Source organism: Capsicum annuum, chromosome 11 (assembly GCF_002878395.1).
Source record: "Capsicum annuum cultivar UCD-10X-F1 chromosome 11, UCD10Xv1.1, whole genome shotgun sequence".
NCBI classification, from domain to species: Eukaryota; Viridiplantae; Streptophyta; class Magnoliopsida; order Solanales; family Solanaceae; genus Capsicum; species Capsicum annuum.
Window position 1 is genome coordinate 141,420,015 of NC_061121.1, and position 72,089 is coordinate 141,492,103.

General features: G+C 35.9%; 1 protein-coding gene across 5 annotated transcripts; it reads left to right on the top strand.

Moving 5' to 3' along the window:
- The first annotated feature begins 1,707 nt into the window (after nucleotides 1–1,707).
- LOC107847362 (protein SEMI-ROLLED LEAF 2) lies at nucleotides 1,708–53,688 on the top strand. 5 transcript variants are annotated; one of them, XM_047398997.1, is made up of 21 exons: nucleotides 1,730–2,046; nucleotides 2,291–2,454; nucleotides 2,529–2,603; nucleotides 2,794–2,909; nucleotides 6,031–6,145; nucleotides 7,271–7,399; nucleotides 9,304–9,351; nucleotides 9,450–9,655; nucleotides 9,753–9,949; nucleotides 10,058–10,350; nucleotides 18,047–18,196; nucleotides 18,287–18,640; nucleotides 18,741–18,890; nucleotides 20,239–20,314; nucleotides 20,545–20,672; nucleotides 20,835–21,026; nucleotides 22,103–22,243; nucleotides 22,409–22,537; nucleotides 34,589–34,792; nucleotides 49,075–49,127; nucleotides 53,268–53,401. In XM_047398997.1, exons 2-20 carry the CDS (start codon nucleotides 2,320–2,322, stop codon nucleotides 49,114–49,116), a joined length of 2,880 nt encoding a protein of 959 aa, XP_047254953.1. In that variant the 5' UTR covers nucleotides 1,730–2,046; nucleotides 2,291–2,319; the 3' UTR covers nucleotides 49,117–49,127; nucleotides 53,268–53,401. The 5 variants fall into 5 exon arrangements, with proteins under 5 accessions (XP_016547053.2, XP_047254955.1, XP_047254954.1 ...); XM_016691567.2 differs by lacking the exon at nucleotides 49,075–49,127 and having other exon boundaries at nucleotides 1,708–2,046; nucleotides 53,268–53,688; XM_047398999.1 differs by lacking the exons at nucleotides 49,075–49,127; nucleotides 53,268–53,401 and adding an exon at nucleotides 28,323–28,467 and having other exon boundaries at nucleotides 1,728–2,046; nucleotides 34,589–34,761.
- Nucleotides 53,689–72,089: the final 18,401 nt, after the last annotated feature.

Genomic DNA, 72,089 nt, shown 5'->3' on the forward strand with positions numbered 1-72,089 from the left:
ATTTCATTTGCTTTGTATCTTCCTATTTTACTATCTTTCTTTTTGCGACTTTGGTATATTGTTGCGTACTCACTTTGCTTTAATTTATTTGTCTTATTTTCATTTTTAGTTTATTTCAAAAAGAATATTATTTTTCTTTTTGATAATCTTTTAGTTTCTAATTTTCAACTTGACATATTTAAAATTATAAGATCAAATGACATTTTGATACATTTAACCTATTTAAAATTTACAATCATAAGATTCAACATTATTCTATATTTTATTAAAATTTGTGTTAAATCGAAACCAGATAATCAAATGAAAATAGACTAAGCAATATTTGGTCAAAGTTGGACTTGTATGCCAAAATATAGTATATCTTCTCAACTGACAAAGAACCGTTAATTTGGTTCAGGCTGGACCTGCCCGTTACACTTGTAGGTTTGTGATAACCAGTATTTATAAAAATACCCCCGTCCCAAATTAAGATGACACATTACAACAACAATAACAACAATAACATACCAGTGTATTCTCATCTCGTGCGGTCTGGGGAGGGTAGAGTGTACGCAGTCCATACCACTACCTCAAGTAAAGTAGAGAGACTGTTTCTGATAGACCTCCGGATTAGAACCAATAACAATATATCAAACACAAAATATAAATGTATATAAACTAACAACGCTAGCCACAAGATAATACTAGATCCATAAGATAATACCAAAACTATAAATCCGAAATTATAGATAACACTCAACACCACGAACAAGACACTTCAGACACAAAAAAGAATACTCCCCTACTGTTACCGATGGACTCCCACCCTTAACCCTCCGTCCTAATCCATCTCCTCCACACATTCCTATCAAGGATCATGTCCTCCGTAAGCTGTAACTACTCTATATCATGCCTAATCATCTCCCTCCAATATTTCTTATGCCTATCTCTACTCCGCCTAAAATCATCCATAGCCAGTGTCTCACACCTCCGCACTGGAGCATCAGAGTCCCTCCTCATCACATGCCCGAACCAACGTAGCCTCACTTCTCGCATTTTGTCCTCCATCGAAGCCACTCTCACTTTTCTCAAATAATCTCATTTCTCACCCCTATCTTTCCTGATATTATCACACACCCATCGCAACATCCTCATCTTTATCACCTTTAACTTCTAAATATGAGATTTCTTAACTGATCAACATTTCGCTCCATAAAACATAGCTGGTCGGACTACTACTTTGTAGAACTTACCTTTAAGCTTCGGAGTCACTTTCTTATCACATAGAACTCCCGAAGCGAGCCTCTATTTCAACCACCCTGTCCCAATACGATGCGTGACATCCTCGTCAATCTTACCATTACCTGAATCATAGACTAAATACTTGAAACTCTCCCTCTTCAGAATGACGTGAGAGTCCAGCTTCACAACCACGTCAGCCTCCTGTGACACATCACTAAACTTACACTCCAGGTACTCCATCTTAAGATAACACATTGATTAAGAAAAATAATTAATAACATGGCTACTTTATTATAGTACTCTTATTAAATGATGTTTATATTTTAATTTGAAGAAAAAGTAACTAATGTAAAGGGAAAAAGATGAATTTTTTTTTCTCTTATTGATTAATGAAAAAAGATGTAAAATAAAGAATCAAATTAGAAAATTTGGTACAGGTAAGTATAAAAATAAATTACTTTTGGAAAGTGTATTATTCCATAATTTCTCCAATTCTCTGTTCTTTGCTGGAATAAATAGTAGTTTTGAGGAATTGAAAAACCTCAAAAGGGGAGGAAAGTTCAAGATTTCAAGCCTCTCCCCTCCCCTTTCACTTAATAATCCCAGATAAAAATTATAATTATCTTTTTGTTTGAAACATTTACTTTCTTTCTTCTTAGTCATTGTTTTAAAGTAGAAACCAATTATTGCTTTGACAATTTCATTCAAAGTGAAAGAATAAAAGAAGACACTCAATCTTTGAGGAGGGGCTTTTGGAGTTTTTTTCATTTCAGCTCATTGGTGTGGATCTAGATCTCAAGGAGCTCAATTTTGTTTTTTCAATTGGTGGGTGTTATTTATTTCTGTTATACATGTTTATTTTTTGGCTCCATTCTTGATGATTGTTGGATTTTGGATCTCCGTTTTCTTGAAATCATGATGCCTTTCTTTGAATGTAATTTCTTATATGGACCCTCAAGAAAGGAAAGCGTCTAGAAGAAGAATTTATTAAGTTTATACTGCAAATGCATACTCATATTAGAATTTGGTCAAGACAAAGACGCCTTTAGAATTTTTTTGCTTTCCACAGTTGGATGATTCAAGTAAAATTGCATAAAGATGGGGGTGATGTCAAGGAAAGTAGTGCCTGCATGTGGTCGTCTCTGCTTCTTTTGTCCGTCATTGCGTGCAAGGTCAAGACAGCCTGTTAAACGCTACAAGAAACTCCTTGGAGAGATTTTCCCCAAATCACAGGTCTATTTCTTGAATCCCCTTACTTCTTTTCTTCACACATATCTTCTTTATTATCTTCTATACATTCATTGCAGGATGCTGAGCCAAATGACAGAAAAATTGTAAAACTTTGTGAGTATGCTTCCAGAAACCCATTGCGCATACCAAAGGTAAAATTAACTTTTTCTCCAGTTATAGTTCAGTACTTCATAAAATTGTAGCCATGAATTGTTATTCATGTATCAGAATTTCCATATTGGGAGTTGTAAAGTTTCTTTTAATTACCATGTTTGGAAAGCTTTCTTGTTGCCATGAGTCTCCTTAATATGTATATACTAATTACTGATCAATGTGATTCAGATTACTGAATACCTGGAGCAAAGGTGTTTCAAAGATTTGCGAAATGAGCACCTTGGGTCAGTGAAGGTTGTTACCATGATCTACAGGAAGCTGCTCTCTTCATGTAAGGAGCAGATGTAAGTTTGAACAATTAATAGAAATACTTGTGGACCTATAGCTCAAAAATAAAACCAGTTTGAATGCCCTACTTTAGATATATCTGCATTTACTAAATAAGGAAAGGATAGGAACAAACCATTAGTTTAGTAAGGCTCTACTTAGTGTTAAGCTTAGATGGGAAGATTGAACCCCGGATCTTATGCCTTTCTAGGTGCATGGCTACAATTAATTGTAACAGATGAAACTGAACATAAACAGGTGATATAAATGGGAATGAATCTTGCTTATCAAAAAAAAAAAAAAAAGAGGAAAAGAGAAAGAAAAAGAAGAAAAGGAATGGATTGTGGAGAACAATATGGAGAATATGGATCTTCTATATTTTTATTCTCTTCCACGGACTCTACCCATAGCGGGAGCTTTAGTGTACCAGGCTGCCTCTTTTTATATTTTCATTCTCTAAAATCTATATGTGGAGAACAATCATCAAAAGATTGCTTGGTTATTTTTTGGCAGCAGTGGAGAAACTAGACGAAAGAGCTTTTCTTTTTTTTTGTCCTTGACTGCAATAGAACTACAAAGGCTCTTCATTTCTCGTATGCATACGTTAATATACAGTGTCAGTTTTGGAACCCATGGTGTGGTTCTATAAATTTTCATTTACACAAGAACTTAGAACTCAAAGAATGAAAACTCCAGTAGTAAATTCCTCTCCCCTTGTAAAGGGGTTGTTGATAGCCTTTACTGGTTATCAAGAGTTATGTACCTGAAGGAAATCCACATTAGATCGACACCTGTTTTGATAAGTTGTTCCTGCCTTTACTTGTTTGAGAACATTAATGGGTCGTTTGTTTTGAAGGCAAGTTATACTGGGATTAGTTATGATAGAATAAGTTATGTTGGGACAAGTTATGCTGGGATTATTTGTTATTGGGTGTTTGGTTGTATGCATGGTATAGTTTTTAAGAATAGGTTGTTTATTTACAAAAAATATCCTTCACCTTATTTTTTTCTAAAAATATTTTTCTTGCAAACTTTATTTGTTCATTCTTAAAAATAAAATTTTCATCTTATTTAGCTTAAATATTTTTGTCTATGAATTCTCATAATTGAATCGTGCATTTTTAAAAATAAAGCTTTCATCTTAAATTTATTTTAGTAAAAGAGATTTAATTGTTTTTGTCACTTCATTTAAGCACATATCACTCTTATATTGTAAAATATTAAAGTTATTTATTTTAATTGATATATAAAATTTGAATTTTTAAGTGAAAAAAGATTATTTAATTAAAAATAATCAATATTTGTATAAGAGAAATTAAATTATAAATAAACATAAGCATTAGGCGAACAAATTCAACCTATAATATATTCATAAATAAAAATTATATTTATAATGTAATTTTGTAATAGAAAAATTTATTATCAAAAAAATGACGAGTAGTGAAGAAAATGGTATTAAAAGTTATGGAAATATATATGGATGTGAAAAAGTGATGTATAAAGAGGGTATTTTTTATAATTTACATATTTTATCCCGGTATAAGTTATCCCGGTATTACTATACCACCCCAAGCTAGGGATAACTTATCCCGGTACTAACTATTAATCCCGGGATAAGTTATCCCACACTTTTGTAACCAAACAAGGGATAAAGGGGTACTAAAAACTCATCCCGAGATTATCTTTCCTTATCCCTCACACCAAACGACCCCTAAAAGACTTCAAAGTTGAATGGGAGCCTTGGAGCAACGATAAAGCTGTCTTCGTGTCCTTGGAGCAACGATAAAGTTGTGTTCGTGACCTATAGGTCACAGGTATGAGCTGGTGCTCAGTGTCAGGGTAGGCTGCCTACTTTATATCCTCTTAGGGTGTGTTCCTTCCCTGGACCCTGCATGAATGTAGGATGCTTCGTGCACCAGTTGCCCTTGGTTAAAAGAGTACGGAGTTCTAAAGGAGTTTTTGGAGAAAATCAAACAAATGAGTTGTTACTAGAAGCTGTTATGGAAGCCTTTTGATATAGTTGACCTTATGAAGTACCTATGCACTCCCAAACGAAAGAGAAAGACCTAGTCAAATGTCTCCTGAAAACTAATGAGCGGAAAGTGCATGAACAAGCTGGTCAGAACGATAGTTTAGGGTGGTGGAACTGCTTCAAATTTGTCTTGAGTTAGGTCACAATTAAATAGAAAATATTATAAAAAGGGTTCAGATAGCCTCACTCCGTAATGAAAGCGTCTTCCTTGGTTCATACCTTATCATAAAGGAAAAAAAGGATTATAAAACATTTCTCTTTCTGCTTCATTTAAGATGCAATTTATTTAATGAGATAGTTTTAGATATTTTCCCGTTTTCCTTGGTGACTTATATTCTTGCTTCCTGTTGCCATTTTTTTTTTAAAATACTGATGTTACCGGAGATCTAGTTAGTCTTGAAACTAGGCAATGAATAATCATACTGAAAAAAAATTTGCAAGAATATGCCACCTGAAATATGTCTAGACACCATTAAGTAATAATGCAGAGTCTTATCAAAAGCGACCAAGCACAAAAAGGCTCTAAGGTCCTTTGGGGCTTTAAGTGCAAATAAAGTGTGAGCTTTAATGAAAAAAGGCGCAACTGGAGGAAAAGTACAAATATGTATCGATTAAGGATCATAAGCATGAATAACTAATATACGGACAAAGAAATTGAAAAAATTGATGATAAAGTGAAGTATCAATTGCTTAGTGTCACATCTTCAGGATTGAACTCATTGGCAAGGAAAAGTATGCCTTAGAGCCTTGACGGCGACACTGAAGAGCCCATAAAGCGTGGTATAGCACTCAACATGTTTTGTGCCTCATTTCAGGTCTTAAAAGTGCTTTAAGCAGTGTGCCTTTGACTACCTGATAACACATAGTTGTTTACTCAGAAATTGACTTGAAAATAGGCTATCTACGATATTCTAGTTGACTAAGTAATTTTTGATGGAAATGCTTCTTCCCGTACACCATCAATATCTATGTGTCTGGTATGCAGTTTTGTACTAATGCACAAATAGAATTGAAGTTCTGCATACAATATTTATTCAGGTTACTTTTGATTTTTATGCATTCAGAACGAAATGTAATGGATTAAAAGTTTAAATTTACAACTGCAGGCCACTTTATGCTACTAGTCTATTGGGGATTATCCGCACTCTTTTCGAACAAACACGGCATGATGAAATGCAGATTTTAGGTTGCAACGTTCTAGTCGACTTCATCAATAGCCAGGTTTGTATGCCTAAGGAAAATAGATGTTAATATGTACGGATATCATTCACAGGAGAGGCTATTTGGAAGTAATTGTACTCAGCTCATATATTTTGAACCAAGAATGTATATTTTGATGATGGATTTGGGTAGTCATGCTTTATAGCTGCCACCGGATAGTTTTGTATGAATCATTGTGTCGTCATAATTTTGGAGCGGCTTGCAAGCAATGATGTTTGTTAGGACTGTGAAGAGTCCTACTTTGACCCGTTAAGGGATGGGTGGTCCTTTAACATGGTTTGGCAATTCTTTTTTTTCTTGACAAGGTACAATATATGGCTCGTCAATTCCTACCACTTGAGCTGGCTTTTGGGGTTGAGTTAGGCCCAAGGTCCATTTTTTTAACATGGTATCAGTGCCAAGCCAAGCCCATCCAAGTCTTGTTTCATCCAATGTGGTCCCCCATCTTATATGATCCACACTTCAGATGTGTTTTGGGTGTGAGGGGAGTGTTAAGTTCCACATCTGGATGGGAGGCAAAATTTGTCTTCTTATATGGTCTTGGACAATACTCACGTTTTGAACTAGCTTTTGGAATTGAGCTAGGCTCAAGATCCATTTCTTCAACATGATATCAAGGCAAGATCAATCTCAATTCTCATTCGTGATGTTGGCCCCCATATTAAATTGCCCACATGCTAGCTGTCCAGCCATGGGTGTGAGTTTGTGTGTGAAGATTGCGTCGGCCCTTTAAGAGATGAGTGGTCTCTTTAATATGGCTTGAGCATTTTCACCCCTTGAACTAGCTTTTGAGATTGTAATTCCACGAGGAGGATGTAAACATTTGATGAATGAGTAGAGCAATATTAGTTAATCGCACCTACTCCAAAAAAAAAGTAAAAGAAGTACTGGTATTGCATTTTCTATCCTAGATTTTAAATGTTTCCAATTATTTATTGGCTTTTATAAGAGGCTTAATTCTAGAAGAAACAAGGGACAGTTTTGGTGGGTTGGTGTTTACCCTTGGGAGTGGTCTGAGAGACAGAAATGGAGTGTGATTTTGATAAATGGATTTAGAACAACCTGGAAAATATTTTGTTATTCTAAAAAGTAGATTCAAGTTCTCTTGCTTCTCCTTTTAAGCAGATGGATGGTACTTACATGTTCAACTTAGAAGGCCTTATACCTAAACTTTGCCAACTAGCTCGAGAAGTTGGAGATGATGATAGAGTCTTGCACTTGCGGTCTGCCGGAATGCAAACTCTGGCTGTCTTGGTAAACTCTCTCTCTCTCTCTCTCTCTCTCTCTCTCTCTCTGTTGTTTATTGTTCCCTCTGTTTGAAAAAGAATGAAATAGTTTGACTTGGCACAGAGTTTAAGAGAATAAATAAAACTTTTGAATCTTGTGGTTTTAAATTAAAGTTATGTCTAATATACTAAAATGCCCTTTAATCTTGTGGTCTTAAACATACCAAGTGGAAAGTTAGAATTGAAGTGTTACCAAACAAGAAAGAATCATTCTGTTTGAAATGGACTAATAAGGAAAGTAGGTGATTCTCTTTGAAACGGAGGGAGTATTTATTTAATTATACTTGCAAAAATCTTAACTACCTAGAACTTGGAACCACTTCAAGTATTTGGGGTGTTTTCTGAAATTCATAATCACTAGATTTGGTGGCATAGATTAATGATAGTACCTTCTTTGAAGGATTTAGCTGAATTTGTTGTTTCACTATCATCAGTACCTTACCACTTAATCTCACAAATAACTTATTTTTGCAGCTCTTGAATCACATACTAGGATGTTTATGTATTTTAGTTGTCATCGCACAGAACATTCAAGCTAACTACTCTTTACCTTTTCATATAGTGTCTTTGTCTCAACTTGACATGTCTTGGACCCGTTAGAACCAGGAACGGCCCATCTATGGTGATTAAAGCTTGTAATGTGAATCCTTAATTAGCCCTTCCTGATAACAAGTCTTTTATTGTTGACTAGTACATGGGGGCTGGGGTGCTTTTTTTTTTTGTGTGTTGGAGTTATTTAACTCATTTCAAAGACTAGTTTTCATTGTGCCTGTCCAAACTCATTGGAATAGCACCTTATTCAATGATAAATATTTACTCATATGTTGTGTTTTGGCAGCTAATTATGCCAGTTTACATCACATAATTTGCTAGTAACTATAAAAGTTTCAAGTGTATTATACTCATCCTTCGGGAACATCCAATAAAATTGGTAAGTTTCAAGCGTATACAACAGTTGCTTAACTTAACCCGGTAACTGAGAAAAGGTGCCTGTTTGTTTCAGTACTTTTAGTGTGACTTCTATAACTGGGATAAGAAGCTTCTTTCATGACGTTTAACCATTAGTTTCTCAAGGGGTACTAGAGATTAACCCTTCCTTTTTTTTAATTAATTCACTTGAATGTTGTGTGTGCATCCAGAGATAATTCAAAGTTTGTGAAGAGAACAGAATAAGGGGAAGGAATTAATCTCGCATGAGGGTTCAGTATTTTCTTATCAGGCACCTTATTAAATATTTACTCATATGTTGTGTTTTGGCAGCTAATTATGCCAGTTTACATCACATAATTTGCTAGTACCTATAAAAGTTTCAAGTGTATAATACTCATCCTTCGGGAACATCCAATAAAATTGGGAAGTTTCAAGCATATACAACAGTAGCTTAACTTAACCCGGTAACTGAGAAAAGGTGCCTGTTTGTTTCAGTACTTCTAGTGTGACTTCTATAACTTGGATAAGAAGCTTCTTTCATGACGTTTAACCATTAGTTTCTCAAGGGGTATTAGAGATTAATCCTTCCGTTTTTTTTAATTAATTCATTTGAATGTTGTGCATCCGGAGATAATTCAAAGTTTGTGAAGAGAACAGAATAAGGGAAAGTAATTAATCTAGCATGAGGTTCAGTATTTGCTTATAAGGTTAAGTAGTAAACAACTTATATGCTATTAAGCTTATGGGCCATTTCTCATCATAGCTATACATTACATTTTCGTGTTTATCAATTTTATTGGAAGTGCAAATATATTTTTATGTCCTTTTATTTCTCTAATTTCTCTCTAGGCTACACTGTGGAGTCTATTCTTTTCCTCTTTTGACCTTTCTCTATGTGTGTTTCGTTTGTTTATTCCCCCCCCCTCTTTTTTTTTCTTTTAGGTGTGGTTTATGGGGGAGCAGTCTCACATCTCCATGGACTTTGATCAGGCAAGATAATTTCAATATTACTCAGTTATTCAATTTTCAGATTATGAGATACTCCAACTGCCAATTCATGTTTCAATGTTTTGATGAAAATAATGCAGATTATTACTGCGACTTTGGAGAATTACATTGACTTCACAGTGAACCCAGAAAATGGACAAGACAGTAAACTGTCTCAACCTTCAGAACAGTGGGTTGAAGGAGTGTTGAATAGTGACAATCACAGCTCATCTTTCCCTGATATAAGCAAGAAGGTTTCCTCCTCGCCAAATATCATGAATGCAAATACAAAATTGACATCCTCAGTGTAAGATTATATGCTTAAAATTGCAAATTTCTTTTTTCCTCTGTCTGGCAATGTAATGAATTATGCTTACTTTGTATTATTGTCCAACTTTAATCAGAGAGACAGCCAAAAGCCCCTCTTATTGGGCCAGAGTTTGCTTACATAACATGGCCTTACTGACAAAAGAAGCAACTAGTGTACGGCGGGTTCTTGAACCTCTTTTTCATAGTTTTGACACTGAAAACTATTGGGCTTCAGAGAAAGGACTTGCCTGCTCGGTGCTCATGCATTTGCAGTGCCTCTTAGAGGAATCAGGTATTCATGGGCTTCTTGTTCTCCTCTTCTTCAGCTGAGATTAATATTTGTGATTTGTTCGGTCTGCTGGCTGCTCTTTCAAGTTTTCCTTACAAATTTTGACCACAGGTGAAAATTCCCATTTGTTGCTATCCATCTTGGTCAAGCACTTGGATCAGAGGAACATCGTCAAGCAGCCTGACATACAGATCAGTATAGTTAATGTGGTTACACACTTAATGGAAAATGCCAAAGAGAAAGCTTCCACAACTATAGTTGGTGTCATTAGTGACCTGATTAAACTCTTAAGGAAGTGCATGCAGTATTCAACTGAAGCATCTAGTCCGAAAGACGGATTGAATAATACTAACTCCAATCTTCAATCTGCCCTAGAGAAGTGCATATTACAGTTCTCGAAGAAGGTTTGTCTTTGATAATTTGGTTTTCAATTGGCCGCAAGCATGTCTAAGTTCTCTTTTCTTTTCTATTCTTTTTTTTTTTTTTTATAACCGTGGTGTCCGGGTCAGTTTGCGCGCACCTCGACTAATTCCATGAGATACCTGCCACCTCCCACCAGCAACAAGTATTAGGCAACTTTGTCCACCTAGGATAGAACAGATGGAAAGAAATCACCTAATGTTTGTCTCTGTTCGGAATTAAACCTGAGACCTCATGGTGCTCAACCCAACTTCATTGAACCGCAAGGCCACACCCTTGGGTGCAGTTCTCTTTTCTTTTTACGTATGTATCTTAATCCAATAAGTTACAAAGAAGTAAATTTTCATCATCTAAGTTTACTTGCAATCCACTACCCTTTATTTTGTTCTGTATGATTTCAATGTTTTCTTTTTGCTCCGTGTTTAAGGAAGCAATTCGCTTTGTAGATTGAGAGTTGAAGTTGTGTCACGACCCGAAATCAAGCCATGATGACACCTCTACTATAACCCTCCAGTAGGTAAGCCAACCCCACTAGCCATATGCGGAAAAGTGGTAGCTAATGATATGAAATAAAGGACAATATGCAAAACTGGGCCAAATACACAATTAATACAAGAGATATAAAGGCCTATATACACAATTAATATATATATATATATATACACGCACACCATCCCTGCAACCTGGTGTCACTAGTACAAGAGCCTACTAATAGAAGAATGGTAATAGTAAGTAAATATACAAGTTTGTCTCCAAATATACAAAAATAAAGACATAACGAAAATAGGGAAATGGATCAACTCTGAATGATGAGAGCTCAACCCAAATCCAATCCAAAATAGCTTGTGGACGAGTAGGTAATCAACAATGAAGACTCATCACGGAGTGGCTCCCCTTCCCGATAGGAGTTTAATATTCGGATCTATGTGTCAATGAGCTTACATCCCACCATTCTGGTCTCCTCGAGAATGTCTAAGGAATACTTACGTTGTGAAATAACAATACCTGATCTGGATTGAGCAACTTCAATACCTACAAATTACTTTAGTTTACTGAGGTCTTTAGTTTGGAAATGTTGAAAGTGATGTTGCATCAAACTGATACCATCTTGATCTTGATCATTGTCGATAATAACGATATTATCGGCATAAACCACCAAACAAATACATAGATTTGGAGCCGTATGTCGATAAAACACAAAGTGATCAACTTCACTGCGAATCATGCCAAACTCCTAAATTTCTGTGTTGAACTTTCCAAATCAAGCTTGAGGAGACTGTTTCAAACCATAAAGTGACGACACGATCGACACACTAGACCAGACTCCCTCGAGCAACAAAATCAGGTGGTTGCTCTGATTCGTATAAACTTTCTCCTTCCTCTGAACAACAAGATCAAGTGGTTGCTCTGATCCATATAAACTTTCTCTTTAAGGTCACCATGGAGAAAAACATTCTCAATATACAATTGATAAAGAGGCCAGTGCCGAACAGCAATCATGGATAGAAAAAGATGAACATATGCTATTTTAGCCATGAGAGAGAAAGTATCACTATAATCAAGCCCAAATATCTGAGTATTTCCCTTGGCATCGAGACGAGCCTTAAGTCGATCAATTTGGCCATCTAGACCAACTTTCACTGCGTAAACCTAACGACAACCAACAATTGATTTACCTGAAAGTAGAGAAAAAAACTCCATACTGCATGTAAAATAGACATCTCGTAAATCATAGCTTGTCGCCATTCTGGATGAGAAAGTGCTTCTTTTGTGGACTTAGGGATGGAGATAAAGATAATACAAATGCATAATGGGGTGATAACAGACGATGATAACATGTAAGGGTATAATGAGGGTTAGTATTACGATTCTCAATATTACGCTGAAAGGTAGTTCGAGTGTGTTTCCCAAGTTGGCATGACTTACAATCTAATGTGGATGATCTAGACAAACTAGGCACCATCTTTTGTAGTTTAAACAACCTAGGATGTCCTAAACATTTGTCAATTGTGTCCGGAGAATCTCTAATTGGACATGCTATAGAGGAGTTAGGAGAGTAAGATAGTAAAAGCCTTGTGATTCATATCTTACACAATTATTTGTCCCCTACTATGGGTCATGCATGATAAAAGAGTTCTCAAGAAATAGAATGCCATAATTTAGGGCATGAGTCAAATGACTGGCTGATACAAGATTAAAAGGACAACCAAGGACGTAAATAATAGAATTTAAAGTGACAAAGGATAGTGGAGTAGCTTGTCCTACTCCTTTTACTTTGGTTTGGTAACATTGGCTAAAGTGACAGTTGAAAGAGACTATGAATAAACAATATTTGATAGAAGTGATTTATCACCAGAAATATGATCTGAAGCGCGCGAGTCTACAACCCATGATTCAAAGTTAGGAGATTGTGCAGTTGAGGCTACCGGTAGAGATATCTGCTTACTTGCTTGATACTAAAGATACTCATTATATTCCTTTTGAGATGAATATACCCATTGATTACCTGTGGTGTTAGATTGAGCACTATGAGCATTTTTTGATGGTCGACCGTGCAAAGAATAGCATATTCCACGAGTATGTCCTAGTCTATTACAATAACTACACTTAGGTCGAGAATAACATATGTCACGAATATGTCCAAGCCTTTTGTAATAACTACTACACCTAGGTCTAGATATACCAAAACGATTTCCTCCTCGTCGATTCTTCATAGACTGGGATGTTTGATTTTCTGAAGTAATCATAGGGCTTGAACTTTCAATGCCCATATTTTGGACCAAAAATATCACACCCAAACGACATTTTGTGAATTTTGACTTGAAAACACTAAGAAACAGGTATCTATATGTATGATTTTACTGGAAAACTCTTCGAAAAAACTGAAGTTGCCAAAAAATAGATCTAATAGTCGAAAGTTGCTCGAAATCGGAAAATAATTATATGGGCAGCCTCAGAATGAAGAGGTGAGGCTACTGAATAAAACTACCAAAAAAGTGGTTGGAAGACGTTGCACGCGCTGGCACATGGATCTGATGTGCTCGCTGAAGTATATTTTGTGGCGGCGCGTAAGAGGGCGTGTGACACCTAGTTCCGATGAGTCCGATTGAGGTTTTCATGTTGAAAAGTTCCGAACCTGATGATGGTGTTGGTTTTTTATGAAATACACTGACTGAAAAGATATATATTTGGACTACACCGTAAAACTACACAGTGATGCTAGAATGATATTTTTCTCACGAATCTTTTAATACCATGTGAGAAATAATGGAGAAAAATATTATTTAATTGTGTATCTAAATTATTACATTGAGACCTTATTTATATACTGACATTATAATCTTTTTCCAAGTAGGATTTTATTTAATATTTCGATTCCTACTCATATTCTAACACTCCCAAAGACATAGAGGGAGGAGATATAGAGGTGAATGAGGAAACAATACTGAATAAGGAATTTGATTTTGGATGGAAAATGAGGGCATGCGACTAATTGAACAGCATGATGAGAGTACTGCATCACCCCAAAAACGCAAAGGAACATGGGATTGAATGAGAAGAGTGCAAGTAGTCTCGTGAGGTGTCTATTCTTCCTCTCTGCTACTCTATTCTACTGAGAGGTGTACGAACAAGAAGTTCGATGAATAATTTCTTGATGAGTCAAATTGTTGAAATTGGGAGGACATAGTTCCAAGGCATTATCAATACGAAAGGTACAAAGAGAGATTGAATTGATTTTGTAATTTAGCACAATAGCTCTGAATATAGGAAACAATTCAGAGCGATCTTTCATTCAGAAAATATAGGTACATCTTGAATCATCAATGAAGCTAACAAAATAGTGAAACCGTAAGGTTGAACTAACTCTACTAGGACCCCAAATATCATAGTGAACTAAGAAAAAGATAGAGACTGCACGACTCTCAACACTATGTTGAAAGGTAGTTCGAGTGTGTTTTCCAAGTTGGGCACGATTCACATCTCATGTGGACAGACTAGACAAACTAGACACCATCTTATGTAGTTAGAACAAACTAGGATGTCCCAAACATTTGTGAAATATGTCTTGGACATGCTATGAAGGAGTTAGGAGAGGTAAGGTAGTGGAAGCCTCGTGATTCATATCGTACACTAATTGTTTGTCTCGTACTATAGTCAACAACAACAACAACAACAAACCCAGTGTATTCCCACAAAGTGGGGTGGGGTCTGGGGAGGGTAAAGAACAACAAACCCAGTGTATTCCTACCAAGTGGGGTCTGGGGAGGGTAAAGTGTACTCAGTCCATACCACTACCTCCAAAGAAGTAGAGAGACTGTTTTCGATAGACCCCCGGCTCAAGATAAGGAATAATAAACAAAAGCGTAATGAAACATGAAGCAAGATGGATTGCATCACTCAAAAAGGATTAAGACTTGTCTCGTGCTATAGTCATTCATGATAAAAGAGTCCTCAAGAAATAGTATGCCACAATTTAGGGATCAAGTCAAATGATTAACCGATGCAAAACTAAAAGGAGGGACATAAAGAACAAAATTTAAAGTGACAGCGGATAGGGGATTAGCTTGCTCGACGCTTTTTTCTTTGGTTTGATTACCATTGGCGAAAGTGACAGTCAGAAGAGACTCTGCATAAATAATATTTGAAAGAAGTGATTTATCACCAGAAATATAATCAGAAGGCACCAGAGTCCATAACCAATGATCCAAAGATAGGAGACACTATAGTTGAGGCTGCTGGTAGAGTTGTCTGCTTACTTGCTCGATACTGAATATATTCATTATTCCTCTTCAGATAAATAAACCCACTAATTATTTGTGGTGTTATTCTGAGCAACATGAGCATTTTTAGGTGGTCAATCATGCAAAAAATAACATATTTTATGAGTGTGTCCAATCCTATTACTTCCTCCGTTTAAAAAAGAATGACCTACTTTCCTTTTTAGTCCATTTAAAAAAGAATGACCCCTTTCCTTTTTTGACAATACTTTAATTTCAACTTTTCACATGACATGTTTAGGACCGCAAGATTAAACGGCATTTTGGTACATTTGGCATAACTTTAATTTAAGACCACAAGATTCAAAAGTTTTCTTTATTTTCTTAAATTTTGTGCCAAGTCAAAGTAGGTCATTCTTTTTTAAAAGGAGGGAGTACAATAAATACACGTAGGTCGAGAATAACTTATGTCACAAATGTGTCCAAGCGTATTACTATAACTACACTTAGGTCAGAATTCCAAAACAACCTCCCCCTCATTGTAGAAGATTGTGACATCTGATTTTCTAATCTCCTCATTAAGGGTTCATACTTAATTACAGGACTAAATGAAATCAATGTTGTCGAAATAAGCCTGGCATTCCCGGAACTATGCTGAAGCGGACAAATTAGATTTGACTGCTAAAACGAATCTGAGAAAAATTATATTGGTAGGGTCAAAATGATGGCGCCAACTGAATTTTTTTTTTGGAAAAGTATCTCACGTCCCGGCGCGTGGTTAGATCACCAAAAAAGTCTCACCTCTGATCGACATGTGAGGACGCGTGAGATGGTTTTTTTTGGTGCTTTTGGCTGGGCTTTTGACACTGGAGAGTAGGTACCCACTACCCAGTGATGGTATTGGTTTTTGCACAACACTGACGAAACTAGACGATGACACAAATTAGCCCTGACAATCGTCGGAAATTGACGCATGGTGACCTGTTTGACTGAGTTTCTCGCCAATGCTCTTGTACGGTTGTACCATGTGAGAAATATAAGAGAAGAATATTATTGAACTGCTCTAATACTACATGAAAGCTCGAAACGGGAAAACGCGCGAAAAGTAAGGAAATGACCTGGAGGGTCATTACAAGTTGTGCCTTTTTGATTTAGTTTCCAGGGCTTATGAAAATTGGTTTGGACCAAATGCATGCTTATTAGACCTATGAGTTTCACAAGACCTGCATTTGACATTTTCCTTTATCAAGTGCAAGCTGATCTTGCGTTAATAACCTTGACACTGCATACTGGACCAAGGAGAGTGCTAGTTCTAATCACTACAAGTGAATAATAGATAAGCATTGCATAGCCAGCAACCCTTTCTTTGCAGTTTGTTTGGCGTACTTCTTCGCTCTATCCCCATAATGAGCCTTTCATAAAAATAGAAATCGTTTGCATTTCCTAGAATCTATACCAGTAAGTAGTTTTAGGGGTTGTTTGGTTTGAATACAAGTTATACTGGATTAGTTATGATGGGATAAATTATTCTGGAATTAATTATGCTAGATTATTTCTAATTGAGTGTTTGGTTTGTTGTATTCAAAATAATATGCATTGTATAATTTCTAAGAATAAGTTAATTGATTACAAAAATACCCTCCACCTTATTTAGCTTTTTTAATATAATTTCTTTTCAAGCTTTAGTTGTTCATTCTTAAAAATAATACTTTTATCTTATTTAGCTTAATTTTTTTTGTGTGTGCATATCCATGATTATGTCATGTGTATTTAAAAATAAAACTTTCATCTTATTTAGCTTTAATTTTCTTGTGTGTGCCTTCCCATGATTATGCCGTGTGTGTTTAAAAATAAATCTTACATCTAATTTAGTTTGAAATAAAAATTCCAGCCTAAGTTTGTTAAAGTAAAAGAGGATTTGTTATTTATGTTACTTCATTTAAACACATATCACTCATATATTATAAAATATTAAAATTATCAACAGTTTAGTTGATATGTACAATATCAATTTTCAAGTGATTGAAAAACTATTTAATTTAAAATATGTAATTTAACAATGGAGTTAACATTTTTATTATTCTTAAGAGAAATCAAAATGTATAAATAAACATAATAATTAGTCAAATAAATTCAACGTATAATATATTCATAAATAAAAATTATATTTATATAGTGTAATTTTTTTAATAAAAAATATGATGATTTATCGTAAAATAACGAGTAGTGGAGGTTGTGAATGTTATTATATATGGTATTAAAAATATTGTGATTATGCATGGATGTGAAAAGTGATTATAAAAAGGGTTTGTGGGGATTCAAGGATAACTTATCCTAGTATTACTATACCACCAAGAGGGAGGGATAACTTATCCCGGTACTAATTAATAATCCTGGGATAAGTTATCCCAAGTTGTACAACCAAACAAGAAATGATGAGGCACTAAAATTTTATCCCAGGATTATTTATTCTTATCCCTTACACCAAACGACCTCTTAAAGTTCTACTTTGGACTCGGGGTAATATTTGATGCAACTACTCTTCTAGTCATACTCACTCAACAAATGTACTCACTCAACAAATGTACTTGCGTCTGTTGCTATTCAAAGGTCAATAGCTGTTGATGTTTTCAGTCAAAACTGTGATGATAATGAGTTGGTCAAGTATGATTATAGTTTCTGAGGAGTAAGTTCTCTCTCTTTAGTTTAACATTTGTCTGCTCAATTTACCTAGATTTTTTGCTATAAGCTGCTTGCTATTACCAAGTACAATTGATTGCAAACATCACCATCCTATTTGTCTCTAGTAGAGTGCAGGAACCATGTGCCATTATATGGTGAATGTTGTATTTTTATTGTGGCTTCCAAGTTCAGATCTTTTTCTTATTTGCACGAGTATACCCTGTGCTTTATGTTTTAGGTGAAGGTAGTGTTTTTATTATGACATCTACGTCATTAGCAGGTTGCTGATGTGGGCCTTATACTTGATATGATCGGCATGGTGCTAGAGAACATTCCAACAAGCACCGTGGCAGCTAGATCAACGATTGCAGCTGTGTATCGCACAGCACAAATTGTTTCTTGCATTCCAAATGTGTCTTATTACAGGAAGGTAACTAGAATCTGTTGTTGAGCTCCTGATTCATTGTTTTGTAACTTTTATGTAGCCCAAATGGTATAATCTGCTTTCAATCCCCCTCAGGCTTTTCCAGATGCTCTCTTTCTCCACTTGCTCTTGGCAATGGCACACACTGACCATGAAACACGAGCTGGAGCACACCATATATTCGCCACTGTGCTTATGCCACCTGTCAGTCCCTTGTCATCTCTGCATAGTAGAAATTCTTCCCAGAGTATTCTAGTCCAATCACCAAGGAAGTTGGCTAAGGTTAGAATAAAGAGTTTCTCCATTCAAGACGGAAATACAGATGGAAATGGATTTAGAGATGGAGAAGTGGGAGAAGAAAATGAAGATGGCAGTCGCCATTCACATCAATCCGGTGACTCTGAAAGTCAATCCTGTGGCTTCAAGGATGGCCTCTCTGACAGGAAACCAGTATGGAAGAACTAACGTCTCTTGTTTTATTTGCAAGAAATGTCCATGAGTTGGTTTCCTTTTAAGCTTATTAAATGTCTTATAATCTGGAATACTTCAGGAGCTTACGTCGCTTCGGTTGAGTACTCACCAAGTGAGTCTTCTGCTTTCATCTATCTGGGTTGAGGCAACACTGACTGATAACACACCTTCCAATTTTGACGCGATGGCCCAAACATACAAAATTGCTCTACTTTTCACTCGATCAAAGGTTAGATCCAATCTCTTTGTTGTATGTTAACGTTTCTTTGTTCCAGTTTTCAGTATATTCTTTTTGATAAGCTAAATAATTTTATCTACAATTGAGGAAAACCCGTATACATGTCATATACCCAAAGGAGAGAACCTACATCAAAATATGATTTTCAACAAAAGAGGTACAATCTTCTATACAAATAGGAACCCCAAAAAGAAAGGCAAAATGCATAACTATCCCCCTATCCTATCGATCATTTTTTCAATTACACACCTTTCCTTTAAGAAGGTCCTATTACCTCCCTAAACTTATTTTTATCGTAATTATTTTCACCTTTTATGCTGAGTTGGACAAAAGCGTGAAAACACAACCTTATATCGCGTAAAGCAACATATTCGTTTCCACTCTATTGACGTCGATTATTAGGAGAAATTATCCTCAAATGATTAGGATTGATTGACTTCTTCAACAAATATGGCTTTCATCGAGAGAGAGTGAATAAATGTAGGAATTTGGGAAATATGTACTGTTTCTTTTTCATTTAATTTTTAAAGACTAAATAATAATAAAATAAAAAAAGAAAATGGGTTGGAGTCATTTTATTGGTGCGCGTCTTATGTAGTCCATTTATTATAACTATGACATTTGTTCAGCTCATCATAAAAGGTGGATATAATTACGGGAAAAAAAGTTTAGGGGGTAATAGGACCTTCTTAAAGGAAAGGTGTGTAATTGAAAATGTGATGATATAATAGGGGGTTAGTTATGCATTTTGCCAAAGAGAAACTAGAGATAAAACACTACTTTGCTTTTTTACAAAACCTAGTTCCACCCCTTCATAGGCCCTTTTGTTTCTTTCTTTCCAAATTATCCACATGATTGCTAATGGGATAACGTTCCATGCCCTCGATCATCTCTTCACCCTCGAAATGTTTTCTTTTTTATTTTGGATTTTTCTTTGTAGCATCCCAAGTGTCTAACTATCTAACTCTAATCAGAAATGCAAGGGGAAACGGTCAAGCATTTTGTCTCTCTTGTATGTGGTGTTTGGGCGTGCTTTTGAAAAAAACTTAAATATCTTGTTTAGTTAAAGTTTTTTCTCTAAAAAGCTGAAGTTTCTTGAGGAAATTTATAACCAAAAAATTCTTCTCATTTACACAAAATTCAGAATACTTCAAGAAACTACAACTATGCAAACACGTTTTCTCTTGCATAAACTATTTTCTCCAAATAAATATTTGACAAAGCTATTTCAAAAACTACTCCGAACTGTTTTTGGTCTTAAATTGCTTGATCTCCATCTTCTATGTCGTTTTGCCACTGTTTTCATCAATCACATTATAGTTGGTCTTGCTAATTGCAGAATTCTAGTCACATGGCGCTTGTTCGGTCTTTCCAGTTAGCCTTCTCTCTAAGGACTATTTCGATGGATAAAGAAGGTGAGTTGGGTTCACTATCAAGTCCCACCATCTTGCATATTTGGGAGTGCAATCTACAGTTATTTAGTTGGGGTTCAGAGATAAATTGATATCAGTAATACGACCTAATGAAAACTTCAATCACTTTAGAATTTCCTGACTGGGTACTTGAATAAAATTTCTGGTTTTACCAGCATTATTGTCTTTTGTTGCAAATATTGACTTATCATTTTACTCACTGCTTATTGAAGGAGGGTTACAACCATCTCGAAGGAGGTCGCTATTTACTTTGGCATCATATATGCTCATCTGTTCAGCAAGGGCGGGCAATCTCCCTGAACTAAGTCCTGTGGTGAAATCATCACTGACAGATGAAATGGTTAATCTCCCAAAGCTCTCTGTGTTTACGTTCTAGTTTGCTGGATAAATAGTTGATTTCTTCCAATCTTGCCTTTAGGCCTAATTTGATTAACCCTCCATGTTTTCTAATATATATAGTTTGTTTATGTTTTAATCATGCCATAAATGTTTGGTTAAATAGGTTGATCCTTATCTTAAGTTGGGAGAAGATGTGAGGCTGCAAACCACATCTGGTAGTGAAGCATATGGTTATGGCTCAGAGGAAGATGATATTGCAGCTTTGAAATCCCTGTCAGCAGTAGAGTTAGACGATGAGAAATTTAAAGAAATCATTATGTTGCACTTCACAACTAAATGCAGAACATTTTCAGAGGTATTAATTTCTTAGCTTTCTCTGAAATTTAATGTATGATGCAGGTTTTTGGTAACCTCATACGTGGCGGGGAATTTTTCTTTGCTGCCAGGCCAGAGAATTATACACGCTAATGCTATTTTCTTGGGTCACTAGTAGCTAGTTTGATTTGTTTGGTGAATACAGTTATGATAGAGTAAAAAGAAGATTGTTTCAAAATATAAAGAATGATATAGACAGCATAAATGCGTCTTCTTACATTTGTACTTTGGTAAGGAATCCACCATGCCTCATTTTTAAAAAAAAAGGTGTCTTGGTAAGTTTGATGGAAGATTGTGGTTGACTCGGGTTGATCAATGACATTACTTGTACATTCTTTTACGACACTGACTTGATGTTGTATTGATAAAATATATCGATTTATTAACAAATTACAGAGTAGAAATAGAAGCAGGTTGAAGAAAATCAAGAAAAATAGCTTCTTGTTTGGTTCTAAATCACTCTTTTGCCTACTGATATGATAACATTGTGTCAATATAAGATGATTCAAACTGTTACCTGAATTCGATGATATTAATATTCATCAGCCACATACTAAGGCATGATTCCGAATAGTTTATCTTCGAACTGGTTATATATCCTTTTAATGTCAAAGGAGAGCTGTTGGAGAGCCTCCTTCTCTCAGACTCTCTTAACTGCTTCCATGAGCTTTCTGCTACTGTAGGATGAGAGTATTTGATTGGAGCGTAATCTGCTCAAGTTATAAACATGTCTGCCACTGTTTATGCAAAGTCATAGGAAAAATGGATCCGCTGTCAATATAGTCTCTTGTTTTCCTCTTCCATAAAAAGTCTCTGGTAATGGAGCGATAACTCCTGGTAGGGAGCGTTCCTCCTTTTATGGGCATTATGTGGTATGAATATGGATTAGTTGGTCAGTAGGTTCTGGATACCAGGTGGTTATACCCAAACAAATCCCTCTTATATCTTAAACTATTAAATAAATGTGTTTCTTTGTAAATCATGAGTTTCTTAGTACAGGGTTTGTTCTCATCTTCTTCTAGAACAGGATGTTTAATTTTGGCTACTGTTTTCCAGAATGAGTTATCAAACATAAGAACACTGCTCCTGGAAAGGTTTGAACCGGATGATGCATATCCACTTGGGATTCCTGTGTATATGGAAACGCCTCACCCCTGCTCTCCACTTGCTCAGATTGAGTTCGAGACTTTTGATGAGGTTGTAGAGGAACCACCTTGTGTATTTTGAGATATACATTTATTTATGTCTAGTTGGTTACTTTTTTTCTTTTTGTGGTGTCTTAAAACTTTTCTTCCACTCCAATGGTGTTACTTTCAGATATGCTTTCTAAGAGAGGTGATTGTGTTTCTTCACTCTTATCAGGTCATGGAACCTCCTTCCCTCATAGATGAAGAAGCAATTTCTGATGCTAATGGAAGCCAATCAGGTCGAAAGACATCCCTGTCCATCAATTCCCTTGACATTCTAAGTGTTAACCAGCTTTTAGAATCGGTGAGTAACTGCTTTGAAGAACATGTTTTTATGTTCTAGATTAGTCTATGGATAGGTTTACTTACATATTATTGACATTTTAAACTTTGAAAATCTACTTGGTCTTTGCACTATTGCAAGGAGAGACTACAAAGAGGGAAAGAATAGAGAAATGTGTCTGTATACTCGCCTTTACGGGACAACTAGGGTTCAGCCTATTTTTTGTCTTCCCATTGGTGAGGCAGAATAACCAAAAGGGATGAAATTGAATGATCTCCCCCGCTCCATTATATCTGTGTTCAGGCACGACAGGCACGACAGTGGTGCCACTCCATTGTATTTGTGTTAAGGTACGATAGTGGTGCTGATCAGGTTACACGGAGAATATGCTCGTGTGCCTTGGAAGTGGATGCATTAGTTGATGGGTGTAGATGGAGATATAAGAAGATAGGAAATGGAGAAGAATAAGATGACACTGGAGATAGATAGGAAGTGCAAAAAGGAAAAGAAATTTGGTCCACTTTCTCCACTTCTCTATTCTGTTTCGAATTGTGTTGAGGTCGTAATTTGTAGGGAAACTAGGGTACACAAGCCTACGAAGAAAGTAATCTTTTGCAAAACTCTAAAAGTTCTTGAAATGATGAATATGAAAGCCAAAGGAACATGAAAACAAAAGAGAAACAACATCCCTAGGCAAAGTGTTATTGACACGACCCGAATCGGGGCCTTGTCGTAATGAGCATCCCAAGTCCAACAAGGTTCAGAATCACCCCCGATACCCAACCCCAACCAATCATCAAACAACAAAACAATAACCAAATCCATAACTGTTCCATAACGTATCCAAGTCCACAATTTGTCCATACAAAGCCTCTAAAACAATTTAAGAATATCCGGTCGGGACATGCCCCCGACCATAGCCAAAACCAATATCCTAGTCTAAATCAATAAAGACATAAGAAAACTCAAAGCAAGAAATGGAGCCTTTCGAAGTATGGAAGCTCACCACTTTAAGTCAACACAAGCTATCCCCGAATCCGAGTCACTGAACAAGAAGTGTGATAGTATGACCAACACCTGCATCGCGTGGGGATATATCGTCGAAGATGGTTAGAGGTTGGAGCGCTAGTATGTAATTCAATGGTAAGGATAATATAATGCCAACAGTTCAAAACCAATCATCCAATGCACATAACCAATGCAATATATATATATATATATAATATATGTATATATATATATACACCATGCCGGGCCAGGGAACAATATTAGCATGAGCGTTGAAAACATTAACCTGGGTTGTGTAGCATAACCATCATATATCAAGGCACCCACGGGCTATATGGGCCCAGCTCTCCCCTAGCTGGAAGGGCCTCAGTGCGTGTAGCCGCACGAACCAGAGAATATCCATAACCGTATATGCCTATATGGGGGACTCGAACCTCCCGGCATAATCAAGGTGACTTAAGCACCAATACATGTATTATGGGGGACTCGAACCTCCTATTCATATATTCATTCGGGGGACTCGAACCACCCGGTCATAAAGACACCCGCACCGGCTAGCGCGGTCTCCAGTGTTACTCCTTTGGACTCCGCTTTCGCGGCCCAGCTACACATCCCGCTTTAAAGCCCAATTTAAAACCATCATTTCACATGCACAATCATTAAGCCAATTACTTACCAAAGGCACTTCATTGGTATCGTCATACCAACACCACTTGCAAGCGTACAACATGCCATTACCATTATCAATCAACCAATCATTTATTTGTCTTTGGGACTGAACCCATTGTCCAATAAAAACACTAATTCAATTCAAAGTTTAGGGACTCGATCCCATTATCTAGTAAAGACATAAATCAATTTAATGTTTAGGGACTCAAACCTTTTTAGCCAATTATACCACCAAGGTTACCATTTCCAACAAGGCCTTCACGAAACCGTTTACCAACCATTCATATTCGTTAGGCCAATGCCTTAGTTCAAAACACTATTTAACATGTGATTAGTTTATTCTCTTAGGCATTTTCACAAACACTTTGAGGGCATACCATTACCAAGACCAAAACCAAAGTAAAAACCATCAAGTTTAGGGTTACCCATTGCCCAATTGTTAAACCACTATTACCAAGCAACCACATGTGCAAAACCATCCTTAAAACATGTATAAACACAATTAAAACCAAGAGTAAACACTACTCAACAATATGCAACAAAACCCTCAACATTGGTTTTCAAAACCGCCATTAATGAATCGTAAACAAAGCTTTAAACACATGATTTTCATGAACTAACAATGAGGGAAGAGTCACATGCCTTATTCACGAAGATTCACGGAAAGAACTTGACTCTTGAGCCTCTAGATGAACACCTTGTAGAAACCCTAGCCCAGTCTTCAAGAGAGAGTTTAGAGAGAGTATTAGGAGTGTTCTGATCCTTCAAAGTGTGTTATGAGAGGCTACAATGTGTTTTAAGATGTGGGGTCTTAAGGGTTTTGGGGTGGGAAATGTCTAAAATGTCCTTAGCTTAAAAGTTGAAAATGTGCGCAGGAGGGTACGACTCCCCCTTAACTCATACATACAACATATAAGTGGTACCACCACTCGTACCCTAGACAGAATGTTGGACTCCAATCCTATCCAACATATGACCCCAAGGACCAACTCGTATCCATAACATACGATTGGTACCCATAAACCGTACCTTAGGCAGAATCATCTAGGCTAGACATCAGACATCATACGGTTTGGACTATATATCTCGTACCCTAACATATGACTAGTATGATGCCTTCTCGTACCTTGGACAGTAACCAACCAACACTACACTGAGTAACATACGGCCAAGGACTTCAAACCGTATCCACTCCATGCGAGTGGTATGATGCAAGTCGTATGATGCACAGAAAGTTCAAAATCAAGAAATTTTCTAAGAGTCAAAACTAGGGTGTTTCAGTTATGCAAAAAGAAGTAACATCCCTAGGCAAAGTGTTATGCTAGAATTCAAAAGAAGTTCCTTTTTAAGGAGGTCATATGCAGTTTCATCCTCAATATCTTCCAAAGTACTCTTTGGCTTTTGACACAATACCCACTTGTTTTCCTTATTTAAAATAATAAACACTTGTTTTGCTTTATCCTTGGCCTCTTCCTCTCATTTTTACCGCTCTTCTTTTTGCCATTTGGTATTTTATGATTTAGTATTACTAGGAGGATGCAATTTAATATTACTATTGTGAAGAAACATACTTGAGCCGAGGGTCTTTCAAAAACAACCTCTCTACTTCCACGAGGTAAGGAAATGGTTTGTGTACATTTTACCCTACCTAGACCCCATCTGTGGGGGATTACATTGGATATGCTATTGTTGTTCCTTTTGCAACTCAGGTCTCTCTTTTGTTGTGAAAAAACCATTACCATGTTCAACTCTATCATTTGTTGTGACAAATTATTAACATCGTTCAACTTTATCATTTGTTGTGACAAATCATTAACATCGTTCAACTCTCCCCTTCCTTTTTTCTCTTAAGAGTTGCCACTTTCTCATCTTCTCCTGCCCATTATTTCTCTCACTTTTTGACATTTCACTTGATTTTCCCATTTTTCTTGGAATAGTGCTTATTATAGGTGAAGCTAAAAGGAGCAAGAGTATGCTTGTTCCTCCTCAGAGAAATCCATACTTGTTGCTCTACCATCATAGATGACTTCTCTATCAAAGACAAGGTCTACCAAGCAACCGATGACATATTTGCATACGAACCACATGAAATAGGGCTTCATCTATGTACTTGCCAATTTTATAATACAATCACTTGCTTGGTTGCCATTAACTTACCAAATTAATTCAACCTTGAAGATATTATGGTTGAGGGATGTTTCAATGTATTTAAACCCAAAGTAGTATCAATCAAAGCAGTATGAGCCATATTGTACAACTAACATTATCAACAATCACCGTACAAATATTAGGAACAAATTTCCTTTGGAGAATAAAGCGATATTAAGTTCATTATCCTGCATAATTTCATCTTCACATTCATCAATTTCACTTGGAATATCATGAGCCACGGTGCTTATCATCACTATTATCTGTAAATAGAATTATCTTTCGATTGGGGAATTCACTCATCATATGCCCTCTGCCTAGAAATTTGAAAAACATTATCATGATTATTATAAGATGAGGTTTAGCCAACTTACTTCCATCCAGCCTTGCTTGTATTAACATTGGTTGCAGTCTTGTTTGCCATCCTTAGATTTTTCTTCCCCAAGTGTTGGTAGAAGTCTTTTTCTTGCTAGACTTAAGTTGCTTCTTGACTTAAGAGCCTTTTGATATGCCTTATCTAAGTCTTAAAATGAATGAAGCTCCAAGAATTGGCAAATTCAATGTTGATGCTGACTAGGAACCTTGTAACCACAAGGTGATCATTATCAATATGTGCCCTCCCTCATTCTTGTGATTCCAATTCATTTTGACAATCTATGTACTTAGTCCTCTTGTTGCAAAGTGTAGACTCATGAGAATGTTTTTTTGATAATAATTGGGCACATATCTTTGATCTCGTAGCGTGACATCCCATCGATGAATAGGCCCAAGGCCTCTCTTTGCCTTTTTTGGGTTACTTTGTCCCACCAAGTTGATGTAGACCCATCGAATTTAGTTACCACATACTTAATTCCTCCTTGCATCTACAACATTATTTGAAATGAAGATCCTTCCAATCGTAGTGACCCTTTCTAAGGAATGCACATCTGATCCTTATCCAAAAAAAAGTCAAAAAAGGAATGCTCACGTTGAAGTTTCTTAATCCTATATCTAGCTATTCATCATGATTTTGCCTTTGAAGTTTAACCAATTCTCCTCTCATTTTTGTTTCCATTTCTAATGAAAATGAACTTCATTCTCTGACTCATCATCACGATAGTCGTTTTGCGGTAGTGGTGGTGGGGATTGATATTTTTTTACCCTATCTTGTTAGAGTGGAGGTGGCGGCGGCGTGCGGTAGTGGCACATTTGCTGGTTAAGAAACTTGAGATGGTGTGATAATAGAAAGGATGAGAATCTCAACACTAGAGTATGAACTAAAATAAATACGGAAGCAAAACTATGAAACAAGAAAAGATTAGATTAGAATTAAAAGATATTGGAAAATTCAAAGAAATAGTTTCAAGAACCTCTAAGAATGCAAGTTCTGAAGATTGACAACATTCAAATGATAATGAATTGGTTATTGGATTGGATGAACCAAATGCCTTTACATGAGAAATGAATCAAACTTTGAATCGGATCTTGACCGTCTCATGATTAACGTTAGACAACAATTAGTATGCTTACTAACCGTGTTAAGAGAATACGAAGAAGAAACAAAAGATATCAAAGAAAAGGTATTTTGCTACCTTGAACTATGAATTAGTTAGGCTGAAAGATAAATCCACAGATTAGCCCCGTTTGGATTAAATTTACTTACTTTTTGGCTTTTTACTGCTCTCTCTCTCGTTACTGTAGCCAACGTTCACTAACAAACACTAGCCCTTGACCGGCCGCCGTCAGCCGGCGATGGCGTCGGAGCGCCGGTAGCAGGTAAGGATACCCCTTCCCTCTTTCTCTCTCCCCAGTTCTCGATCTCTACCCTCTTCTCTCTCCCCCCCTTTCTCTGTCTCTCTTCGTCGTCGAAACTACCTTTGCTTTCACCAGCGGTCAAGGTCACTGGCCGCTCAACTCCGGCGACGTAAGCACCGCCCAGCTCCGGTCACAAGCAATCAATTCCGGCGGGTTCATCTGAAGGTTCTACTGTTTTCGTTTGTAGCGGATTCCGACAGTATCGGCTTTGACTCTGGTGGCACTCCGGCGAAGCTCCGGCGATAATATTCTGGTGATCAGTTTCTGCATCAGTCTGCGGGGATCCAACATACCTCGCAGGAAAGGAGGACTTGGTCTACAAGCGTAACTCGGTGACTTCTAACCTTTGTTATTTCATTATTCGTATTATTCTAGTATTATCTCCTGTATCTTGACTTGCGTTTGATTTGTTGATATTGTCTGTTGTCGTCTCTTGCACTGCTTTTTATTGTTGGTTTTGCTGTCCTTGGTGCAAGGTCGTTAATGTGCTTTATAGTTCCCTCGGTGAATTCTCACCTTGAACCCTAATTCTTTATTTATTTATTACTTTATTCCGCTAGCATCTGGTGTGCTTGAATATTGGTTGCATTTGGTGCTTTGCGTGTGCCGTTTATTGTTATTGGATTATTGCTGTTTTTAGTCTTCGCTGTACTTTGTGTTGAGTAGTGGCTTGGGGGGCTCATGGTGGTTTAGGGTCATGTCCTGGGGGTCATAGGGGGCTGGGGGTGGGCTAGGTTTGAGATGCAAAGTGCAAGGTATTAAGGGAGGGGACAAAAGAGGTGATAGTGTGAGGGTAGGGTTGTGGAACATTGGGACCTTGCAGGGTAAGTCAATAGAACTGGTTAAGATTCTTAGGAAGAGAGATTAATATTGCGTGTGTTTAGGAGTCCAAGTGTGTAGGTTCCAAGACCCTGCAGGGTAAGTCAATAGAACTGGTTAAGATTCTTAGGAAGAGAAGGATTAATATTGCGTGTGTTCAGGAGTCCAAGTGGGTAAGTTCCAAAGCTAGGGATGTAGATGGATACAAGTTGTGGTATTCAGGTAGTGATAGGCTTAGGAATGGCGTAGGTATCTTAGTGGACGAAGAGCTTAGGGAGCTGGTAGTGGAGGTTAAAAGGATTAGAGATAGGGTTATGACTATCAAGTTGGTCTTGGGGGGGGGTTGCTTTGAACATCTGTAGTGTGTATGCGCCTCAGGTGGGCCTGGATGAGAAAGAGAAGAAGAGTTTTTGGGAGGTTTGGGATGAGGTGGTTAGAGGCGTGCCTAGTTCGGAGAAGATTTCCATAGGTGGGGATTTCAATGGGCACATCGGGTCTTCACTGTTAGGGTACGATGATGTGCATGGGGGCTTTAGGTTCGGGGTTAGAAACGATGAGGGAGCTGTTCTTTTGAATTTTGCGAGGGCCTTTGGGTTGGTGGTAGTGAATTCCAGCTTTCCGAAGAAGGAAGAGCACTTGGTTACTTTTCGTAGTAGGATAGCCAAGACTCAGATTGACTTTTTGCTGCTTAGGAAGGGGGATAGAGCTTTGTGTAAGGATCGTAAGGTAATCTCGAGTGAGAATCTTGCAACCCAGCATAGACTCCTAGTGATGGACTTGGGTATCAAGAAGGGTAAGACTAGGCGGGCTGGGAAAGGTCGGCCTAGGGTTAGGTGGGGTAGCCCGACTCCGGTTAGTGCTTTGGAGATAGGGGCGAAGTTGGAGGGGTTGGAGGTGTGGGAGGGCAGGGGGGGACGTGGATAGTATGTGGGATAGGGCTGCTGGTTGCATCAGGGAGGCTGCTGGTTGGGGTGTTTCGAGAGGCGGGTTTGGAAGGTATTGGGGGGATTGGTGGTGGAATGAAGATGTTAAGAAGAAGGTCGAGATGAAGAAGGCGGCTTATGCTAAGTTGGTTGAGAGTAAGGATGAAGAAGAGAAGCGGGTGAGCAGAAAGGAGTACAAGGTAGCAAAAAAGGAGGCTAAGTTAGCAGTTACGGCTGCTAAGATCGCAGTTTTTGAGAGTTTGTATAAGGGGTTAGAGGAGAAAGGCGGGGAGACAAGGATGTTTAGGCTTGCCAAGGTTAGGGAGTGGAAGGGTCGTGATTTGAACCAGGTGAAGTGCATTAAGGGGGAGGATGATAGAGTTTTGGTAGAAGACGACCTCATTAAGAAAAGATGGCAGTCCTATTTTCATAGGCTCTTGAATGAGGAGGGGGATAGAGATGTGGTGTTAGGGGAGTTGGAGTATTCTGGAGAGATTCGCGACTTTGGCTTTTGTCGGCGCTTTAAGGTAGATGAGGTCAGTGAGGCTATTCACAAGATGTGAAGGGGCAGGGTGATGGGGTCCGACAAGATTTCGGTGGAGTGTTGGAAGTTCTTTGGCGGGTCAGGGTTGAGGTGGCATGACCAACTGCTTAACAATATTTTCAAGTCAGCAAAGATGCCTGAGGCGTGGAGATGGAGCACGATGATTCCTTTATATAAGAACAAGTGTGACATTTAGAGTTGCAACAACTATCGGGGTATTAAGTTCTTGAGTCACAAGATGAAGATTTGGGAGAGGGTGGTGGAGCGGAGGTTGAGGAAGTTTGTGTCTATCTCGGAGAATCAATTTGGTTTTATGCCTGGTCGCTCCACGACCGAGGCAATTCACCTTGTGCGGAGACTAGTAGAGCAATACAGAGAGAGGAAGAGGGATCTTCACATGATGTTTATTGACTTGAAAAAGGCGTATGACAAGGTTCCTAGGGAGGTCCTGTGGAGATGCTTGGACGCGAGGGGGGTCCCAGTGGCGTACATCACATCAGAGTGATTAAGGACATGTATGAGGGAGCAAAGACGCGGGTAAGGACAGTGGGGGGAGATTCGGAGCATTTTCCGGTCTTGACAGGGTTACACCAGGGATCAACTCTTAGTCCGTTTTTATTCGCTTTGGTGATGGATGTGTTGACGCAGAATATACAAGGCGAGGTGCCTTTGTGTATGCTTTTCGCGGATGATATAGTTTTGATTGATGAGTCGTGACAAGGGGTTAATGATAAGTTGGAGGTTTGGAGACAAACACTGGAGTCCAAAGGTTTCAGGTTAAGTAGGACCAAGAGAAAGTACTTGGAGTGCAAGTTTAGTGACTCGAGGCAAGAAGAGGAGGTGGTAGTGAAGTTGGATTCTCAGGCAGTTTGCAAGAGGGATAGTTTTAAGTATCTCGGATCTATGATCCAGGGTAATGGAGAAATATATGAGGATGTCTCTCACCGTATTGGGGCAGGTTGGATGAAATGGAGGCTCGCTTCGGGAATTTTATGCGATAAGAAGGTGCCCCAAGCTGAAAGGTAGATTCTATAGAGTTGCAGTTTGGCCTGCTATGTTGTATGGAGCGGAGTGTTGGTCGGTTAAGAATTCTCATATCCAAAAGTTGAAGGTGGCGGAAATGAGGATGTTGCGTTGGATGTGTGGATTCACTAGGGCTGACAGGGTTATGAATGAAATTATTCGGAAGAAGGTGAGAGTGGTATTAGTGGAGGATAAAATGCGGGAAGTGAGGTTGAGATGGTTTGGTCATGTGATGAGGAGAGGCACGGATGCCCTAGTTCGTAGGTGTGAGAGGTTGGCACTGGAAGGTTTCAAGCGGGTTAGGGGTATGCCGAAGAAATATTGGAGAGAAGTGATTAAATGTGACATGGAGAAGTTACAGCTGACTGAGGACATGACCCTGGATAGGAAGATTTGGAGGAAAAACATTAGGATAGAAGGCTAAGGGTGTGGATGAGTCGTAGTCAGTAATTAGGTGGACTTTGGTGTCCTTGGTTTGACAATGTGCAATATCTTGTAGATGTCGCACCTATGTTATTTTATGGTGTCCTATGCTTTTGTCCCTTTAGATTTGATGTGGATCATTTGGAGTGAGAGAAATAAGAGGGCTTTTGAACGGGTAGAAATGACTTTTGGGCAGCTGAGGAATAGCCTCAATCCCTTATTTATTTTTAGTGCACCTATGTAGTGCCGGGTTGTATAGAGGATTGGGTGTCTTTTGTAGAGAACCATGTCGTATTGTAGGTTATTTACTTTTAGAATACTTCTTGTATAGGGCCAATTTTAGCCTTGTGATTAATGAATCTATTTACCTGATCAAAAAAAAATTTAAGGATAACGAGTTACCAACAAATCTTTGTTAGGTGAGATAATGATGATTTTAACCAAATATAGATATGGTTATGGTCATAGAAACGATGAAGGAAAAGTTATTCTAGAGTTTATTTTAGCTCATGATTTACTGGGGGGATTTGGGGGGTGGGGGGAATGGGTGGTGGTTATGTTACAAGAAGACATGAAAAAACTAAGTGTACCGAACTGTATTCATACTTGCCCAATGGTGGTTTGTCTTGGATGTACTACGTAAGAGTATAGTGAGTAAAAAAACGACTTGCAAGCAATCAAGAATTTTGTGGTAGGCACTAAATGAAAGCGTTTCAAGCACTACAGAAAGGAGGGAACATGGGCCATAGAGGGCAAGAAAGATACCCGTGGTAGAAAATATCAAGTTGCAGTAAAAAGCAACAAGTGAAGTGTTGTTGTGTGTGTCTAAAGGTTTACGACCTCGATCAGTAGAATCCTGGTGGTGGAATCGCGAGATGCAAAGAGTTATTTGAGCTAAAAAAGAGTGCTATATAGAGGTACTAAAAGTAGAAGCCGGAGAAGCCTTTGAAGAATATAAGAGAGCTGAGAGGGAAGCTATGAAAGCTATTAGTAAAGCTCAAGGGAAAGCCTTAAATAGCTTGTATCAAAAGCTAGTGACATGAGAAGGGATACAATGCCCAACTACTGACTCCTGGAATTGCATTATCAGCATCTAGCCAGGAATGGCTATTAGTGGACACTTTCCACCGGTTAGAGAGGCCCTCTGTACATTAATAAAAGATATTTGCAAGGGTCAAAAATACTCGGTCGTAGGAATTTAGAACACCTAAATCATTTTGTATAGTGTACATCCTTTTGTTGATCCCTCGTGTTACTGAAGTTAAGTAACAAAGAAAACATTTAAAGGAGGCAATTGATGTTAAGATACGTGAGAGACATGCTGACATTGTCTATGCCTTACGAGAGAATTAATAAGAAAAGGAGCAAGAGTTGATTGAATTTTTTCACAAACAAAGCACGCAACGTGATCTCCCTGATGTTTGGAGTGGGGGTGGGGGTGGGGTGGCAGAGGAATTTTTTCCGAAGTCATATTATGAAAAGTTCTTCTTAACCTTGGAGGGATTGCCTTTCCATATATCTCTGTTTGGATCCCCAAGGCACGGGAAACATGTCTCTCTCTTTTTTTTTCACTTGGTTTGCAACAAGAGGGTAATCTTGATGTCAGAGAATTTAAGCTAGTTGAAAATTACTTCCGTCGACGGATGTTTTATGTGGTGAAAATGTGGAACATCTTCTTCCACATTATTGGATAGCTTCTTGGTTATGGTGAAAAATCCTGAGGTGGTTTAATATACATTAGGTGATGCCAAGCACTATGCAAGATGTATTATTGAGCTGGAAGTTTCGAAGATTGAGAAGACGTGTGGTTATGCAAGATGGATTATTGAGCTGCCATCAAGTTTTTTCCGAAGTCATATTATGAAAAGTTCTTCTGAACCTTGGAGGGATTGCCTTTCCATATATCTCTGTTTGGATCCCCAAGGCACGGGAAACATGTCTTTTTCTCTTTCACCTGGTTTGCAACAAGAGGGTAATCTTGATGGCAGAGAATTTAAGCTAGGTGAAAATTACTTCCGTCGACGTATGTTTTATGTGGTGAAAATGTGGATCATCTTCTTCCACTTTATTGGGTAGCTTCTTGGTTATGGTGAAAAATCTTGTGGTTTTAATATGCATTAGGTGATGCCAAGCACTATGAAAGATGTATTATTGAGCTGGAAGTTTGGAAGATAGAGGAGAAGACGTGTGGTGTGGAAGGTGCGCTTATGTTGGGTCATTTGGAGAGAGAGAGAGAGAGAGAGAGAGAATTATTGAAGAGGTAGAGAATGATTTTGCACATGTGAGGAGGAACCTCTTATCCGTCTCTTTGTGTACCCATGATGTTCCTTTATGTATGGACGATCGGATGTCATTCGTGAAAAAATTGTAAGTTTACTATCTTTGATATACTTCTTAGATACCAATGTTTTTCCCTAGACATTCAAAAAAACTTAATTAATTCATCAAAAAAAATAAGAAAATAGAAAATAAGAAAAGGAAGAGGTGAGAATAATGCTGTAGAAAACAAGTTCCTGAAAGAAACAACTATGACTTAGCATTTTACTTCTGAGGATCTCTTAGTTAAGGAAATTGATTAACTCATGTGACATGCCCTTCTACACGCATAATTACTTGGTATTTCTTTTTGTTAAACATTGTCATATTGGCTGTGGCCTGTGGGACTATAAACTATAAGATTAGTAGCATGTTCCTGTATAACACTATCCCTTGCACATGTAGGTTCTGGAAACTGCCCGACAAGTTGCAAGCTACCCAGCTTCCTCTACGCCGATCCCCTATGACCAAGTAAAAAATCAGTGTGAGGCCCTTGTTACTGGTAAACAACACAAGATGTCAGTCCTCCAGAGTTTCAAGATGCAACAGGATAAGGCATTAATATCCTATAATGAAAATGACAATAAGAGCTCTTCCTTATCAAAGATGGTGAGAATCACTCTATTTGTCCCTCTTTTGTGCTTGAATGATTTATTTACTTGTCATACTATATTTTTGATAAACTGAACAGCTCAATATTATAATATAGCAAAATGATCTATTTACTCCCCCTGTCTTATATTATGTGATGAGTAGACGAGGTAAAAGTGGTGCTAAACAAGCACAATTAAGTACCGTGTGCTCTACACCAGTGGAGGCTTATGGGCTAAAGTTAATACAATTGAGGCCCATGAACCTCAAGAAGCACAATAATCCAATCAAGATTAGAAATTTTTTCTTTCTAAAAACTTAGGATTTCTTTTTTCTTATTTTTCTTGTTTATGATTAGGATTTCTTGTTTCATATTTTTCTTGTTTATGATCATGATTTCGTGTTTCTTGTTTTCTAGTTGTGAGGTTCTTGTTCATTATCCAAAACAAAGTTGTGAGGTTCTTGTTTGGTAGGATTACATTTTTAGGTCTAGTCAAACTCGGTTTGTTAATAGGAGTCCCACATTGGGTGAAAAGGGGATGGGTGGTCTCTTTATTTAGTCTTGGACAATACTCCCCTCATGAGTTAGCTTTTGGGGTTGAGTTAGGTACAAAGTCTATTTCTTTAACATGGTATAGCAGGTCCCATCCCAATTTTTTTTACTGATGTTGGGCCGCCATATTAAATTTCCCACACTCCAGATGTCCAGTCTTGAGTGTGGTGTGTGGGGTGTTGAAGTGTCCCACTTTAGATGAAAAAGGAATGCATAGTCTCCTTACATGGTCTTGGATAATTCTTCCCTCTTGAGCTAAGCTTTGAGGTGGTTGAGTTATGCCCAAGGTCCATTTCTTAAACAAGCAATATGTCATTTAAACTAGGATTGTGAGATAGTATTCCATTCCTGCTAGAATCCCTGTTCCTAGATTAGCTAGGATAGGGTTTCCTTGACCTTACCAATTTTACTCATTGGAAGGCCTATTTAAGGGCTCAATCTGCTGAAGATAAACATTGGTGATTAGTGTTTTAAGTGGTTGCTTCAGAAACATGGTTAAAATTATTTTCCTTTGTCTTCCTTTATTCAAAGCTTCTCAGTCTTGTGGGATTGAGGAACATGTGAGTAAGGTTCTTCTAATCATATATTCTTCTTACATAAGTTTGAAGAACGCTAATGCTAGTTTTGTGAAAAAACGTCAGCAGAAGTGCTTTTGTTTTTATTTCTTTGTGCTTGAGAGGTCCAAAACCTTGAAAATACATTAATTTTGGCATCAGAGCCCAAATTAAGAATCAATGGAAACAGCCTTTCTACTTCATCAGAGGTAGAGGTACGGACTGCGTACATCTTACCCCCCAGACCCCACTAGGTGGGAATACATTGGGTTTGTTGTTGTATCAGAGCCCAAGCCCTATGTTATCATGTCGATGGAGAAGCAAGTAGTAAGTTTGGACCCTTTTCAATCGATCAGCAACTTCAGATTGAGAAATTAAGAATCACAGCTCTTGAACGTGAAAATAAAGAAATAAAAGTGCAATTTGATGGTTTGAAGGAATCAATGGAACATCGACAGAACTGGTTGAACATTTGGTGCTCTAGAGTCAGCCACCAAATCTGCTATATTTCCTACAACCTCCATCGTTACCACCCCTAACAGAACATGCTGCTGCAACATCTCCCACTTCAAAAGCCGACACTTCATCCACGAGCAAGGCATGTTGAGCAAGCTGAAGAGGTTGAAGCTGACCAGGACATGAAAGTACCAAGGTGCCATGTTCAATATGATAAAAATTCAGATTCAGAATATTCAGATAATCAAGGGAGTAAGGAGGATGAAACTGATGAAGATCAATATCAGTGTCATAGAAGAGATGCCAAAGGCCGCACAATAATCGGGAGAGGCATCAACATGATGATATTAAGCATGAAATTCAGATTACGATGGAAAATATCAAGGCGATGAATTCAGTAATTGACTTATAATTATTTGTTTCGTGAGAAGTAATGGAGAAAAATATTATTGAATTGTGTATCTAAATTATTACATTGAAACCCTATTTATAAATAACCACATTAGACTCCTTTTCCTACTAGGACACTGACATTAGAATCCTTCTCCAACTACGACACTGACATTAGAATCCTTTTACAACTACGACACTGACATTACAATCCTTTTCCAGGTAGAATTCTATATAATATTCCTATTCGTATTCATATTCCAACACTCCCCCTCAAGTTGTTGTGTACAACTAATATGTACCGAGCTTGTTACAAATGTAATTAATACGTGGACCAGTGAAGGACTTGGTGAAAATTTCTGCAAGCTGATCACTCGGTTTCACAAATTTTGTAACAATATCTCTGGAAAATATTTTCTCTCTCGCAAAGTGACAAATCAACCTCAATGTGCTTAGTCCTCTCATGAAATACTCGATGTGATGTGATATGAAGAGTCGCTTGGTAATCACACACAAGTTCCATTTCATTGATTTCTCCAAATTTTAACTCTCTCAACAATTGTTTAATCCATACTAGCTCACAAGTGGCTACCGCCATTGCTCGATATTTTGCTTCTGCATTAGATCGAGCAATCACACTTTGTTTCTTACTTTTCCAAGACACCACATTACCTTCTACTAAAACATAACCGGATGTAGACCGTCTATCATAAGGTGATCCTGCCCAATCAACGTCTGTATATCCAATGATCTGCTTATGACCTCGATCCTCGAAGAGTAGTCCTTTTCCTGGAATTGACTTAATATATCACACAATGCGAATAACTGCATCCTAATGACTATCACAAGGAGAATTCATAAACTGACTTACAAATAAGAAATGCAGGTTGGGTCACTATGAGATAGTTCAACTTACCAATTAGACGCCTATATTCCGAGATCATTGAGTGGCTCCCCCTGTCCTGGCAGGAGTTTAGTATTCGGATCCATAAGAGTGTCAATATGTTTATATCCCATTATTCTCATCTCCTTGAGAATGGTCTATGACGTACTTGCGTTGCGAAATATCAATACTTGATCTGGATTGAGCAACTTCAATACCTAAAAAATACTTCAGTCTGCTGATGTCTTAGTCTGGAAATGTAAAAGAGGTGCTGGTTCAAACTAATGATACCATCTTGATCATTGCCGGTAGTAACGATATCATTAACGTAAACCACCAAATAAATATCTAGAGTTAGAGTAGAATGTCGATAAAACACAGTGATTAGCTTCACTACGAAATCATGCCAAACTTCTGAATTAATGTGCTGAACTTTCCAAATCAAGCTAGAGGAGATTGTTTTAGACTATAAAGTGACCGACGAAATAAACACACCAGACTAAACTCCCCTGAGCAACAAAACCAAGTGGTTGTTCCATATAAACTTCCTCCTCAAGGTCACCATGGAGAAAAACATTCTTAATATCCAGCTGAAAAAGAGGCCACTGTCGAACAATCATAGATAGAAAAAGACGAACAAATGCTATTTTAGCCACGGGAGAGAAAGTATCATTATAATCAAGACCAAATATCTAAATGTACCCTTTGTCAACAAGGCGAGCCTTAAGTCGATCAATTTGGCCGTCCGGACTTTCACGGCATAAATCCAACGACGACCAACGGTTGATTTACCTGAAGAGAGAGGAACAAGCTCCCAAGTACTATTCGTATGTAATGCAGATATCTCGTCAATCATAGCCTGTCGCTATCCTGTATGAGAAACTGCTTCTTTTGTGGATTTAGGGATGGAGACAGGACAAAAATGATATAAAGACATAATGGGGTAATGATAGACGATGATAACTTAAAAAAGGTATATAATGAGGGTTAGAATTACGGGTGCACAATGTACCTTTTCGAAGTGCAATCGAAGGAGATAAGCCTATACTAGGTATAGGGTTAGGTGTGCAGGTGTAGGAGGGGAATCATCTAAGCCTGATGCTATACGTGGACGACAGTGATAATGTTTTTTTTTTTTAAAAAAAGATGGGGTAGCGAAAAGGGGTTAAAATGACTCTCTTTAGATTGAAATGACTTTCAAGCTTTCAATAAGCTTTTAACAGCTTTCAATAGTTTTTCTTAAGCATCGGAGGGCTTTAAATAGCCAACTTACAAAGAAAATCAGCATAAATTCAAAATTCAAAATAACTTAAAATATCTCAACTGACTAAACATTAAAATTCAAAATTCAAATTTATCCTAATCTAAATAGTTTAACTAAAAAACTAGTGTAGTAGTAACTTAAAGCAATTCCCAACATTCCTCCTTTGCTTTAGTTACTGCGATTTAAAAAAGTTGCTCCTCCTCAATTTTTGCTCTGGCAGTGCATGCTGAATTTTTCATTTTTTTTAACTTGCACTTTTTCTTTTTAGTATTGATCTTTCTCTTATTTCTTTTGATTCTTTGCTGGAAAAACACCATCAACAATCTTGTCTTGTTTGAAAGTACTTTCATAGGCTTTGCAAACTGTTGTAAGGTTTTTTCATCCCTCAAAACATCACATAAAAGATAGGTTTCAAGATATGATTTCTTCACAGACCAAAATTGATAGTTTTTGTCGGTGAAAATTTTTGGGGCATTCAAATAGAGACTGCTGCTTGACATCTTTTTGGTTGAAAATAATCCTATGCTTTAAAAATAAGCACAGGTTAAAAATGGGTAGCCTTGACAGGTTAAAAATAATATGGTAGCGCTTTGGAAGAATTTAAGATCCTATAAGATCAATGAAGCTCTTGATACCACTGTTTTTTTTTTTTTAAAGATGGGGCAGCGAAAAAGGGTTAAAATGACTTTCTTTGGATTGAAATGACTTTCAAGCTTTCAATAAGCTTTTAACAGCTTTCAATTGTTTTTCTTAAGCATAGAAGGACTTTAAATAGCCAACTTACAAAGAAAATCAACATAAATTCAAAATTCAAAATAGCTTAAAATATCTCAATTGACTAAACAAACTAACAACCTAGTTAAAATTCAAAATTCAAATTTATCCTAATCTAAATAATTTACAACAGCAACAACAATAACAAAAAACCCAGTATATTTCCACATAGTGGGGTCACGCAGTCCATACCACTACCTCAAAAGAGGTAGAGAGACTATTTTCGATAGACCCGGCTCAAGATAAGAGGCAGTATACAAAAGCATGCAAGGCATAGTCGTAGTCCACGTAATTATTGACTACGACTCATCCACACCCTTAGCCCTCTATCCCTATTCTTTTCCTCCATACCTTCCTATCCAGGGTCATGTCCTCAGTCAACTGCAACAGCTCCATGTCACGTCTAATCATTTCTCTCCAGTATTTCTTCGGTCTACCCCTACCTCACTTGAAACCATCCAAGGCCAACCTCACACCTACGAACTGGGGCATCCGTGCCCCTTCTCATCACATGACCAAACTATCTCAACCTCATTTCCTGCATTTTATCCTCCATTGACACCACTCCCACCTTCTCTCGTATAATTTTATTCCTAACCCTGTCAGCCCTCGTGAATCCACACATCCAGCGCAATATCCTCATTTCCGCCACCTTCAACTTTTGGATATGAGAATTCTTAACCGGCCAACACTCCACTTCATACAACATAGTAGGCCAAACTGCAACTCTATAGAATTTGCCTTTCAGCTTGGGGGCACCTTCTTATTGCATAAAATTTCCAAAGCAAACCTCCATTTCATCCAACCTTCCCCAATACGGTGAGAGACATCCTCATCTATCTCTCCATTTTCCTGAATCGTAGACCCGAGATACTTAAAACTATCCCTCTTGCAAACTGCCTGAGAATCCAACTTCACTACCATCTCCTCCTATTGCCTTGAGTCACTAAACTTAAATCTAAATAATTTATTTTACTAAAAACTAGTGTAGTAACGTAAAACAATTTCCAACAGATAAGTCATGAGTGGTGGCACTGTAGATGTGGTTGTAAAAGGTATTGTAGATTCCTCAAAAGTCGATGTAGGTAAGACTGGTAGCACTACAGATGAGAATGTAGAAGGATCCCTAAAAGTCGATATAGGTAAGACCTCAGACATATTAGGATGATCAGGATCAGAAGCAGATGTAAAGTAAGGTTGAGACTCACTGAATCTGACATCAGCTGACATAAGGTACCTATGAAGATCAGGTGAGTAGCAACGATATCCCTTTTGTACTCGAGAATAACGAAGAAAGACACATTTGAGAGCACAAGGGGTTAATTTATCTGTTCCTGGGATGAAGTTATGAACAGAACATGTACTCCCAAAGACACAAGGAAAACAGTTGAGAGGTGATTGAGGAAACAATAAGGAATTTGATTTTGAATGGAAGATGAGGGCATCAGGAGTTTGATTTGAATGGAAGATGAGGGCATCCGATTAATTAAATAGCAAGATGCGAAAACTGCATTACCCCAAAAATGCAGCGTAACATGGGATTGAATGAGAAGAGTGTGAGCAGTATCAATGAGGTGCCTATTCTTTCTCTCTTCTACTCTGTTTCGTTGAGGGGTATATAGGCAACAAGTCTGATGAATAATTCCTTGATGAGTCAAAAATTGTTGAAATTGGGAGGACATATATTCCATGGTGTTGTTACTACGAAAGGTACGAGTAGAGACACTTAATTGATTTTGTATTTCAGTACATTAACTCTTGAACACAGGAAATAATTTAGAGCGATCTTTCATTGAAAAAATCCAGGTACGTCTTGAATAGTCATCAATGAAGCTAATAGAATAATGAAACCCAGAGGTTGAACTGATTCTACTAGGACCCCAAATGTTAGAGTGAACTAAGAAAAACGTTAGAGTGAACTAAGAAAAGATAGACTTTGCACGATTCTGAGTACTACTTTGAAAGGTATTTCAAGTGTGTTTTCCAAGTTGACATGACTCAATCTAATATGGATAGACTAGACAAATTAGGCACTTTCTTTTGTAGTTTGAACAAACTAGGATGTCCTAAACATTTGTGAATTACGTTCGAAGAATATGTAATTGGACATGGTATGGAGGAGTTAGGAGAGCTAAGGTAGTAAAGGTCTTGTGATTCATATCCTACACCAATTGTTTGTCTTTTACTATTGTCATGCATTATAAAAGAGTCCTCAAGAAATAGTATGCCACTATTTAGGGCACGAGTCAAACGACTGATCGATGAAAAATTAAAAATGACAACAAAGGACAGAATTTAAAGTGAGAGGATAGGGGAGTAGCTTGTCCAACTTTTTTTGCTTTGTTTTGGTAACTATTGGCTAACGTGACAGGTGCAAGAACTGTGAATAAATATTAAACTATATTTGATAGAAGTTATTTATCGCCAGAAATATTATCAGAAGCCCCAGAGTCCACAACCCATGATCTAATAAATACACCCATTGATTACCTTATAGACTGAGTAACATGAGCATTTGAGGTGGTCGACCATGCAAAGAATAACATATTCCACGAGTATGTCCAATCCTATTACAATACACTTAGGCCGAGAATAACATACGTCACGAGTATGTCCATGCTTTTTACAATAACTGCATCTAAGTCGAGATCTTCCAAAACGACGTCCCCTCGTTGATTCATCATGGACCGAGACATTTAATTTTCTGATCTCCTCATTAAAGATTCGAAAGTGATCGTGCTTGAACTTCCAATTCCCATATATTTGGAGCCAAAAATATCACACCCAAAAGACATCTTGTGAAATTTGACTTGAAAGCAGCAAGAAACAGATCTGGATTTTGAGAATTCAAATTTTCTCTTTAAAATAGAGATCGGAAGTTGCTAACACAAATCAATCACCGGAAATTGACGCATGGTGACTTGAGTTTTCTTTTCTTGAAGTTTCTCACAGATGCTCTGATACCATGTGAGAAATAATGGACAAAATATCATTGACTTGTATATCTAAATTATTACATTAAGACCGTACTTATAGACACTACATTAGACTTCTTTTCCGACTAGGACATTGGCATTAGACTCCTTTTCCAACTGGGACACTGACATTAGACTCATTTTCCCTCCTTTTCCAACTAGGACACTGACATTAGACTCCTTTTCTAACTAGGACACTGACATTACAATCCTTTTTCAGGTAGGATTCTATATAATATTCCTATTCCTATTCATGTTCTAATAATTATAAACAGTATTATATAATATTCCTATTCCTCTGTTTTATATTCCTTATGGGTGCCGTATCTATGTTATGTCATCTGCTTCTGTGCTGTACTATGTGTTGTGTGATATCTCGTGACTTGAGCCGGGGGTCTTTCGGAAACAGCCTTTCTACTTCATCAGAGGTAGAGGTATGGACTGCGTACATCTTACCCCCCCCAGACCCCACTAAGTGGGAATACACTGGGTTTGTTGTTGTTGTATTATGAAAAGAAGCTTAAGAAGGTTAAGCTTGTCAGTTTCGAAAGAGAAGGTCAAGGTTGTTTCTATCAAGTTCAGAAGTTATACACATCACTATGGTGGGAAAACCTCAAAAACGAGCGAAACTCTATGAAAAAAGCACGGATTCAGAGTTGGGAGAGGATAAAATGGGAATCACATCAACAATTCTTGCAAGCAATATACAAAGAGGATTCTTAGTTGAAGTTTTATTCTATTGGACGAGGAATATTACTCATGGATGAGTACACTCGATAATTTGAATATGTGAGGCTCAAAAATGTCTTTAAAGGAAAACCATCCCGCCTAATTGCTCGATATTTGGCTGGGTTAAATGAGCCATTTGTGAATGTGATACTTTTGGACCATCCCGCGTAATTGCTTGATATTTGGATGGATTAAATAAGCTTATTGTGAATGTGATACTTTTGGAGCCCCTTGGACCTTTGGAGATGTCGAACTAGCTAAGATTGTAGAGACACAACAAAAGCAAGCAATTACATTTTCTTCATCAACTACCATTAAAAGGCCACACACTCTAAACCAGGGGAGTAGTAGTTCTAGCTCTACAAAGCCACAATAGTCTAATGTAAAACGAGTCATGAAAGTTGAAGGGAAGCCCATGACTTCAGGAACTATTCTTAAAAAGAGATGTCACAAATGTGGAGGATTTAGGCTATACAAGCTGATTGTCCTATGAAAATGCATTCTCCATCCTTGAAGGAGCAACTCATGAAGATGATTATGAAAAGCAACACGCTGATAAATTGGAAGTAGTAGATGAGTATGGAGATGAGGGAGAATACCTTATGATCTGTCAAATTCTTCATTCAAATTCTAACTAGGAGGAACCATGGTTGCAGAACAGTATCTTCCATACACGTATAAGAGAAGAATTTGTAAACTCATTGTTGATTTTGGACGTTGTACCAGCATAGTTTTTGAAGAAATGGTAACTAAATTGGGATTTGACACGGATCTATTGCAAAAGCAATACAAGATGAGATGGTTGAATGAATGAAGGAATGTGCTCTATTGCAAAAGCAATACAAGATGAGATGGTTGAATGTATGAAGGAATGCACAAGTTAATAAACAATACTCCTTCCGTTTCAAAAGGATGACCTACTTTGACTTGGCACAAAGTTTAATAAAATAAAGAAGACTTTTGAATCTTGTTGCCTTAAATTAAAGTTGTGTCAAATGTATCAAAATGCCCTTTAATCTTGTGGTCCTACACATGCCAAGTGGAAAGTTGAAATTAAAGTATTGCCAAAAAAAGGAAATGGGTCATTCTTTTTAAAACGGACTAAAAAGAAAAGTAGGTCATTATTTTTGAAACGAAGGGAGTACCTTTTTTCTTTCTCTTTTTTTTTTTTTTTTGGAAATTATTAGTCTCAATATCCCAAATTTTCCCTTAATGACTTGTTTGGACTCACTTTAAATAAATATTCATTTGTTTTATAGGGATAGAAAATGAAGGCATGTGAAACTCTCATGACCACTCTTTTAAAAGTATAATTTTGGTACTCTTGCGCTTATATTTGACTTACACGGGAAAGGCCATATTGAATTTCTTAAATTCCATCCCCATAAACTCCTTCTCATAAAAGAGACAGAATATTGAGCAAACTTATCAAGTAATCAACTTTTATTCCACAAACTTTTATTTCTCTTTCAATTTGTTCATTTGACTTCTAACTTGCAAGTTGTCCAGTAGAGTGGCTCTAATTCATGACTAATAGTTGTTTATATGGTTAATCACTAATATTTGAAGTCATTCGGTTCAATTTTTTAAAAAATAATAAGCAGCACTAGTAGTTTCCTTTAATACAACAATAATGCCTCAGTCCCAAATGACATTGGCTATATGAATCCTTATCGGCCATATTCTTCTAGATGCCAGTATTATGTAAATTCAAAAAAAAGTAATAGAAGTTCTCTATATGTATAAATGCTTGAAAGGCTAAACCACTCCTAATAAGCTTATTCGACCCACAATCCCACTTTAAGGAGCTAAAATGTCTAAAACATATCCTCAACTAATAGATATCATTTATGTAGATGTTTTTCTTTCATTTCCCCATCCTTTGCAAGAATTGACAATTGTTAACGTAAGTAAATATAGAATACACGTAATCCCACAGAAGGATTTCTTTTTATGAATTGTTCATTTTAAATATTCAATTTAAATAAGTCGTATCTTGCTCAGACCAATAAATAGAGCTGAGGTTATAGTTAAAGCCGCTAATAGAAAACCGAAATAACTAGTTATAGTAAGCATGAAGGGGCTAAATTTAATGAAATATGTTCTTTTTATACATGGATCTCGAGAGATAGTAGGTCGTTCGAGAAAACTTCATTCCATCAGATTTTAGGTCTACCTCGTCCTTTTTAACACCCTCACTACGGTTTCACACTTCCGAAATGATGCATCGGGAGGTCTTTAGAGGACATGGTCAAACCATCTGAAGAAAACTTATGTCATTTTTATCCTCGATGTGTGCTACTTGAACCTGCTCGGCAATGTGATTATTTCTAATCTTGTATGACTGCACATCCATCTTAGGATTTGCATAGCTACAAAATTCATCTTGTGGATGTGTTAAACTCTACTGGCCCACATTCACTCTTGTATTTAACATACACCATGGAACCTTATCTTGTATTGTGTTGGTTAGCTCATCTATAAATAGGTTAAACAAGTAGGGGCTCAATGTCGATCCCTTGAGGAAATCCACGGTTGTAAGGAACTATTTTGTATCTCCTATTACTATTCTTATGCTAGTGATGGTCCTTGCGTACATGCACTTTATGATATTTATACATTTACTATGAATTCATTTATTTTCATACACCCCTCAAAGGATCTTTCTTAGTACTCTACTGGCAGGAACCAGATAAGGAACATCATATGTTTTTCTCGGTCAATGAACACCATGTCCAATCTATCTCGTGATACATTTCCATCATCTCCGTAGAAAAATAAAATCTTCATTATAGATCTTTCGGGATAAATCTAAGCTGGTTCTCTATCACTCTTGTAGTGTCCCTAAATTACGATCTATGACTCTTCCCTAGGGTTTCATCATATGGCTCGTAAGTTTTATGCTATGATTGTTTGTACAATTCTAAATGTCTCCCTTGTATTATAAATATAATGTGGAATAGTGGTACTCTTTCTCCAATCTCCACTTGTGTGAGCTTGCTTCCCAAGTTCGAATAGGCTGTCTGCCAGCGTAAGAACTAAGATTGATGTTATAAAATTTGAGAAAGAAGGAAAGGCTTCTTTATAATTCATCCTATATTCAACACCATTGCTCCCAACGTTTAACAGTCATGCACACATACAACTGAGGTGTTCAAATTATATAGTGACTAAAGAGGGACGAATCCGTGCATATACACAACAATTCATGTACCCTAATAATTCGCACAGACAACTCACTTGCCATAACCACATTTAGGTGTGAAAATAGATGTGTTAGCCTGCAATTGCTACAACAAAAGCCAAAACACACAATTGGGGTATGGCCATTTTTGGCCACCTCCTCAATTGCAACCTCACAATTGCGATTCACCACAAAAAATAAAATATCCCACATGCTGAAATGATTTCTTGCCCAAAACTCGCGAGGGTTCCAACCCTGTCATCCCAAAATAAGGGGTTGAGATGTTATATTTTTTCCCCTCTTAAAAAAACATTCGTCCTCGAACGAGTTTAGAATTGTTCCTGAGTTGTCAAAGAACTGCAGATATTTGCTTTGCATGTCCGACCCCATCTCCAAGTATATTCCTCTATCAGATAATCCTTCCAATGCACGTTTATTGAAGCTATCTCCGTCGACCTCAGCTTCCCAACCTGCCTGTCAAATATGAGTGACTCAAGCTGTACTGTATCCAACTTCAACGCGTGGCACTTATCCTCAATATTCCCTTGTGACATAGATACATGAAATATAAAGATGTATTGCTGTTATGCCTGGTGGCACGGCAACTCTACAAGCCACATCTCTAATATGCTCTAACACCTCAGATGAGCCTATCATTGTCTCAACTTGCTTTTCTTCCCAAACTCATACCCCTTGATAGGGAAAACTTCAGAAGCACTTTCTCACCCTCCATGAACATGTACCTCTTTAATGTTAACATGGAATCAATTTAAAGAAAATTGGAAGCTCAAAACTGGTGGTGTGGATTCGTTATTTATCTTGTGTTTCAAGTGTTCGTTGTGAAAAAGTCATCTGGCTTTAGAAATCTTTTCTATCTTGCACGGGTGGACCTTGGTTCGGCTGGTCGTTGTCGCAGCTTTCAAAAAACTCACCAAGTTTTTTGAAATTGAGATTGAAGAATTAGAAAGAATTCGTAATGACAAACACGATTCCCTCAAGTTTGGTTGGGAAGTTATTGTAATTAGAAGTATATACATTGTGGTAAGTGTTATAATTACAAAATCAAATCAAATGAAATCAAATGAACGCTATTAATGGTGCATCTTGGTGTTGTTGGTTTTTAGCAAAGAAATTGGAAAATAACGGAGAAAAGATAATTGATAGAAAAATACTGCAGTGAGGTCAAATGGAATTATTTTATTCAGCTTTGTTGAACTCTACATTTATAAGAATAAAAGAAGTAAAAAGATAATAATAAACTAGTCTAAAATATCTATGTAAAATATATCTTAACTAACTAATTTCTAACAAATAGGCAAAGCTAGCTTATTAATTTTAACTAAGATTTACTCAAAACAAAAGCAGTAAAATTAAGTTACTACAGTTCAAAAACATAATTCTAACAGTCCTTCTAGCTTGAGGAACTACAAATTCTAGACTTGGCTGGAATTGATCTCATGAATAAATATGACAATTCTTCTTTGGTCTTGTAGTTAGTTTTATCCATGTTGTCAAGTTGTAGCTCTTGATTATCAACAAATTTTATCAATATCAGACACATAAATGACATCTGAAATTATTTATGTATCTCCACACGTTTTGATTACAATAGTCCCTTTTCCTATCGTAGGAATATAGTCACCATTGTCAATTCTGATTTTCTTATTTTCCATAGACATGAACTCTTTAAAAAGATTTTTGTCACCACTGTCAATCATTCAAAATCATATTTTCTGGTTGAAAAATAGGTTGGCACAAATAAATGGTCATCTTCTTCTTCATTGGTGATTTGTGCATCTACTTCATCTTTATTAGATTTGCTTTTAGGACCAAACTGTTTGTAGATCTTGCGTTGTGCATCTCGCCTCTTCTAACATTTAAATGGAGGATGACCATTTTTGTCATAGTGTTGACAAGGTGGGTAATTTTTTAAAAAATTACCCTTAATTTGAGTTTTGTGGTTGGCTGCTAATGCTCTTTCAACCATACTATTTTGCCTCATAAGCCTCCTTTGCACCTGTGTCTGAAAACGATTTAAAAATTCTGTCAAGGTAATTTTGGACAAATTTTGTCGGGCACAGTTACAAGAATATTTTCAACAATGTTTGAATCTTTAAATTTAGTGCCTAGCAGCCTTACCTTGTTAACAATGTCAAACAATCTTTATATGCTTCATATCTATCAGGCGCTGTTACAAGAATATTTTCAACAATTCTTGAATTTTTAAATTTAGTGCCTTAGCGGCCTTACCTTGTTAACAAAGCCAAATAATCTGTCATGAGTATCCCTTGACTGTTTTAGACTTTTTTATTCTCTGCAACTCGAATTCCCTTGTTAAACTCAATACTTCATTCCTTGTATTCTTTCATCTCCAACATATTTTTTCTTTAGATAATCCCAAGTTTCTTTTGGTGATGTGAGAATCATAATTCTCGCAAAAATAGTTGTTGAAACAACAACAAAGAAAGTTGCATTTGCTTTGGACTTAATGGTTTTCTTTTCCATGTGACTTTGGGCAACGGTGGGATTGTTTGACAGCGGACGAATTTCAAAATCCTCTTCCACGGCTCCCAAAGATGAAGAACCTCCAAGTAGGTTTCCATTCTCACAACCCGTAGTTGATAATTTTCACCATCAACAATAAGAGGAGCCTTTTGTGTAAAACTATTTTTGGAATCCATTTTTTCACTCAGTTCTTCAAGAAAATGACTCTAGATACCAATTGAAAGAAATTGAAAATAACCTAGAAAAAATATTGATTGAAAAATCTGCAATGAGGTGAAAGGGAATTATGTTATTCACATTTATAAGAACAAAATCGGTGTAAAAGATAATAATAAATTGGCCTAGAATATCTCTGCAAAATATCTCTTAACTAATTACTAACAAATAAGAAAATCTAGCTAACTATTAGCCAGTATTTATTCAAAAAACTAAAGCAGTAAAATAAAGTTACTGCAGTTCAAAAACATAATTCTAACAGGATGCTATCTTTAGCACTCCCCTCAAGCTGTAGTGTATATATCATTCGCTCCAAGTTTGTTATAAAAAGTCTCTTCTTTAAGTGGCAGCATTCTCAATGGCATTCCTAACCAAGTGATAATCATATACTTGATCATCATATATCTGACCCATAAATCTTAATTCAATTGAAGCAGACCATGATATGTAATTACTACTTACCCTTCAAGTTTGCTGTGGTAATAGTGGGAGAACTTGAAATGGAGGAAAAGTGAGGTCTAATGTAACATGTATTTTAAGTCACCTTTTTTTGGGGTTTATATTGAGGTTTCCAAGGAGTTCTATAGCTGAGTCCGGAGAAAAAAATAGTAGAGTCCCAAAAGCTATAACAAAGAAAGTGATACCGAAGGAATGCCGGGATACATCTGGAATTGCCAAAAAAATGAATATCAGGCCTGACATAAATGGAGAGTGATGGTGTTGTGCTGAGGAGAGCTGAAAGAGTTATGTCAGATAATACCACTATATATGTCATAATAACATTGTTGACGCCTCAGATTTATGATTTGAAGCAGCGCCACTGAGAAATAGATGTTGGGGACCACTCAGGATGAGCTGATGTATAGAGAGTCGACTAATGCCGAATCTGGTGAGAGAAGACGTTGGAATTTGTCTCACGTGCCAGCTTGAAGTTTTAGTGAAACTGATCTGTGCATGGTTACCAATGGTGAGGTTCCTGGTAATAGGCTTCTCGGCATGAGGTTGTAGGAGCTCTGCAGATCTTTTGTGTCAGATGTGATGCTTAGAAATAACTTTACACCTCCAAATTGAAATTATTTCAAATCAGAAGGATTGTTCCATCGCAGAGGGTTATACTCATTTTGTGAGAAAATGAAAGAAAAGGAAAGGATATTAGAATTTTCCATGGCTGATGCCTGATTGCTCTAATTCTATGTATAATTAGAGAGAATATATAGTAATTCGAAGTGAATACAATTTGGTAAGTGTCTAATTACAAAATCAAATAAATTCTAATCAAATCAACCAATTAATGGTAAATCTTGTACTAGTTTAACAGCGACAGTGTGTTGAGTTTATTAAGAAATTAATAAAGGTAATCGCTTTGCAATGATAAATGAAAGATTTTTGGAAAACGTTTGGGGTTACCAGACAATTCTACATGACGGATCATTTGACTAAGTTTGTCTTTGCCTATCCTTTGCTGAAGAAAGATACCAAAGTTTGACTTCAATGATAATTTATGTTAATAATCACCAAGATGAATGTTGGATAGTGAAATTATGATAGTGGTGTATAGTCTATATTGTTTTTTCAATAGCCAATGACCCTCTAATCTTCTCAATATTTATATAGATTTTGAGAGCTTTCATAACCTTGTTGTGTTTGGAGGTACAAGCACTGGCCGATTTAGACTAGAATATTGCTAGAAATTCAACATGATACGGAAACACCATCAGGAAGGACTGTTCTCAGTATATTGGTGTAAAATTAGGGGGTTGTCTGAAGTAACAGGGAGGTCAACAGGACCCTGGAAGTCCGTGTAGAAGAGTGTAGCACCAACTAAGGTGAAATGCTTCTCCTAGCTAATAGTCAGAAGAACTTGTTTGACTCATGAAGCACTACAACAAAGGGGAATCTACATTGCTTCAAGATGCTTATTATATAAGGAGGCTTTAGAGACAAACAACCACCTTTTCCTACACTATAGAGTTGCACCAGAAGTGTGGGCATTATTCATTAATTTGGTTAAGGTGAACTGGTCTATGCCAGTGCGTACTACTGATCTTTCAAGTTGTTGGATTAGGAGGGGAGGTAGCAAGAGCCAGAAGATTTGTTGGAAAACAATACCTGCCTGTAATTGGTGGTGAAAAACAGTACCTACCTGTATTTGGGGGAACATTTTGAAGGAAAGAAATAAAAGGATTTTTTTGAAGGAGAGCTCCATACAGAGGTCAAAGGTCATCATTTCTTATGTTTTTGGTGTAAAGAACAATGTATAGAAGAGAAGTTCAGTTAGTTGACTTCATAGAATTACTGTGTAGTTTCTGTAAGTGTAAAGTTTTGGAGGTGGCCAGCATTCCCTTATTGCTGTGTAATACAAAGTTACCCGTTTCAACAAAAGTAATGCTAGAAATTTAAGTATTGGGTCCATCCAACAATAACAACATACCCGGTGTATTCCCACAAAGTGAGGTTTGGGGAGGGTAAAGTGTACGCAGTCTAGACCACTACCTCAGCTGAATTAAAGAGCTGTTTTCGATGGTCTCGCGGCTCAGGATAGATATCAGTATAACAAACAAAAAACATAAAAACAACCAACAAAATGGGATAACACACCGCTAGATAATAAAAGAAACAAGACACCCACAGAATAATACTATAAACTATCTATCCGGAAATCACAAACATCACCAAAACACTATGAACAAAAAGCTACAGGCACAAATACAAATAAAGCACTCCTTCCTACTATTACGAACGTACTCCCACCCAAGAACGAAGCTAACCCCCTCGACGAAAATTTTTGCCATTTATATATAGTTAATTTTTTTTTTTTTAATGTATATAAAGTAGATGTTGAACCCCCCTCGATTAGTTCGTATGTTTACTTTTGAACCCCCCTCGATTAGTTCGTATATTTACTTTTGAACCCCCTTAACGAAAACCCTGGCAAAAATTTTACTATTTATATATGGTTAAAATTATTTTTTATGTATATACAGTAGACGTTGAACTCTCCTCGATTAGTTTGTATGTTTTTTTCTGAATCCCCTTAACGAAACCCCTGGCTCCGCCACTGATCCTGCTCACCAATCCTTTACCCTAATTCGCGTCCTCCACACCTTTCTATCAAAGGTCATGTCCTCCACAAACTGTAACTGCTTCATGTCATGCCTAATCATCTTCCTCCAATATTTCTTCAGTCTACCTCTACCCCGACTAAAACCATCTATAGCCAGCCTCTCACACCTACTGAAGCATCCTTGCACCTCCTCATCACATGCCCGTCCAACCTTAAGAAAATTAATTTGTTCTAATTTCCTTGTTCTAGCTATGAACTATGTGAACTTTACTTTTATCTAGCGTTTGATCAGTTCTTCTTTTGCTAAAACTGTGAGTTAGTTTTTCAATATATCATCGTATTAGGACTTTATCTAGCCTATAGGTATTTTATAGGGACCTTGTATGTTGTACATTACTTCGTTACAGAATAACTATTTTTATCTCGGGTTTACAATTAGCCCAACTCTACCACCCACTTTATTAAAGCTATAGTTCGAGATCATGCAAATCATTTGACGTCTTCCTTGATTGAATCTAGATCCGCTTTGGCTGAAAGTTGGATCATTTTGATCCTAACAATCTAGAATTTTTATTTGGCTGAACTAGGAGTACAAAAACTGAAATAGCCTTGCTCTTGCTGAATCCAAGTTAGCCAATTTGCCAAAAGCTATATAAACATTCCATTGCGCATCAGTGCCCAAGTAAATGTACGGATTAGATTAGCTACCTGGAAGATGAAAATCAATGAGTCAATAATGGTTTTCCAGTACAGCTTAGCTTTGATGGGGAAATTCTACGGGTTACACTGCTCCTGATGTGGAATAAAAGAAAATGTTCTGTCAAGACAGGGATATCACTTTATTTATTTATGTTGTGTTATATGAAACGTTCTCCTTGAGATCCTGGAGAGCATGGTGCTGAAATATTATCATGGATTTTAAGCTGTTCCTTTTTCTTTTGTTCAGGATATGGTGCTTCACCAGGATCTACAATTAACAACAGTTGAATCAACTCATGCACAGAACTCTCTCTCTTGTTCTCGGGAGTATGGACAACAGTCCTTTAGGCTGCCACCTTCAAGCCCCTATGACAAGTTTTTGAAAGCAGCAGGATGCTGACTTTGATGTTTTTACTTACACGTAACTTGTAATACTTGCAAGTACTGTCTCAGCATGTCCATATCTCGTCGTGCTCACCTAAAGAAGCGTCTTTTTTATCTTTTATTTATTCCAGAAGTACTTCACTGTCTAGAACTTTCTAATGTATTTTAAGGTGTATTTAGTTCATATTTATGTGAAGTGTGTAAGCTGGAAACATAAGCGAAAAAAATTTATACAACTTTTTTTTAGTGGCACAAAAGGAAAAGAGGAGAAATGATTGTCTGTTCGTCTTTCTTTTTGCATCTACTGAACTGGTTAGTGATCTCGCCTTATGGAAACTGTTTGGATCTTTACGAAGGGACATAATAATTTATGGTTTTCTGAACAAAGTTTTCCCTGGTGTGTTTGCAACAATTTATTGAAATACGCAAAATAAACTGAAATGATAAACAACATGGAAAACAAGAGATTTTATTGATGAATATTTGTGAGTACAATTCTAAGTATTTCTTGGTTCTTCTCTCCAAGAATCTCCATGACTCGAGGTTTGAAGCAACACCCTTTTCAAAATTAGACTGATGGGGACCTTCTTGTGATATATTTGATCACCAAAAACGTTGGACAACACTTCATCCTTTCAGGTTGATCTTTCTTGTCCATTGCTTTCTTATTGATGTTGGATCACACTGGCTGCGGATGCCTTACCCAACTACGGAATGCTTTTCTAATGTTAAAATCATTCCTGAGAGGTTAATGGCACCCATAATTATAATTGTAGGGGGTAGGCTGTTTCGTTATGTATGAAACTTCTTCCTTTTTGCTTATTGGCTTATGTGAGTCATCAAACATCATAAAACTTAATTATGTGTCTTGCACAATTGGCATCAGTTATGGGAGGTTTATATGAGAAAAGACAAAGTTATCACTGAATTTGTTTGAAATTTGTAAAAAGACATTTTAACTTGGGGAATGTACAGAAACGGAAGGGGAACCTTGGAGTAACTGTTAAAGTCTCTGTCATGTGGCCGTGAGGTCATGGGTTCAAGTCTTGGAAATAACCTCTGGCAGAAATGCAAGGTAAGGCTGCATACAATACACCCTTGTGGTGGGGTCCTTCCCCGGACCCTCCGCATAATGGGAGTTTTAATGCACCGGGTTGCCCTTTAAAGTACAGAAAGGGCACTTCAGGTCAAACAAATTCCACGAAAATGGCCATCGAATATAAATTTCACTTTCTAGCCATTTCAATTTACTGGCTTGTTCTATACAGTTTCTATACACCTTCTATACAGTTTCTAGATATATATCTTATACATATAAATATTCTATACGAAAATTATATAGTTTCGATACACAATTTATACAATAACTGTACATTTTTTTTTGCATATTTTATACAAAAATTATAAAATTTTTATACACTTTCTATATATTTCTTATATATATTTTATACATATACATATTTGATAGAATTATACAATTTCTATACATATATCTTATATAAATACACATTCTATATAGCAATTATACCATATTTATATAATTATATTTAATTATTATTTTTAAACAACTAAAAAAAGCAGAATATTTTTCAGTTAAAAAATTTGTAGCAAAAAAAAACTAAAAATATTTTTAAAAAGGGGTCAAATGATCTAAGTTGAAAACTGTATCAATATTATATATGGACTGTATCAATATGATATATAAACTGTATCTGAACTACATGAGGCTGACCTAAATTGATAAAGAATAGGAAATAACTATTATGTGGTATTAATACATGTGAAAATATCCCAAATATACTTTTTAGATTGTTAATTACAAGTTATAGAATGACTTTTCATTAATTACTAGACTTAAGAAATAATTACAAGCTATAACAACTTTTGAGAAAAACATATTTTAATTAAATTTTTGAAAATCAATTTAGTAATATTTATTATTTGTATTATTTCGTTATATTTAGCATTTAACATTTATCACTATTAATTAAAGATTTTGGATAATTATGGCAAGTTAAGGTATTAATATTTTATTTTTTTAATAATTAAATATCAAAATATGTCCACAATTTAAGGAGTTATATATGGTAAATATATTTTTTAAACTTAAGATCTGATTTTATACTTTTTTATTAACTTGAATAATTAACTTGATTACACTTTTGCATATTTTTCAGTCTTTAATTATCAATAGAAGTCTTACCTCTTTACCCTTTTTAATTATCAATAGAAGTTTTATCTCTTTAATGTCCATTCATTAAATTTCTTCTAAATAGTGACTCTTCTCGATCACTAACTAATAGGAACAAAAATATTTCAGTTCATAATGTAATTATTGATACTTCTCATCTCATTTATCCTTCACCTTTTTGACCCTCTTTCCTTATTAATCAGTTGCTCCTCTGATTGAGTAGTTTAGTAGCTTTTGTTACAAATAGTTCAATTGGACAATTGGATAGATCAATTTTATATTAAATTAAGAATAAATAGTAAATGTTAACATTTGAATTATTGTTGCTTTTAATTTGTTTTCATGCTTAGGTAGTGCTTAATTATTATTAGTTATTTGATTCTAAGTAACTACTTTAAAAAAAAAAAATCCTTTTTACAGTCAAAAGGCAGTCTTGTCAAGTCAATTTTGTCGAATCGTTAAGTGATGATAACATATATATAGTTCTATTTTGGATTTTAATTAGCCATCGTTTCTCCATGTCCATATAATGCATACCATAATTAACTTCAATATCATCGCTATTGTAGTATATATGTAAAACTGAGATTAAAATACCAATTAGGGTAATTGCCAATTAGTGTAATGATGTTAACTAAATTTTGATGAACACATTTTCCTAGGATAATCCCACTTTTAATACGTTGAAATCAATTTATATACTCATTTCATACTGAAGAAATGTTTTTATTTTGAGTTTTCAATGTATTAAATTGCTATTAAAATTGATATCGCTGAAGTTTCGCATATGTCACATTTGTATTGAATGATTTTATGAATGTGACAATCGATGAGAAAAATTATGTTTTATGTTACATAATCTTTTTAATGTATGTAATGAATATTACATAAAAAACTATCAACATAAATATTGAAAATAAATTAATTGATAGTTGTTTGATGTCAAATAATTTTTCGTTGCAATAAAAAAATAATCAGTATTAAGCATGATTGATATTGGTGTTTGCTTTCTAGCAAGATGAAGAACATTATATAAATACTATGTTAAATATCAAAACTAAACTTTGTTCATACCAACAATCTTATACAAAGAGTAATGAGCACCAATAAAAATCAAGATACAATAGTCATGTCAAATGTTACTAATAGCAGAATCAAAAAATGTATAATTTGATGTAGTTGATATCAAATTTAATACCATTTGATGCGACTTAGTTCATATCAATTTCATTCAACTATGTAAAATACGAAACAAACGTTAAAGTAGCATAACATTATATAAATACTACGTAAATATAAAAATAAACTTTGTTCATACCCATAATCTTAGAAAAACAAACAGTAATAATCGAGCACCAAAAAGTTAATTCAAATTATTAACTATATTAGAAAAACAAACAGTAAATAGAAAAAATGATTCAATATCAATTTTATACCAATTTAATGCAGAAAAAATTAAATATTTGCAAGTTTGTATGTACTGTTATAGTCCATGAATACAACTTTGTTACTACTACATCATGTACATACTCACTAAAAAAAATAAAAAGAAATAAAGATCGGGTATGATAGACATGATCACTAAGTGAGAAAATAACATATAAATGACCAATCATTCGGCAACAAGTACTGAGAATTCATTGATATGCATGTTGATATGTGAATTTATTAGAAGAAGCTACTTAAATGGTGTACAAGAATTTGATGAACTAAAAGTCTGTATGCTTTTTCTGTAAGATGAAAGCTATCCCCAAAAACATAATTAGAATCATCGAAACACAGATGTGTATGACTCTGCAACAACATAACTCCCTCTATGACAAATTCTATCTCCCTGAGGAATCTCATCTCCCTCCACGACGTATCATGATTGAGTGCAAATTAACAAAATTCGTATTTGTTATCTAAAGAAATACTTATTTTTGCTTTTCTTTCAAAATATAATCAACAACACTTTGTTAGAAGGTATTTTTTGTTTACTGGCAGAAATAAATCGTGTACAAAGAGGAAGGTAGTGTATGAAGATGGAAACTCTTAATGCAATCATTAAAATAGGAGGAAAAATAATGGTTAGAGTGATTTGGGGTGGATAAATATCAGTAATTAAGGTTAACTATTTTTAAGGAAGGTAAATTGTATATTAATTGTATTAAATTTTAATTTTCCTTTTTCATTAATTACTTTTTTGTATTTTTCAACAAAACAAAAAAACCTTTTATATATATATTTTTTTAAATAAAAGTTGCTATAACTTGAAAATTTAAAAGTTTTGCTATAACTTGTAATAACTAATCTAATAAGTTTATATAGTTAATTTTTCCTTAACATATCCGACAAGATATTTTATGTCCATAGGCCCAAACTTGGGTTATTTTTCTTTAAAAAGAGCTTTACCATGTCTTTTTCTCGTAAACTTTGCAGACGACCTATTATCCACCTAAATCATTTCAAATTGATATTATTATGTCATTTTTGGATCAAATCAGTTTTTAAAAATAGGTGTTGACCACACACCAATTACTAATTGACACATGTTTTTTTAATTTAAAATATTTTTTTTCTTATACTTGTTTCTTTTTATTTTTGTCTTATTCATCATCTTCCTCAAATTTCTATTTCAATCAACCCATATTCAATTTTTTTCTCTTTTTCTTTAACGAGCTCTCTTTCCCTCTACTGTCCTAACTCTTATCATTTTTATTATCTCAAAGAAAGAATTATAGAGATGCAATAATATTTTTCAAACTTCCCTTCTTATTAAATTAGTAAAGCTGTATATTCATCCAAAATCTCTTCTTGATAAATTAGCAAAATTGTATGACTTTTATCCCTTTTGTAGTGTAAAAATTAAGATTTTATTTGTTATCCTTCATAAACAACAAAATAGATTGTGCCTATTTTTTTCATAAAAAAAAAATGAGACAGACAAATGATAATAAAATATTTTTCTATGATTGTGCCCTTCACCTACTCCAGGAAATTTTGATGAAGACTAAAAAAATTAATTAAATAATTATTTGGCTACCAAACCCTAGCCACCGTAATCTCCACCGTTCTTGTTCTTTTTCTGGTGGAAATGGCAACCAATTCACCAGGGCAACCCCCTACAACGTTTTAATCAATTACTCTCAATAAGAAGATGAACTACGCGGGAGTTTTAAAACCTACACAAGTAGTTTTGAAATTTGTCCCTCTCAAACCTGTTATGTATTTGCAAGGGGAACCAAGAGTAATATGAGAGGAGCATGAAGTTGAGCAGATGATTGTTAATGAAAATCTACAGTATGCTTTCATTGAAAATTTTTTATATGGATGGCCGGACATTCAAGATTTACATAAGATGATTTCAAAACAATGTGAGTTGAAGGGTGTTGTAATATTGGATAGTTAAGTAATAGACATACTTTAATACGTTCTTCAAATCTAGAAGATTACGTTAATCTCTTGTCGAAACCTACTTTTTACATCATGCATAGAGGATGGACGTATCCAATGAGAACTTTGAAGTGGGATCCTATGTTGAATCTGGAGGAGGAAACATCTATGACGATAGCTTGAATTTCTTTTCCAGCATTGCCACCAATTTTTTTGGGAAAAAAATGGTATTCTCTTTAGCAGCTGCTGTTGGAAAACCATTACAGGTGGATATGGCTACAATAAATCAAACATGGACAAGCTGTGTAAGGGTTAAAGTGGAAATGGATCTTCTAACAGAATTTCCCAAAAGAATCAATATTGGACTGAGAAAGCAAACATGGGAGATTAGTGAAAAATGAGTATGAATTAAGTATAATTATGTACCTAAGTACTGGAAGACATGCATGATTCAAAGTCATTATGAACAACAATGTTATGTAATACATCCAGAACTGTATCCAAAGAAAGAGTCAAAGGATGTACAAGATGATACACAAGCTCATAAGACAGATGGTAATAATATACAAGCAGAAGGAGAAGCAGAAAGAATGAGATGATCAATTTCAAGTGCAGAAATAAAAAAAGAGAGGTAGAAAAAGTAAATAGCAAGGAAAAGAAATACAAGAGAAGGTTTGGAACAAGAATCTGACTCAACCGGACCCAAAAAGTCTACATACAACAAATCAATTTGAGGCTTTGAAAAAATAAGAAGGTGCTGAGGAGGTAGATTAGGAGGGGAGCATGCAAAACACAAAACAAAAGAAATCTACAAAAGAATGGGTCCAGGAAGTGTTTAAAGATGCACCAAATAAAGAGACACCAAAAATTCAGAGGAAAATGTATCAACAAAAGAATCTACAACAGCTAAAGATAAGGAAGCAACAAAACTAGACCTAACTGATGTTGGTAGTACTAATAAATAAGTGGAGCATGGGAACAAAAAAGAAAAAAGTGAGGAAAGAAGATGTGATGATGATGCTTCTAGCATTAGTCCTGTAAATTTACAAGACGTGAAGGAAATCCCAGATATTAGAGAGCCACTCCCAGAAGAAGTAATGGAATTGCAGTACAATGAAGAGGATGAGAATTTGGAGGAAAACATTAATCAAATATAGAGAGAAGGAGATTTATCTCCAAGATCAATCAACAAGTTGAAGAGTAGCATGAAAAAGAAGAAACCCAAATTCCTCTTTAGGTGCAGACATGGAGTAGTAAAGATAAAGAATTCAATAGTGATCAATGATTGATAATATATTATTGTGGAATATAAGATACTCAAAATAATTTTAAAAGGTTAATTGATCTTAATATAAGACATCATTATTCACTCATTTCTTTAATGAAACCTTTTCAAGGCCTAGAAGAGATTGAGCAATACCAAAGAAGGTTGGGAATGCATAAGGCAGTTTGTGATACTTCTTTTAAGATTTGGATTTTTTGGGAGGACATATGGACTGCTGAAATAATTTTTGGTAATATAAAACAAAGTACTTTGAAATTAAGAAGTAATGTGCTAGAAGTCATGATTAATACTCTAGCAGAAGTCACGATTACTATTGTGTATGCAAGATGTAACATACTGGAAAGGCTAGAGTTATGGGAAAACATTAAAGACATGGCACATATTTAATAAATTCCTAGGTTAATAGGTGGTGATTTCAATGTAATTCTTAATGAGGAGGAGAAACAAGGTGGTTTGCCTTTTACACAATATGAAGCGATGGATTTTAATCATTGTATCAATAATTATGGGTTGACCAAATTAAAATTTAAAGGTAGTAACTTTACTTGGTGGAATGGCAGGATTGAAAATGATTGTATTTTTAAAAGGTTGGATAGAGTCTTGTGAATAAAAATTTTCTCCAAATCATTCCATCAAGTGAAGTTAATCATTTGATTAGACAAGGTTCGGATCACACACCACTTCAGGTGGTTTGCAGTATTGAGGATGAGGTAATAGTTAAACCTTTTAAAATTTTCAACTTCTGGGTGAAGCATAAGGATTTTAAAAAGGTTGTAGAGGAAAATTGGAAAACTGATTTCTGTGGAAGGCCTTTTTGATATAGCAGGCAAAAATTAAGAAGGTAAAAACAGCTTTGGCACAGTGGTGTGAAGAGTCTTTTGGAGATGTGTTGTAACACTCCGTACTTTTTTCTAGCTTAATTTTGCTTCTAGAATGTCAAAGGTTAGTTTCAAAGATGAATAACTTTTATTACATGTAGAATTTTCCAGGTTTAGACTCTCCATTGTGTGGGAAATTGAATTAGCTTTTCATCGATACTAATTTACCTAAATTCGATACTCGGTTGAGAAGTTATGGTGTTTTTAGTAAAGCAGTGTGCCATTTAGGCAAGAACCGCATTGTGGAGAGGGAAAATTTAGTAATTGTCAATTTCCAATGGACCTCCGCAATTGGCCCACATTGCGGAGAAGTTTTAGGTCCCAGTCGTCCTTTTCCAGTGGCTCACCGCGATGGTAGCGCGTCGCGGTAATGGCCAAAATGGGACTCGTCCTTTTTCCAGAGGTCCAACACGATTTCACCACATTACGTTGGAGTCCTATTTCCTAGTTGTCAAAATTCAGTGAGCCACTGCGACAGTGGCGCGTCGCGGTGGCATGCAAAGTCGGGATTTTCCAATTCCAACGAAAATTTTAAAAAGGACTATTAGGTCAATTCTCAAGCCCCCAATTCATCCAAAACAAGAAATTCAGGTCTATTCTAAGCACTTTGTGCTTATTTTCGTCCATTCTCTCTCAAAGAAAAACCCTAGAACTCAAAGCTTACTCTCCAAGAAATCAAATTCCTCCATTGTTTCTCCAAGAAAGCTCTAAATTAAGGATTCCAAATTCAAGATAATCAAGAGTTCATCATCAAAATCACAAATAAAGATTCAAGTTCAAGCTTTCTTAGAGATTTCATCAATTAAGGTATGTGGAGTTTATGAACAAGGATCATTTTTCATCCTTGTGCCCAAAACTAGCTTTTAATTATAACTTCATATGATTTTGAATAGATATACATGAGATTTGAATTAGGGTTCATACTCATTATTGTTATTTGCAAGATTTTGAGTTCTTGAGAGATTTTAAAGTTGAATTGCATGTTTATTGTCATACTTCATACATATTGCAGTAAATTTCAGATTTTGAATTGAATTATCTTTATTCTCAATATCAAGCATGAACTTTATGATGTTTTGACATAAACTTGATGCATGGGTTATTAAGCTCAAGATTATATGTTGATATATCAAGAAAAATAATGCTTTAAGCATCTTATGATCAGATTATTTACAGATTTTTAATAAAGCTTCGATCTTTTGATCCTCAGATGAGATTTGGAATCCACTTTACAAATTTATTATAGATTACATAATTTAGATTAGCTTTATTTATAGAATGACTCAGATAAAAGCATAATTGGTTTCGAAATGAACCCTTATGCTAGTTTTTTTAAAGTGGATTTCCAACAAAATGAGCATACAAATTAAAGGGAGTAGTATTTAGCACTGAACGGGAAGTGTGGGATTAGCGTGCCCTATCTTCCACAGAACTATGTAGCCAATGTAGGTATAGATTATCAGATTATTTCCATTTCTATATGGATGACAGTTACAGATGTGATAGATTAGGTTATACTCCTTGGCAAGAGTATGACACCTCTCCCCATCGTGAGGTTTTCCCCATAGGGGAACAAGATGTTGGACTCCATGTTAGGTCACATGGTTTATGTTGGTTAGAAGAACCTCCATTCAGATAAAGTATTTTTCCTTGCAGAATAGTTTTTAAGAGAATTCCCTACTAGTAAAGAAAAGTTTTTAGAAAACTAAGTGTAAAGGCTCACAACTTTATTCAGATTATGTTTTACAAAAAGATATTAGCTACAAACTTCATCTTTCAAATTTTAGATATAAAAGTGAGTCCTTTCTACACTTAGGCAGCATGATTTATAGACATATCACTAGTACAACTTCTAGAACTAAATGGCATGACTCACTAGATTTATAAAGTATGATTTACTATTCATGAATTATGATTTTCAGCTTTCAGATATTCCGGCTTATGTGAGTCATTTACCTTTAGCATGCATTCTTTTACAAATTGATATAAATGTTGAGATAATGTTTTACTTATGAATTCACCCCCATATACTCAGTACATCCTCAAAGTTCTGACTACATATACGTCTATGTGCTACATTGTCTCATAATGTAGGTTCAGGTGCTCAGTTTCTGTAGCATGAGTGATTTCAAGCATCTTCATCTACATCTGATAGTTGGAGAGTCCTCATAGTTTGACGACTTAGTTATTCATCTTTTCAGGCTATCCGTATTTAGATGATTTAGTATTTTCAGAAAGTTCAAGCCAGCTAGGGGTTTGTCCCAGTGACTCTCTAGTTATTAGTAGTAGAGGCTTGTTAGACTGCTGGATTTGATTCAGACTTATAGTATTTGGTTTTCAGAGATTATGTTAAGATTATTCTCAGTTATTTCAGACATATTTCAGTATTTAGCATGACTTCTATGTCTATATTCTCCATTATTATGAGATTCAGACTTAGTAACATATAGACAGTGTTAGCTTAAGGCTACTTGTAGTCTTAAGCACCGTGTCACATCTCGGGACCAGGTTTTGAGGCGTTACATATGTTAAAACAAATTGCTACTTCGAAAGATTTCATAAAGGCTAAGGAATCTCAATTTGAGATATATCCCTCTTATGACAATAGGGCTAAGTTGATTAAAGCAGAGGTAAATTTGAAAAGATTCAGAAAAATTGAAGAGGAATACTAAAAGCAGAAAACAGGCATGAGATGGTTTAAGAAAAGGGATAATAATTCAAAGTTCTTTCATTCTTATGTGAAGAGAATAAGAAATAAACTTCAAATAGTAGATATTCAAACAACGGAAGGTGATACAGTTACTTTTAAAGAAACTATTGGTGAAGAGGCAGTTTCCTTTTTTGTTGATCAGTTTAGGAAGGAAGGATGTTCGATGGATTTTAGTATGTTAAATCATATCCCTAAATTGATTTTGAGGAGCAAAATGAGTTGTTACATTCTTTGCCGACTATGGAGGAAGTAAAAAAAGTAGTGTTTGATTTAAATGGTGATAGTACCAGTGCCCCTGATGGATTTTCTGGCCAATTTTATTAGACTTGTTGGGAGATAGTCGGTGGAGATATTACAAACATGGTGAAGGATTTGTTTTGTGGTCATCAATTACCAAGATTTGTCACTCACACTAATCTGGTAATGATACCTAATAAGGACTCTATAAAGAGCTTTGGAGATGTGAGGCCTATAAGCTTGAGTACCTTTGTTAACAAAGTCATTTCTAGATGTCTTCATGAGAAGATGGTGTTTGTTCTTCCTAGTATAATCTCTGATAATCAATCTGGTTTTGTGAAGAAAAGAAGCATTACAGAAAATGTTTTGCTTGCTCAAGAGATAATTAAAGATATAAATATAAGGAATAAATACCTTAATGTGGTGGTGAAACTGGATATGACAAAAATGTATGATAGACTATCTTGGATCTTTCTTACCAAAGTTATTCAAAGATTTGTTTTTTTAGAAATCATTATTGATTTGGTTTGAAGGATAGTTTCGGATAATTGGTATTCAGTCTTGATCAATGGTCAGTCATATGCTTTGTTCAACTCAACAAGAGGGCTGAAACAAGGAGATCCTGTGTCTCCAACCCTCTTTATTATTGCTATCGATGTCTTATATAAATGACTGAATAATCTGTTCAAGGATGTAGAGTACAAGGGATATGGACTTCCCAAATAGATCCCCAGATATTAATCATCTATCCTATGCAGATGATACAATTTTGTTTTGCTTTGGTGATCAAGGACCAATAAAGAAAATAATGACAGTGTTAGGGGACTATGAAATGGTTTTTGGGCAAATAGTTAATAGGGATAAAAGTTTCTTTTATCTTAATGAGAAGACTCCTCTAGCTTTTGGGTAAAGGCTAAAGAGACTGTCTGGGATTAAGATGGGTAATTTTCCTTTTACATACTTGGGTTGTCCTATTTTGTATGGGAGGAAGAATAAAGCATACTTTGAAGAAATTTTAAGGAAGGTGGTTAGAAAAATTTTATCTTGACAAAATAAATTTCTATCATATGGGGGAAGATTTCTTCTAATCAATCATATTTTACAATCTATGCATGTTTACTTCCTGTAAGCTACGAGGCCCACCTAGGGAGTAATTGATCATTTGCATAAAACTTTTGCTAAGTTTTTTGGAGAAAAATAGTAGGGGGAAAAAGAAAGCATTGGATTTCCTGAGATGAGATGTATTTCCCTCAGAAAGAGGGTAATATTGGTTTTAGATCTCTCCATGATATGTCCAAGGCTCTTTTTTCTAAGCTATGGTGGAATTTTAGAGATTCAACTTCTTCTTTATGGGGTGCTTTTATGTGGAACAAATATTGAAAGATATTTTATCCCTCAATTACTATAGTGGTAGGAGCCTCACATGTATGAAGAAAAATAATAAGTGTGAGGGAAGAGGTGGAGCATAATATTTGGTGGCAATTAAAACCAGGAAATGCAAGCTTTTGGTTTGATGATTAGGCTAAATTGGGTTCTTTATATTTTTTGGAAGATGATTTTAGAGGAGAAGAGGAGATAGAAGTTAAGGATTTTATAAAGAATGGAGAATGGGATAGGAGAAAATTGTTACATTATGTATCTGAGGAGATGACAAATCAAATTACCGATAACATCAGTCCAATTTTAGTGGAGAATTGTAATGATTCAGCTTGGTGGATGGGGGATGTGAGTGGAAGATTCCCGGTTAAGTCAGCATTCAAAATTCTGAGGGCCAAAAGGGAGGAACAATAGTGGCTTAATAATATTTAGATAAAAGGGTTGCCTTTTAAGATTCACTTTTTTCATTGAAGTTTGTGGAAGAGGAGAATAGCCACATAATACAATCTTAGAAGAACGAAAATTAGCATTGTGTCTAGATGTTATTGTTGTGAGGAATTTCAACAAGAGACCATGTCCCATATTTTCTAATAGCTCCTATAGACCAAAAGCTATGGAAGCAGTTTGCTTCATGTGCAGGTATTAAAATGGACAACATTCATCTTTTACAAGTAATCATAAACTGTTGTTATGCACAAGGTACAAGAAAGCTAAGAATAGTACTAAAAACTATTCCCTCTATTCTCTTATGGGAATTATGGAAAAGGAGAAATTCAAGACGACATGATAAGGAATATAGTTATGAAAAACTTTGGTATCAAAGTTTAAATAATATATATCAATTCATTAAGATTAAGTTTCCATGGTTGGAGATTCCAAAAGAGTAGGGAGGAATAGTTTAAAAGCTTCAAAGATACAAACTAAGGTTACATTATTTCCAGTGAGATGGACACTTCCAGAGCTTGGATGGGTTAAGTGTAATATAGATGGGGTGAGTAGGGGCAAATTTGAAAATGGGTGTTTAAAGTAGCTCATGAATCAAAGCAACATGAGAGAGTCTAAGGTGGTCACTAATTTTTTTTTTCCAAAGCTTCAATTGCATATCAATAAAGATTTGGGGAAGATGGAAGAGAAAATGAATTTTAAAAAGAATTTGAAAAATTATTGACACGTGACAGTTTTTCATTTGTTCTTGCATTTAATTTTTCTCATTCACGCGCCTCATTTGCATGGAACACAAACCTAGGCTGAAATTCAGTCAAAATGATCCATTTATAATGGTTTTATAAGTTTTGTGGGGTAATAGTTCATCCACAAAGTTAAAATGTCTTTTTACAAATTTCAAACAAATTTAATGGTGACTTTATGTCTTTTCTAAAACAATATATGTTTCACAAGTTTGAGGACAAATTTTACACTTTTGGGTCAAATTTATGAGTTCACTATTTTATGAGACAAAAAACTGCCTCAATCAACTAAAGGAAGACCGACATGTAAGCTTGAGGGGGGGTGGCGGTGGTGGTTCGGTGACCCTGTTAAGTTCTAAAATATCTAGGATAAATGTGTATATACTATAAAAAGTTATTATATATTTAACTAAGCACCTTAATAAACAAAATTGGATTAAGGTATTAGCTGAAGTCACAAGTTCCCTCAGTTTTTGGATCTCATATTGTCACCTTCCATTAGTTTTTTTTTCAAAAAATTTAAAATTAACCAAAGTGATGATGAATATTTTCTTACACATACTTTATTCAGAAAACAATAACACAAATGTGGGATATGAGAATGAAATCAATAAAAGTTTGGATATTTTGAGCATCCTTGACCATGAAACTATCGCTCTTAATTGTTACATAGGTGCTAAAAGTTTAAGTTCTAGGATAGAATCTACATATAACCAATACACTCATATTTTCATGAAGGGTGGTCATTGTTACATAAGTGTAAGTTTTTAAGTTTTAGCATAGAAACCATAGCCTCTACATAGCCGGTGCCTGGATAGATCCTTCCATAGCTTCCAATCTCAATTCCCTCCACTAAACTCCCCCTTTAAATCCCCTCTATCCCCAAAGAACCTCCCACCCCTATTGGTGATTATGCACCTCTTATGAATTCAAGTGTGATAAATAAATCACTACAAATCAATATTCAATTACAAAAACTGATTTTGTTGATGAAATTCCTGTAGTTAAATGGATTGATCAAGAAGTTAACGAAATGAATGTGTTAGGAAACCTACAATATGTCGTTGTAGGAAAATTCTCTTATGTTTGGCTGGAGTTAGCAAAATTAAGTGTCAATATTCAACTAACTTGTCATGACCTGAGGCTAGCTCCTAGTCGTAACATGGTGCTTATAGTCACAAGTGACCCTATGCTAAGCCATGACCTGACATGACACTAAGAATATTAAAATAACTAAAACTCACTAGTGCAGAAATATTAAATGACACTAAGAATACTAAAAATAACTATAACTCACTAATGTGGAAATAATAAATCTAGGTAATAAGTTAGGCAGTAAGCCCCTAATGAAAATATCTGAACAACCCCATAAAGCTAAAAATAAAATCTAACTGACTGTCTGAAAGCCTTTAAATAAGACGAGTTAGTGAGACAAGCCCCTAGCTGAATCTAACCATCTAAAACTGAAATAAACAAAAAAATGAAATACTGATATTAGTCCTCGAATCATAAAGACTGACCAAAGTACCATTGTTGATGTGGTAGAAGATTGTACTAAGCACAATCTGGATATTGAGTGTCAGAACATATATTATGAGATAATATAACACAAAAAAAGTATAGAATCAGTACTTTGAGTGTACTGAGTATGTGAGATAGAAAATAAATGATATAGGCTGAATGTCATGCATGTAACATAGTAAAATAATGAAAGACAAAGTAATAAACATGTACGGCATGACAAACTAGATAACTAAATATAAGCTCATGAAAGTGTCTAAATTTGAATTGTGAGATATGGAATACGGGAGCTATTAATAACTGACATTCCTTAATATGAGCTGATGGGGGTCCAATATGTAACCTTAGTTTGAAGGGTATTCAATACTAACTGACGTGGATCTACTAAACTGATGTCTGAAAGGACTAAGGTATCAAGCCTTGTTTGACAGGTGATTCCTTAGAACCTATGGCACTGCTGTAGTTTTAGAACTTAGGGGATTCTACTAAAGGTCTCATCCTAATTGACGGGTGATCCTACATCCCTGCGTCTACTCAGTGTCAAGTACTACTCCCAACTGAATGACACTGATAACTACAATGCTCAATGATAATAATAATCTGAAGATTAAAAATAAATGCATTATATGAAAGAATTCAAAAACATGTTAGCTGGAGGATTTTATGCCCATAAATATATGCATTAATTTCTAACTCATCGGATGTTCATAACCCACCATCACTTAAAAATGCAACTATTATGCCAGTTTTTTTAATTTGAGTGAATTTAAAGAATTTAATAATTTAAGTCCAAAATTATGGATTTCATAATATAATTAGGATTTATGATCATGGACATGTAATGAGTCTAAAATTCATGGTAAAATGTGAATTACAACTTAGTAATACCAAGGAACTGAGATATCAAGGTATTTGACAACATCCGTAAACCCAAAATTGTGAAGAAGGCAATGAATTGAAGAATTGGGTTAACTTTTGAACTCAATGGGTGAAATAAAACCAATTGATGATATCCCACATACCTAGATATGAGAATCCTGAAGAATTCTTTTAAATTGTAAGCCTGAAGAAGATGAACCCTAGCTCTACCTTGGAGAAAGAAATCATGTATTTTTTCTGTGTTGAAATTAAATGTCGAATATTTTTCTGACTAATGAGGGATTAGAGTAATATTAAAGTTAATAATAATTATTAAAATAACTTAAACAATGTAGTTTTGATGTTAAGAAAGTGGAAAAAGACTGATGTGCCATCTTTAAATTCGTAATAGAAAAGTTGCTGGAAGAGACGTATGGGACTTTCCAATGATCATGGAACCAACCTACGATCATGGGTGGTATTTGTGGCTAAGAGATGGATGTGAGATCTCTGAGCATAATGAGATAAACCTTGGTAAAATTATGGGACCAACTTACGATCATACCTCAGTTCATAGGTTAAGGGTTTTAATTGGGTCAACATTAGGACTTATAATCATGTCTATGATCATGGTTTCAAAGCATAACCGTGGTTCCCTCTCGTGTATGGAAGGTATACTTTTTGAATTTCATATGTTTGGGGTTGTATCAATTATATGAGACCATTATATGGTCGTACAATGTAACCACAGTCGTGGTTTAACTCGTAACATCTCACTGCTCGATAGTGATTTACTAAAATGGCCATAACATTTCACTTCAATTTTGAATCAAGGCAAAACTGTATGTATTGAAAATATAATTCAAATATTAATTATTTGGTGGGTCTTAAGCTAAAAAATGCTTCAGAATATAGAAGTTTGGATCATTTGAAGATGACCATAGCAGGATATTTCTCAAGGAATTAATTGGTAAGGAATATTTTAGCTTGGCCATGAGCTAGGAGTTAATTGCGGCCCTAGTAAATATGTAAATCACTTGCCATACTTTTAAAACATGATTATTAATCCTATATGTACTTGAAGAATGGTTCTAGTCTTAGCTTGAATTTTTGGGATGTTACAATATCTTCCCATTAGGGTCATTCATCCCCAAATAAAAATTGATTAAGATGACATGTTAGGGTCAAGAGATGCTATTACCACCTTATTTTACCACTTCTCCAGATATTATTGGAACCCCTTTCACACTATCTACACTTGAAATTCCTACACCAAGTTTCTAAGAAATAAACACTAACGTGATAATTGAGTCGATAACGGAAACATGGACTAAGCCAAACTCATGAATGCAAGCTTTGACATGAGAATAACTGGTGACATGAAAACTAATGAATTAATTAATTAAGAGAAAGACATTACCTCAAGCTAGGACTGTGTTCTAAATAAAAGGTATAATACTTAGTCATATAGCTCCCTCTAGATTCCAAGTAGCTCTCTCAATCGACTGATTTCACCATAGAACCTTTACCAAAGAGACCTATATTTATCAATTTATGAACTTGACAGTCAAGTATCTCAACAGGAACCTCTTCATAAGAAAGACTATTATACACACCCACACTCTCTAAGGGCATAACCGATGCAGAATCACCAATGCATTTTATTAGCAAGGAAACATGAATAACTGGATGTACTTATGCTAAGTCTGTAGGTAAATCCAACTCATAGGCTATACTGCCAAAATGACCTACAATATTATAAGGAAAAATATAGCAGGAGACTATACTTTTCCTTTTTATCAAATCTCTTCACCGCCTTCATAGGTGAAACTTGCAAGTAGATAAAATCACAAACAACAAACTTAAATTTCTTTATTGTCACATCTACATAGGACATCAGATGACTTTGAGCCATTTTTAACCTTTCTCTGATCAGCTACACTTTCTCTATAGCCTCATGGATTGAGTGTGGCCCTATAAATGTAGCTTCACCAACTTCAAACCAATAAATAGGGGAGATACACCTCCTACCATAAATATATCACCCTAAATTTTGGTCCTTGAAAATTTTTGAGTTTCTAGACTCATTTCCCGGACTACGACTCTCCTAATGAGTCATAACGTGTCATTACAGGTCTTAAGGACCCAATCATTACCTGGCCAGTATATTGTCCTAGAATTTCTTTTATGACTACAACTAGGGATTATGAGTCATAATGGCTCTATACGAGTCTTGTAGTACCATCCATAACTAAACTAGTATAATGCCCAAAGTATTCTATCTTGACTACGACTAGGACCCTACGAGTCGTAGGGTCTCATAGTGAGTCATAGGGTTACCATAGAGGGGTATTTCAGCGACTGTCTTGGCTATGGCTCATAGTGACGAGCTATACTGAGTCCTTATGAATCGTATAGTGACCCATAGTCATTGGCAATAATTTTTCAGCTTTTAAGTTGAGGGCATTTTGGACATTTATCTCTTCCTTCAGTTAATACCCACGATCATAAAACAGCCATGGGAAATAATTTTCAACACTTTAGCACTCAAACACTCTCTCAAACTATCTAAATTCTCCAAGGTCAAGATACTTAGGGTTTCTAAGAAGTTGGTCATCTAAGGGCTCAAAGGTTAATTTCTCTCCTTAAATCTTGGTATTTTAGACATATCACTCTTCCCTAATTCTTATTTTACCAAAAACATGAGTTTAGATGGTTTAATTTCATGGATTTTAATATGGGTTTTTTAGGGTTGAGGGTTTTGGAATGATTAGTCCTTAAATTATTTTCCTATGATTTTTTGAGTTATCCATGCTTTGAAATCAATGTTTTGAACTAATGGGGTGCATGGGGGTGGGATTTGAAATGGGGGTCAAGGTATTCCCCCCAAATTGATGTTTTAAACTTGGAATTGGTTTTGAATAATTGTGTTTCCTCAACCTACTTGTGTAAATAGCTTTGAATTGTGAAATTGTCACTTTGTTTGACTTACTCACCTATATTACTGCACTGAATTCATGCAGTAAGGACCAGGTACTTAGTGTAGGCACATGTATTGAATGACAT

Excerpts from the sequence above, each read along its gene's own strand:
- LOC107847362 (XM_016691567.2), top strand. The coding sequence starts at position 2,320 with ATGGGGGTGATGTCAAGGAAAGTAGTGCCTGCATGTGGTCGTCTCTGC. Across the intron at positions 10,351-18,046 it reads TATTACAGTTCTCGAAGAAG|GTTGCTGATGTGGGCCTTAT; the intron begins GTTTGTCTTTGA and ends CGTCATTAGCAG. Across the intron at positions 18,891-20,238 it reads TACTTTTCACTCGATCAAAG|AATTCTAGTCACATGGCGCT; the intron begins GTTAGATCCAAT and ends TGCTAATTGCAG.